At 36.4% G+C, this 72,089-nt stretch overlaps 5 protein-coding genes across 6 annotated transcripts; all 5 read left to right on the plus strand.

Annotated features, from left to right (window-relative positions):
- Positions 1 to 8,272: 8,272 nt before the first annotated feature.
- On the plus strand, positions 8,273 to 11,992 carry LOC117690515 (E3 ubiquitin-protein ligase TRIM71-like). Of its 2 annotated transcripts, none has more exons than XM_066069971.1 (2): positions 8,273 to 8,485; positions 9,844 to 11,992. In XM_066069971.1, exon 2 carries the CDS (start codon positions 9,877 to 9,879, stop codon positions 11,515 to 11,517), a length of 1,641 nt encoding a protein of 546 aa, XP_065926043.1. In that variant the 5' UTR covers positions 8,273 to 8,485; positions 9,844 to 9,876; the 3' UTR covers positions 11,518 to 11,992. The 2 variants fall into 2 exon arrangements, with proteins under 2 accessions (XP_065926043.1, XP_065926044.1); XM_066069972.1 differs by lacking the exon at positions 8,273 to 8,485 and adding an exon at positions 8,627 to 8,682.
- A 144-nt stretch (positions 11,993 to 12,136) lies between these two features.
- LOC136270950 (dynein axonemal heavy chain 2-like) lies at positions 12,137 to 13,948 on the plus strand. The gene is made up of 4 exons (XM_066069973.1): positions 12,137 to 12,495; positions 12,682 to 13,152; positions 13,375 to 13,585; positions 13,871 to 13,948. Exons 2-3 carry the CDS (start codon positions 13,034 to 13,036, stop codon positions 13,535 to 13,537), a joined length of 282 nt encoding a protein of 93 aa, XP_065926045.1. The 5' UTR covers positions 12,137 to 12,495; positions 12,682 to 13,033; the 3' UTR covers positions 13,538 to 13,585; positions 13,871 to 13,948.
- Positions 13,949 to 14,189: 241 nt separating this feature from the next.
- Positions 14,190 to 16,745, plus strand: LOC136270883 (dynein axonemal heavy chain 2-like). The gene is made up of 2 exons (XM_066069781.1): positions 14,190 to 14,350; positions 16,305 to 16,745. Exons 1-2 carry the CDS (start codon positions 14,236 to 14,238, stop codon positions 16,598 to 16,600), a joined length of 411 nt encoding a protein of 136 aa, XP_065925853.1. The 5' UTR covers positions 14,190 to 14,235; the 3' UTR covers positions 16,601 to 16,745.
- A 22-nt stretch (positions 16,746 to 16,767) lies between these two features.
- Positions 16,768 to 20,091, plus strand: LOC136270882 (dynein axonemal heavy chain 2-like). The gene is made up of 5 exons (XM_066069780.1): positions 16,768 to 16,935; positions 18,006 to 18,131; positions 18,374 to 18,589; positions 18,912 to 19,062; positions 19,823 to 20,091. The coding sequence occupies exons 1-5, from the start codon at positions 16,783 to 16,785 to the stop codon at positions 20,032 to 20,034; spliced, it is 858 nt and encodes a 285-aa protein (XP_065925852.1). The 5' UTR covers positions 16,768 to 16,782; the 3' UTR covers positions 20,035 to 20,091.
- Positions 20,051 to 26,758, plus strand: LOC136271026 (dynein axonemal heavy chain 2-like). The gene is made up of 16 exons (XM_066070095.1): positions 20,051 to 20,059; positions 20,417 to 20,616; positions 21,046 to 21,172; positions 21,337 to 21,523; positions 21,880 to 22,085; positions 22,210 to 22,335; positions 22,464 to 22,655; positions 23,224 to 23,415; positions 23,558 to 23,742; positions 24,054 to 24,282; positions 24,385 to 24,492; positions 25,184 to 25,333; positions 25,570 to 25,746; positions 25,859 to 25,933; positions 26,066 to 26,216; positions 26,534 to 26,758. Exons 1-16 carry the CDS (start codon positions 20,051 to 20,053, stop codon positions 26,686 to 26,688), a joined length of 2,469 nt encoding a protein of 822 aa, XP_065926167.1. The 3' UTR covers positions 26,689 to 26,758.
- Positions 26,759 to 72,089: the final 45,331 nt, after the last annotated feature.

Consider the following 72,089-nt stretch of genomic DNA (forward strand, 5'->3'; position numbering starts at 1 on the left):
TTTTGTGAAATGGTCTCTACTAAAAATCTTATACAATTTTGTTGTTATTTTTGAATGATTTTGATGTTCAAATCTTTGGCAACTCTAACTCATGATAAATTTTCATGGAAATCACTTTTGTAGACGTGAATTGGGTCTGACGTCCTTAATACTGTAATGACACCTGTAATAAATACGTATGATGCTATATTTCTGCCATACACATAACGTTTGGTCAACAAAATTACCTCGTCAATTCACGATAGCTATCTTGAAATTCAATAAACTTTGCTCGATAAGTTGATAAAATATGAATTTTATTGTTTTATTGCGCCAATTCAAAATAATTTATTACGGTTTTTTGTGATGCGAAATAACAATCTGACAATTTGAATAAAATAATGTCACTTTGACCATCCACACAAGTTTTACTCAAACTAGCTTTCCGCTAATGAAATCTAATGACAAACACCGTCTATATAGATTAAGGAGTTAATTTTGTAATGATTATATAAATTATTAATCAATTCAACGGAAAATTTGTTACATGTTTAATAACATTTTTTTTGACAAATAAATGATGTAGAAATTGGTATTTGCATAATTTTGCTTATGTAAATCCCTTATAATATTAAATTACGAGGGTTGTCCAAAAAGTTCGTAGACACGTGTAATTTTATTCAAAATAACGGTGCCATTTTCAGTAAAGTATGATATTTTAATATAGAGGATAATAATGCATACGTATAAAAATCAGAGCAATACACATTTTTGTATTGGAATTATCATTATATGTACATTGCCTAACTGAGGTTGAGTTATGACGACGCTTCTATAACGTCATAGTCCTGGGAGTAATTTGCCGCGTTCACTGTTTGGCAAGATGGTACAATCGCAAACTCCATCAAAATATCGCTTGTGATACTTGTGGATAAGTAAACTAGGATATTTCTATGTTTGCCCTGCTTCCTCCATCGTTTGTTTTGGTTCTATTGGTGTTTTACCTCAGTCGACACGATTTTTATGACCGAGCGCTGTCTCGTCAGCTGACCTCGCTTTTTCATTTTTAATGAAATTCATTTAAATGTCCTCTGCTACTTTGAAAATAGCTTGAGATGACGTATGACAATGAGGTACACCATACAGACTACATCACGATAGAAGATTTAAAGTTTTAAAATGTTTTATAAAAACTGTATTTATAAATATCTAAAGACTTAAAATTGTGGACAATGTTTACGTTGTCCAGCATTTAAGCATATTTACAAGCATACACATTACAATAAAACAAATTAGCATCTAATATATAAACACACACATGGAACCTAGACCCTTCACATGGCGTCGTAATTTTATACATGTCATGAATTCTGGTGAAGATTACGCCAAGCGATTGGCAAAATCTGTAAAAGAAGAACTTGATACCTTGTCAGAGTGGGTTAAAAGCATCAGTTATATATTAAAATCTCGTATTAAACGACTGAGAGGTCAAATGAAAACCATCTCTCCTTCTGTTTTCAGTAAAGCAGAGGTGAAAAAAGAACTAGACAGACTGCATATCTTCAATATCCTCAATACACAAAATGAATTTGATTTGTATTATTCTGGATTCCAAAGCTTCACAAAAGTCCTTACAAACAGAGATATATAGCAGGTTCCAGTAAATGTTCTACCAAACCTCTATCTTTACTCCTTACTAAAACTCTTACAGTAGTGAAGGAGAAACTTCAAGAGTACAGTACAACAATATACTACAGAAGTGGTGTGAATCAGATGTGGATACTAACAAACTCTAGAGAATTGTTAGAAACTTTGAGGTCACAAAATCTTACCAAAATCAATAGCATCAGAACGTACGATTTTTCAACGCTTGATACAATTGTTCCCCATAACAAATAAAAATCTAGACTTTTTTATATCATCGACAGTCGTTTCTTCAATAAAAATGGAAGCCGTAAAAATGCTTATCTTGTCACTGGAAATCTAAAAAATTATTTTGTTAAAACCATTGATTGCACACACAAGTGCTCTGACGTTGACATTAAAAAGATGCTTGAGTTTCTGATAGACAACATCTATGTAGTGTTTGGAAATCAAGTCTTCCAACAATCTGTTGGAATTTCCATGGGTACCAATTGTGCCTGATTGTTAGCAGATCTATTTTTGTAATTTTATGAATCAGAATATATTCAAAAGCTTGTACGTGAAAATTTTGTATCACTTGCTGTTGCCTTCAACTCAACATTCAGGTACAGTACCGATCAGACCCAGCCTAACAGAAAGTAAACCCCAACTAAACCATGGGTTTACTTTCTGGGTTTACTCTGAGTTTACTAGAGTGGACCCAGAGTAAACCCAGAGTAAAACGAAAGTAAACCCAGAGTGGACACAGAGAGTATACCCAGTCAGAAGTATACCCCTGAAAGCAGACGCTAACTGTGTATTCCGAATATACAAAACGGTAGGAATTACAGGGGATGGTAAGATAAAATACTATTCTGCTTCACACTTCAGTGCATACAGTTGATTTCAAAAGCAATTTCAAAGTAAACCCAAAGTAAACCCCGAGTTGACCCAAATTTTCAAACATAGGTAATCACAGATTACAAAGCTCACCGAGACGAGACATCACCCTTATGAGACTTCACCTTTATGAGACAACCTTTATCATATTATATGAAAACCATCCTTTATGATCTTGGATATTCATGGATTCTGTTATGACACATTATCGCATATCATCTGTTAAAAAATTGTATGATAATCATTTGATCATATGTTAATCAATACAATAATATAAAATTAAAAAGTGCATACTATATACTTACAATATATATCATATAATAGCATAAAATACCGTACAAAAATTGTGAGATATGATATTGTATCGTATGGTATGACATTGTATTGTGTTATACATTATTTTATTTTATCAAATAAAACAATATCATAAAACATAATACAATATATTATTATATGAAACAATATCATATTGCAATAAAGCATCATAACATTGTGTTATTATATTGTATGATATAGTATGATATTGTATTGTATGATACTGTATCATATTTGATAAATAATATGATATTGTATTATGTGATACAATATAATTTGATACAACATTGTATCATATCAAATGATACAATATCATGGGATAAGATAAAATATTTTCTAATACAATTATTTTATACATATTGTATCATGTGCTACAATAAAATATATTACAACATCATAAAATACAATTTTATGTAATATTATAATATATCATATAAACCAATATCATATTATACAATATCGTATGATACGATATTGTATAATATTACAATATCATTTATACAATTTCATTTGATATAATTTAATATTACAGAAACCAATATCATATTATACAATACTGTATGATGCAATATCACAGAATATACAATATTATATCATAGAATGCAATATTACATTTTGCAATATCATATGTAATAGTATAATGTGATTTAATAATTACTTAATAAAACAATATAATATTATACAATATTGTATCATAATATACAATAATATACTGAACAATATCATGATACAATATCATATCATAAATATAAAAAAAATACAATATTATATCGTATCATATAACGTTTTACAATATAACATATGGTATTATATTGACTCCTATTAAACAAGAGTGTTTCATATCATACAATACTGTATCATAGATATCATGTTATATCATTTAACAACATCTACATCTAATTATCAAGCAGGTTTGAGTGAGGTAGGAAATTTCTTTAGCATCCTTGATAATGCAGATCAGGCTCTGCATCTGAAGCAACCTCTGCGTTTCATTTATAATATAGTTAAATCAACTATGCAACCTATCATCTATAAAACATGTGACCTGTTCCGAAAAACTAAACCTCATCAAGCATCATAAACCTGTGGCTCAGATTCAGCATTCAAGCCTGCCAGGTGCATCAGTATCATAAGACGCACCATCCATGAAAGTTTGGTGAAGTTAGGACCAGTAATAACTAAGATATCATCATCAGAGGGCACCAGCAATTAAAAACTTTACCTCCTCAGGCATCCCAAACCTATGGCTCTGATTCAGCATCCATGCCTGTCAGGTGCATCTGTATCATAAGACTCACCATCTATTCAGGTTGGGTGAAGTAGTAATAGCTTAGATACAGGACCTGCACCAAAAACTTTAACCAGCTCCGGACGCCAATGCTCCCCTTGCTTTCGTCTTGGTGAGCTAAAAAGGCGAAAGCGCGAAGATTCGAAGGCGAGAGTGCGAAGTTGCAAAGGCAAAGAAGCGATAGTATTGTCCTATCACCAACTTGGCACTTTCGTCTTTGCATGTTCGCGCTTCGGCGTAGCATCTTTTATATTCTTCCTATTGTTCATGAATTATACTTGCATTGAGGATTTCCACTATTACAAACTGCTGGGTATGCAAGTGCATCACGCGGAATTAATGATGAAACCAAAATTATTTAAAGTTTACTCCACTGTTAGGGATTATAACCAAGCTGAAGTTAGTAGGCACTGACAGCAGCCATTACGCCAGTAGAGGTTAACAGCCAATAAGGAAAATCGTCAAAGTACTGAGAAAATATATTTTACTTTATCGTCGGCATACTTTAGTAAGTTTAGTTAATACCAAGATGATTAATGCAACAATAGTTTGTATGAGCATTTGTTACTTTGGATACAATAAAGATCGTGTGATCAAAATCAAGGGGGATATAAACCCCCTAACATGGGCCCTATCCTCTTATCAACGCTTTAAGAAACAATCTTTTCTTATTATAATCGATCAGTATTTATTATGTATCAGGCCTGGGGTAATGCTAAATGTAATGGTAATGCATTGCAATGCATTACATGTTTTCAAAGTAATGCTAGTAATGTGTAATGCCACAAAATTAGCATTACAAGTAATGGTAATGTAATTCATTACTTTCCAAAATCTAGTGTAATGCTGGCAATACATGGCATTACTTTGCATTACTATGCTTATTTATGCATGTTCACTTTAAAAAATGTGATGAATAAATGAATAGTTGAAATTGAATTTGACTAAATTTATTTTTTCAGAAGAAAGAAATAATTCTTGAGATAAAAATGTTTTAATTGTATTATTAAAAAAAAGATTTTTAAAAATTCTTTTTTGAATTGTTAATATTACATTTTTAAGAGTGTTGTTATTAAGAGTTTTTAATCATTTAAACAATTTACTCCAATTAGTTTGCACTTCAATACAAAATGTGTCAACAACACACTATGCCCCCCCCCCAGGATAATCTAAGTATCAAAACAATCTATTGTTATAAGAAGTGCTAAACACCCCAATCCCCTTTCCTTCGCTATGTCCCAATAGAATAGGCGACAGACATGCACCTTTGAAAGCAAAATGAATGCACTGTCCATCCATGATGAAAAACAATATCACTTCCAATATTACAACCCATTTGAAAATAATTTTACTTACTTATTCTCTCTCTCTCTCTCTCTCTCTCTCTCTCTCTCTCTCGTCTCTCTCTTGTATATTAAGTATACCGTACATTAGTTTGGACTGTTAGAAAATACAAGATTCATGTGTTTTTTTCTATTATTGCACTTAATATATCCTAAGATAAAGATCGTCAAACAGTACTTTTCAGTCCAAGCTTCGACTGCTCCTGTAAAAAATTTATTTAGTATAGCTGGGAAGATTTTCAAACTAACAGGATGCAGTTAAAAGATAAACCCTTTGAAACTTCGATCATAAAGTGCAACAGCAATCTTTTGTCTTAAAGTGTCCTCAGTAGAAAGAAATACGATTCAAATACAGTATCTTAAGAAATATAACCCGGAAAAACCATCTGTTTATGAATTAATACAATTAAGTGTCCAAAATTATAAAGATTTGTGTAATCTGGGGAAATATCTCTATTTAGCTTTTGATAACCGCAACATTATTCCATAAATTGTTTTTTGTTATGTATGTAATTCTGTGTCTCTATTTCGTATCCTACATTGTATCATGCCAAATGTCTATAAATATCATTTTACTTATGTAATATGTAGTTCATAATGCCACAAGATGATTATATATTGAGCAAATAAAGAATAACTCATGTAAAGTCATTGAATTTGAACCTGATACTGATCATGAACCTGTAGATATGTTAAAGAGTGTTTTATATTTGAAACATTTGCAAAAACTCTTTATTAGCGTTACTTTTTTAAAACAAAGTAATGGTAATGGTAATGCATTACTTCAAGAAAATCAAGTAATGGTAATGGTAATTTAATGCCCAAATTCATGAAGTAATGGTAATGTAATGCATTACTTTACAATGTAATTCGCCCCAAGCCTGTTATGTATTAAGATTTACTATAGTCAGGTACTCTTCACACATTTGCTCTAGAAGAATAAAGTTTATTCATGATCACAAAGACAACATTACAACAAATGTTTAGAATATTGATGTTCATGTATCACATAGAAGAAAACAAAACTAACGCAAAATGATTTTTTAAAAATCACTTTCCTCACGAAATGTAAATAAAAAGAATTCATATTCCTACGTTACTTGTCCCCCTAGTCTTTTTCCATAAAGATATATACATGTATCATTCTAAGATTGACAATTCATTCACCAGTGAATATTGCTTATTATTCTTTCATGATTATTGTTCGTTAATTATCACACAATATCCTCATTGTGTATGAACCTGTCTTTATTTGCGTCATTTCCCGTCGTATGTCGATGAGAGAAGTGACGTAACTGTTAACAATCAATTTACGGCAATATAAGAGTGTTTTGTGCATGCCTGCTACGGATATGAAAAACTACATACAGCGATTTATTTACAAATTCGGTGTTTATAACTTCAAAAGCAGTTGAACAGAGTAAAAAATTAAGCAAATTTTAAAGTCATATCTTGGATACGGTGTAACCAATTTCTATTCATGTTTACAGGGGGGGGGGGGGGGGGTCATTTTTCTATGGGGGTCATTTTTCTTCATGTGTAACATGAAGAAAAATAACCCCTGGGTCTTTTTTCTTCAGAAAAATCCAATTATTCTTCAGCTAGGGGGGTCATTATTCTACGTAGAAAAATGACCCCCGGTCATTATTCTACGGGGGTCATTATTCTTCATTACAAAGGGCACACAGACTCTGGTGATACGTACTCTGACCCTGGTGATAGGTATGGAGACCCTGTGATGGGTATACTGGCCCTGGTTATGGGTGTACAGACCCTGGTGATGGGCACACAGACTCTGGTGATACGTTCTCTGACCCTGGTGATAGGTATGGAGACCCTGGTGATGGGTATACTGGCCCTGGTTATGGGTGTACAGACTCTGGTGATGGGCACACAGACTCTGGTGATACGTACTCTGACCCTGGTGATAGGTATGGAGACCCTGGTGATGGGTATACTGGCCCTGGTTATGGGTGTACAGACTCTGGTGATGGGCACACAGACTCTGGTGATACGTACTCTGACCCTGGAGACCATGATGATGGGTATACTGACCCTGGTTATGTGTATACAGACCCTGGTGATAGGTCATGGGTAGATCTACAAGGGGTCAGTGACCTGTTCACCCCTAATACCCCCCCCCCCCAACAAAATAGCTCCTGAGTAAAAAAAAAGGAAAATAGATTTCTTCTTTCTTCCCCTCCTAGTCTTGGATTTTTTATTTATTTTGGACTAAGGTGTTTGTAGAACCTGGTGAATGGAACAATGCACGAGATAATATTGGTTTACATAAAGTCTTTATACTAGCATACATGTATGTAATGAAACCATGATATTTTGTTCAGGCACCTAGCATCGTAGCAAAGTGGGTTGAGGGCAGACTCATCCAATCTTGCCTTGAAAAAAAACCCCAAATCAATTTAAATACTTTTTAAATAATTGAAAATCCTAATCCGTGGGAGTAGGGGGCTAAGTGTACCTTTAACTTCAATTTCACAGTTTATTTCCTCTCTTTCATTTCAAATTTTACATGGTCCCAAAATCATTGGGGGGGTGCAACTGTATCTTAATTTACTTTTTTATAAGTTAATTCAAGAAAAATATTTGCTGCGAGAAAACGTGTGCTGGAGGGGGGCAGTCCCGTCCCCCTGTCCCTGCCCCCATTCCAACCCCCAACCCCCCTCCGATGCTAAGTGCCTGTTGTTTTCCTGTAACATTGATTTTGATTGTTCTCTCAATTGTTTATTTAATTTTTTGGTGTAAAATCTAATGTACATAACATTTTTATCACTTCTGATCATATTTTTCATATAAAATTTTTTAAATTGCACATATATCAGTTCGAAGTTCCTCCAAATAGCTTTCGAATTTCCTCCCAATCGTTTACCGATCCCGATGGAAAGTTGGTTCACGCATGCGCACATCCTGGTTATAGTGCCTGGTTATAGGATATAAAAAGTACCCTATTCTATACCTCATGGACGGTAACCTTCAGACCAGGAAGTAATATCATACCTGCGGTTGCCAAGTTAGAGGGGTTTGTAATTATAGCACATTCTATTTACAAAGTACAAGTAAATAAGAAATGAGTATGATAATATTGGATTACATATAATCACCTTAGTTATGTCACATAAGGCATCAATAATATCGGTACACACACATAATATAACAGCAGTATAATATTAGTTTGGGGGGAAACTTGTGGGATCTTGTACATATGAGGAAAAAAAAGTACGTATTTCTTGAACTGACTTGTTTATTCATTAAACTGAACATAACTGCTGTTAAATATATTAAAATATAAAAAAAAACCCAGTAGGCCTAGATATAAGCAAGGGTCTTGCGTTTAAATTGTACACTCTCTCAGTAAGTCGATATACCCTATCTTTATCCCACCCTAACCCTGATGACACACAAATTAGCTATTTTGGCCGAAGGTTTTTGAGAAAAGTTTTTTTCAAAGATTTTTTCGATATAAAAAGGGTAAATATCATATATCTCGACCTCTCTTCCCATACATTTAACGGCTTATTGATAGAAATTCAGAGGCCTGCCAAACTGCACAGCTGCAGGCTTTGATTGAAAATTTTGTAATATGAAAGGAGGTCTTTCGCTGTACAATGTACATTTGCTGAGAAAAAGGTTGAACCTTTCACATTTAAATTAATAGCTTTGTCTCAAAATAGGGTATGCTAGCTAACATCCCTCTTAATGCAGAAACAGGTGCTTGTGGGCTTCATGCACGGATCTAGAGGGGTACTCTGGGAGGGTGGGGTCTGGAGCTCTCTTGGAAATTATAACTTCTTAAATTTACACACAGAGGTTAAAAGTTATGAAAAATGACTTGGACCCTTCCCCCTTCCCTTAGTAAATAGAATTATCCACCATCCCCGCCCCCTCGCAGGAAAAATTCCTGGATCCACACATACATACTTCATCCAGTAAAAGGTTCCAGAAAAGGTTGTAAATAGAGGTCGCTCATTTAGTCATATCAGAGCAAGAGTCGGCAGTTGTACGTAACAGTTTACTTAGCTTTTTGGAGTGAAAATAAATGGGGAATGGCTAAAAATCCTCATATAACGATCGAGATTTGAGCCTAATATCAGCGAAATGTTAAAAATTAGGCTGTCTAACGTTTATTCTATATTATGCACATATTAGATACCGATATATAAACATGATGATTCATTGTTTTAGAAAAAAAAACAAACCCATATTTTCAATCTTATCTTTTCCTGTATTTTTAATTACTGGATACATTCATAACATAATTAAATGTAAATGTTTTGAACTCATCTTCAAATTATAGTAAGGATATGAATCAAGCTAAATTATATGTTGTATAATTTATTGGCAATAAAGATCTAAGAATTGCTGTTCTCTTAATTTCAGAATTGTCCACAGTTGTGAAGAAACCGTTTGACCATGGACCCTGAGTACAGCCTCCAGGATGTGGTACGGTGTCATCTCTGTGAGACCCCGGTCCCCCCTCTACACTGTGTCATTTGTAACCTACATCTGTGTAAAGACTGTGAGGGGAAACATCTCTCTGATAAATCCAAACAACACAATGTGGTGCCATTCAAATATCGGGGATCTTTTCCTAAACATTGTCAAAAACATTCCACCAAAAGATGTGACCATTACTGTGAACAATGCAACATTCCTATTTGTGAACTCTGTGTTTCCTCAAAGGAACACCAAACTCATTATGTTGTGGACTTTTTTGAAAGTTTAAAAAACAAAACACAATTCTTAAAAAAAGATTTTCAAGATTTTGAAAAATTAATTCATCCTAAATATCAAGAGATTTTATCTAGCATTTCAGAGCAAAAGGCTTATCTGAGAGAAAACTCCCAGAAATTGACAACAGCAATCAACAAACATGGAGAGGACTTGCACAGAGAAATAGACACCATTATACAGAAACTGAAATCTTATCTTGATGAAATAGACTCCAAACACCTGGCTGTTCTAAACAAACAGGAAGATGAAATCACACGCACCATTTCTGAAATCACACAGACCATTGCTGATGTGAAGAAGTTACTGGACTCCAATGATGTCAGCGGTGTCTCTGCCTACAAATCCAGGAGTGATGAATTCAGAAGATTGCCTCCTAAACTCACAGTGGCCTTACCAAGTTTTACCCCTCAGATCAACAAAAAACAGCTTTATCAACAGTTTGGTTCTCTGTCAGCGTCATCTATCAAAACAGAAGAACATGGCTACACAATGGATTCTCCCCCGGACAGACAGCTCATTGATGTACCACGGATCATTACACAGATAAACACTGAGTATAGAAGATTATTCAGTGTGTCCTGTGTGGGTGAAGAACTGTGGACGTGTAGCTTTTATGACAACAAGATGAGACTCTACAATGCGCAAAGGGAACTAATGAAGTCAGTCCAAACCGAGTCAGGGAATGATCCATGTGACATAGCAGTGACAAGGGGTGGGGATCTAGTTTATACTGATTACACAGATAGAACTGTGAACATAGTGAAGAATACACAGATACAGACAGTGATCAGACTACAGGGGTGGGGACCTCGCGGTGTCTGTAGTACTTCCTCTGGTGACCTCCTGGTTGTCATGGTCAGTGATGATAATAAACAAACAAAAGTTGTGTGTTACTCTGGCTCCACAGAGAAACAAAGTATTCAGTACGATGACAAAGGACGACCTCTCTATTCATTTGTTGGATATAAATACATCAGCGAGAACAGGAACCTAGATATCTGTTTGTCAGACTGTGAGGCCCATGCAGTAGTGGTGGTCAACCAGGCCGGGAAACTCCAGTTTACCTACACTGGTCCTCCCTCTACTACCAAGGGATCATTCTATCCACGCGGCATCACAACAGACAGCCAGGGTCGGATCCTGACAGCAGACTATACCAACCACCTTATCCACATCCTGGATCAGGACGGACAGTTCCTCCGCTACATTGACAACTGTCATTTACAGAATCCATATGGTTTATGTGTGGACATCAGAGACAACCTCTTTGTGGCTGAACACATCACAGGTAAAGTGAAGAAAATACAATATAACATGTAAATAAACAATACATGTGACAATACACAAACATAAGATGATGTGTAATTACATTTAGATAGACTCCGTATATGTATTCATGAAGCACTGTTATTGAATGAAACTGTTTGTTTGTCATGTAAGCAAATTATATGTTGACATTTTGTGTACATGTTTATTGATTCCACGTAAAGAATTGTTCTACATAGGGATGTTTTTTAGTTTAAATAAGTCCAGAGGGCTCTAATACAACACAGTTCAGTTTTATATACGATGAATTTTACTAACAAAACATTGATGCATAATGTGCATGATGGCTTCATTTGTTATTGACTTCATATTGAGTAGTCGACAAAGAAAACTCGTGTTGACATCCATTGTTCTACATTTGATGTATCCTTTTATGATTTTACATGATTACCGTATTTAGATATTACTGGTAAATTATGTTGATGCACTACTCATAACATATTGAGTTTAATAAAACAACCACTGTACATTTGTTTATCTGAATTATATCCTTTATGTTCAATTATTTGATTTTATGGATGAAAGAATGTCAGATCAACAGTTGTGAATTTTTGCATTTTTCAAATTTTCAAATTTGTTTTGATTAATGCATATAAGTATTAGTTCAGTCACTCAAAGGTCACCGGTTCAAGCCCTGCTGTGGTCACTCGATTTAGTGGGACCATGTGTCCTTAGATAGACAAGGACCTTTATCTTTATTGTCAACACCCACACAACTGTAATGAGTTCCGGATTAAAAAATATGCCAGGGAATAACCTCTAATTGGACCGAGGTCCCATACAGGGGGAGTCAATGACCCTCATCTGCTTAGCAAACACCTGTGGAATTAGCACCAAACATACCGGTACACACCTTAAGATTTGGAGAACCTGGGGTCAGAGTTTACGAAGCCACCTGTCCTTGACATGCAGCAGGTGGTGGAGGACTCCACAACCAGGACCCCCCTCATATTTGTCCTGTCCCCAGGAGTGGTCAGTATAGGACTGTGGTCTCTTTGATTGTATTCTTCCAAATTTTGAAACAGTGTTTTAAAAATACTTAAAAGTGTAATAATTTTATTAGAAAGGATCATTACAAATGTTTACTATGTTATTTATTTCATTGCATCCTTAAATAGTTTTTTAAACTCTTTCACATCTTATTTACGATTTCTCTAGGGTGCGTTGTCTCCAAGAGGAAATGTACCTGTATGTATCTGGGATCAGAGGAGGGGGTAAAGTTATGTCACCCCTAAAACGAGATCCTGCCAAGATGTCAAAATTCTATTAGTATATTATCCTTTTATAAGTACCGCATAGAAGAGAGACTAGTTTTTAACTTTCATACTAATATTATATACATGTAATGACAACTTTTTTTCCCTACCAAAATTTTGCATATCAATTATCAATTATTCAGTTAAAGATGTGTCTTATCCTACAAAATGTTTCAAATATAAAATAAAAAATTGGACTAATTGAGAGTTTTTTCGTTTAATGTTAGGACAAACTAAAGCCATCGTTAGCCAAGATGTTCTCTGTGATGCAGAAGTCTGTATCGGAGTACTCCAAGAGGATGTTGGCGGAGCTCCGCAGACATAACTACGTCACTCCAACCAACTATCTGGAACTGGTGTCTGGATACAAGAAGTATACAATTTATTCTCGTCATAAATCTCATATTGAATTTGTGAAACATGTGTGCAATTGTGAAGTAATTGGCAAAATGTAGTGAAACTGTAAATTTCCAGTTGTCAGAGTATTTCCAGTGACAGGGATCAGTAGACGTGAAGTTTTCTCTTTGATGCTTATTAAAAATTAAAGAATCATTTTACAAAAAGGTTTATGTTTTGTTTTGATGTGATTTCTTAGACTGCTGTTTGACAAGAAGAACGAGTTGGGAGGAGCAGCCGACAAACTGAGGAACAGTCTGAGTAAGATAGACGACACGAGACAGAAAGTGGAGAAGATGTCGATCGAGCTGGAGGACGCGAAGACGAAGGTGGCCCAGTTCCAGAAGCAGTGTGACGAGTAACTGGTGATCATTGTACAGCAGAAACGAGAGGCCGACGAACAACAGAAGGTAATGGGGGCTAAATAACTGTCGGGTGTCATAGTGTAGATTTTAAAGAAAAAGGCTTTAACATTCAAAGAAAGAAATTTAATTTAAGTAGTAAATCAATACATTCATAAATATTGACGTCAGTAATTTCCTCTCTGCATTTATTGTGGAGGCACCTCTCCACCAAAAAATGACTAATATGTGAACAGTATGATTTTAAGTAGGAAATACAAAAAGAATAAATAAGTCCCTCTTTAAGATTATGTCAACAACTTGATAAAAAAGTCTTTTGAATTTGTCTTTCAGTCTGTGGCTCAGAAGGGAGAAAGGATTGCAGAGGAAGAGACCAAGTGTCAACACATGGCCGATCTGGCTCAGCACGATTTTGCGAAGCCCTGCCCGCTCTACAGTAAGCCATTGCTGTAAGGAACAATCTCTGCTTTGACTTGTTTAGTTTAAGTGAATCGCTCTTTTCTGAGGTGAACAAAGAGGTTATATAAGCAATGTGTTGTTCAATTTTCCAGGCTCTAGAGCATGCAAGGAACAGTCTTTGTGTTAAATACACCAATTAACTTCTCTTTCTCTGAAGTGTATTAAGATCACTTACTCTAGTGAATAAAGAACTGAATCAATAATGTTTCCAGGCTATTGAGTCATTGAACAAGAAGGACATGACAGAGATTAAGTCGTACGGACGTCCGCCCTTGCTGGTAGAGAAGGTGATGGAGGCCGTGATGATTCTGAGGGGCAGCGAGCCGACCTGGGCCGAGGCCAACAGACAGCTGGGTCAGTACTCTACAAAGCTATACACAAATAATTCTGTACAATAAATATAATATATTTTTATGTATAGGGAAGCTAAAAGACAGCTTGGTCAGTGAATGAATTAACTCACAGCCCCCAAAATGCTTGTAATACAATGATTGTAATGTATAGAAAGGCCACGAGACAGCTTAATTACGCGGGCATGTTAAGGCTTCCCGATGGCTTTTACAGCGATGTGTAGAAAGTCACTTGTCTGTACTTCATACGATATGACGTCATAATTAACTTTGACGTCACGATCTGCATTCCTGTCGATAGTTCTCAGGGAATGTTTCTTAACGTTAAAAGTGAATTATATCAAACCACTATAAAACCGCATGTTTCCTTTACATAGATGATGCCGTTAATGCTGGACGTATAGAATTCATTCATATTAAAAACCAGTATCAAATAATCAGCAGTTTTAAAGCTTCGTTTTAAGTGTAGCAGGTCAGTGCCGTATAGGTTTTTATCAGTACTTCGCGTTGTGTTTATTTTTGTTTTGAGACTGAATTTGACCTCTACATTAAGAATTAAACTTTACTAAAGTATAAATAAGGTATGAAAACGACTTTACTCTCACTATAGATAAACCAGATATAATAAACCAAACTCAAAGTAAATGAAAACCAAGATTAACAACCCTTTATAAAGTTATTATAACAAAATAGGAACACAAGGCAATAGCATAAACTTAAAATCCCCCAACCTTAAAACCTAACTTTAACAGGGACCTTAAATAGACAGACGAGACGGGTCGGGACTCAGGAGAAAAGTTGCTAGCGAAACCAGCTGTCTCCTTCCCCCTCTCTGCTTCAGGAGAAAAGTAGCTAGCGAAACCAGCCGTCTCCTTCGTCAAATAAGGACTTACACGGCTTTTTATATGGGACAGAACAATAGACAAATGTCATTAAAGTTATTGGCTATCGTATAAAGTGGGCGTTACCAAAGTAATAGAATAAATCACATCGGGATCGGAATGCGAACAATAATAAATAGAAACGAAATCCCGATCTACCACATAAGTAAAAGACTATTTATAAACTAGTGGTTTGGAGACTCTCCCTGCTACGTGTAAACAACCGAATGAAGAAATGTTAATGCATGTAGAACGAGCTTGGTGCAGGTGAAAAATCAACACAATTTTAGAATATTTTACGTAAACTTGGTAGAGAATATAAGTACCTATGTGAATTGTGCTTGGGAAACCCACGGATTTACCCCAATTTTTTGTAAATCGTTTTTAATTAGTGAAAATGTGCATTATTTTGATGATTTTGTGGAATGTTTCAACAATATCTTCCATAAACGAAATATCCATTTCTTTCCCAAGCAAGAACTTCAAAGTATATGACCTAACAAAGGATTTTCCTAAAAAATATCTATGATTTAATGTTATTAATCACCTGCGCCGATGCGATTTAATTAGATCATTTGCAATATTAGGATTCACCCGTCACGTGATTACAAAGAACATATGACGTCACAAAAATGCATCAAATATAATGTTTAACATCGGTGTCAATAAATGTAATGTAGATTTTAAGAAATACTCCCGGTCAAAGTATTTTTGCAATGATTAAAATAATATCGTTTTCCAGCCGTATTTTAGCATCAGGACGCCTTAACATTGCTGCGTAGTCAGTGCTCAAACAATTTCGTTACAAAGCCGGATTAAACAGTTTACCTTAGATAGATTTTTTCTGTCAGTTATTAAAATCTATTCAGTAAGCATCTTTCTTAACCTAATGAACAACTTGAAAGTGATGTTATTTCAATAAGTGTTGTCCTATCCTTCTCTATTTCCTTTCCTTCATGTGACCTATCTCCAGCCAATAGAATTCTTCGTACCATATGAAGATTGATGAAACAGATTTTAATATCCAGTTTATTCAAAAAGTTGCAATGATTGAATATCTTTTTTATAATTATACAGGAGAGTCTACCTTCATCAAGCAGTTGATGAACTTTGACAAGGACAACATTTCGGACCGTGTGCTGAAGAAGATTGGGAGTTACTGCTCCCAGTCAGACTTCCAGCCGGACATCATCGGGCGTTTGTCTGGGGCCGCTAAGTCACTGTGTATGTGGGTCAGGGCCATGGAGGTGTATGGACGTGTTTACAGAGTAGTGGAGCCCAAGAAACAGAGACTGAATGCCGCCATGTCACAGCTCAAGGAGAAACAGGACGCCCTGGCCGACGCTAAAGCCAAGCTCGCTGAAGTAAAGTGAAAGTGTGTGTCAGATGCGTGATGTATATTGGCATAGAAACAGGAAGACAGTATATTGCTGGAGATTTAGAATGACTATTATTGCATACTATTACAAACTGCATGGCATGCATGTGGCTGAACCGACTATCTATGTCAAATCTTTATGAAAGGAATTTGAATTATTAACAGGTTGAAGCTAAGATGGCTGAGTTGAAGCAGCAGTATGACGAGAAGCTTGCTCAGAAGGAGGAGCTCAAGAGGAAGGCTGAGTACACTGAGCTCATGTTGGAACGAGCCACCAAACTCATGTCTGGACTCGCCGGCGAGAAGGAGCGCTGGCAGGAGACTGTCAAGGTAACGCCACTAGTAGTCTGTCTACCATTCTGTGTACCACTGTATACCACTGTATATACTGGTGGATCTGTTTCAATGATCTGTTGCTAACTATATGTATCAGTTTATCAATCAATCTACCAGTCTATCTATCTACCATTGTATTAACTGGTCTGTGACTAACTATATGTACATGTATCAGTTTATCAATCAATCTACCAGTCTATCTATCTACCATTGTATTAACTGGTCTGTGACTAACTATATGTATCAGTTTATCAATCAATCTACCAGTCTATCTATCTACCATTGTATCCACTGGTCTGTGACTAACTATATGTATCAGTTTATCAATCAATCTACCAGTCTATCTATCTATCATTGTATTAACTGGTCTGTGACTAACTATATGTATCAGTTTATCAATCAATCTACCAGTCTATCTATATACCATTGTATCCACTGGTCTGTGACTAACTATATGTATCAGTTTATCAATCAATCTACCAGTCTATCTATATACCATTGTATCCACTGGTCTGTGACTAACTATATGTATCAGTTTATCAATCAATCTACCAGTCTATCTATATACCATTGTATCCACTGGTCTGTGACTAACTATATGTATCAGTTTATCAATCAATCTACCAGTCTATCTATCTATCATTGTATTAACTGGTCTGTGACTAACTATATGTATCAGTTTATCAATCAATCTACCAGTCTATCTATCTATCATTGAATCAACTGGTCTGTGACTAACTATATTTATCAGTTTATCAATCAATCTACCAGGCTATCTATCTACCATTGTATCAACTGGTCTGTGACTAACTATATGTATCAGTTTATCAATCAATCTACCAGTCTATCTATCTACCATTGTATCAACTGGTCTGTGACTAACTATATGTATCAGTTTATCAATTAATCTACCAGTCTATCTATCTACCATTGTAATCAACTGGTCTGCCTTACTATGTACCACTGTCTTCTTTAAGCTTATGTCATTTGTAGGTTTAATATATAGAAGGTTATGTTGATATATTTTGTACCTTAACTAATCTGGAATTTGTATAACTCTTTAGGATCTGGAGGAGAGAATGGGCTACCTCTCTGGAGACTGCCTAATGGCCGCTGCCTTCATGTCCTACATGGGGCCCTTCTTGTCCAACTACAGAGACGAACTGGTCCAGAAGAAGTGGATTGAGGAGGTACTGTGTGAAAATTGTAAACAGTGAATTCAAGATCTGGATGAAGCTGATTTGAGGACATTTTTGTCAACATTTATGGAAATTTGACTTAAATTTTTGTGTTAAGTGTTTATTGATGATAATTGTTTTCATATGAAGGTTGCAATTAAATGCATAGAACTTTGAGGCAGGTTTAACCTGGTTTTGAACCTGCTAGTCCTATATTTTGCATTTTACAATGATAGAATTGTTGTAATTGACAGGTTCGTAAGCTGGGAATTCCCTGTGCACCAAACTTCAATTTCTGTGAGTTCATGGCCAAGCCGACCCAGGTCAGGGACTGGAACATCCAGGGGTTGCCTAGCGATGCCTTCTCCACGGAGAATGGAGTCATCGTGACCTCATCCAATCGGTGGCCCCTGATGGTGGACCCACAAGGTCGGGCCATCAAGTGGATCAAGAACATGGAGGCCTCACGAGTAAGTCAGCTCTCTCTCTGAAAGCATGTACTGTAAAAATCTTATCAGTATTTGAATCATTCCTGGTATACTTTGGTAAACCATAACATTTCTGTGTTAACTTTACTTTCAATTTGTTTTCTTGTTCATATGATTATTAACACTCTTCACAATGATTAAATGACTAGTGTAAACAACTATGTTTACAATTGCATATTATCTATTATAACATTCTGATTTTAGTCTTTTGTCTGTTCACCTGATCATAATATTTAACTTTTCTCTCAAGAACTAATTTGTTTGATCCATTGTGCTGATCACTTGCTATTCTGTGTCTGTCTAGGGCCTCAAAGTGATAGACTTGCAGCAGTCGGATTACATGAGGACTCTGGAGTCCGCCATCCAGTTTGGTCTGCCAGTCGTCTTGCAGAACGTACAGGAAAAACTGGATCCTTCCCTGGATCCAGTGCTGAACAATTCTCTGATGAGGATAGGTAGGGAACTCAAAAACGTATCAAACAAGTCTCTGATGAGAATAGGTAGGGAACTCAAAAACTTGTTAAACAAGTCTCTGATGAGAATAGGTAGGGAACTCAAAAACTTGTTAAACAAGTCTCTGATGAAAATAAGTAGGGACCTCAATAACTTCTCAAACAAGTCACTGATGAGAATAGGTAGGACCTCAATAACTTATAAAACAGGATCTCCTTATACAAGTCACTGATAAGTAGGGCCCTCCTTATCTTGCACAAGTCACTGATGGGAATAGATAGGTCCTTCCTATACAAGTCACATAGGAATAGGTAGGAACATCATACAAGTCATTGGTGAGAAAAGATTTGGACCTCCTTAACTTATACAAGTGTCTGAGGAATATTTGAAGGGACCTTTTGAACTTAATTGTATTACTGATTAAAATAAGTATGGACCTCATTGTACAAGTCAGAATAGGTTGAAACCTCCATGAACAAGTCACTGATGAGTAAATATATTGATCTCCCAATTCAAGTCGCTGATAAAGATGGGTAAGGACCTCACGATATGAGTCACTGATAAAATAGTTAGGAACCTCCTTATAGGAGTCACTGGTCAAAATAATTAGAGACTTCAATAGTTTTAGATAGTTATTCTGTACTTAAGGCACTTAAGAAGCTATAAACTGATAAGATGAGAATTTTCCTACCATTGGAGCTATATTTCTATACTATTTGAATTTTTTCTGAGTTGAGAATTTGTTTGTTTGTATGTTTGTAGGTGGAGCTTACATGATAAAGCTGGGAGACAAAGAGATTGAGTACAACCCAGAGTTCCGATTCTACATCACCACTAAGCTGAGTAACCCCCACTACACGCCCGAGATCTCCACCAAGTCCACCATTGTCAACTTTGCTGTCAAAGAGCAAGGTACTGTCTCTCTCTGTCTCTCTCTGTCTATTTGTCTAGTAATATTGTCTGTGTTTGATTGATTGTACAGTGAGGAATATGGATGATGTATTGTAATATTGTCTGTGTTTGATTCCACACTAAGGTAAGGTGTCTTGATTAATTTACAATAAGGAATTAGATGGTGTAATGTACCCGGTACATGTAATTTATCCACGAGATAAAGTGTACATAATTTATCCACGAGATAATGCGTACATACATGTAATTTATCCATGAGATAATGCGTACATACATGTAATTTATCAATGAGATAAAGTGTACGTAGTGATTTTATGCACTGAAAATTGGATTTTATAAAATGTATGATGAAAAAAAATCTGTACATTTCTAATTGTCTTTAGATGTGATTTCAATTTAATTTGATAGAGATTCTGTAGCATTAATTTTGTTTTCTGCCTGCAGGGCTACAGACCGTCTGCTCAGAGAGCGTCCATCTTGTTCTTTGTCCTGAATGACATGGGCCGCATAGATCCCATGTACCAGTTCTCTCTTGATGCCTACATAGAACTGTTCATCATGTCCATTGAGAAGAGTCAGAGGAGTTCCAAACTGGAGGAGAGAATTCAGAACCTGAATGAGTACCACACCTACGCTGTTTACAGGTAACGCTACATGTCTCTACCCATGATGCCATTTTTTTTCCCATGATGCCATGTTTGTCTACCCATCATGCCATGTTTCTCTTCCCATCATGCCATGTTTCTCTACCCATCATGCAATGTTTCATTACCTATCATGCCATGTTTCTCTACACATCAAGTCACACTTCTTTTACCCATCGTGCCTAATGCTTTACTTTAAGTTTTTTTCCCATGGAAGCTTTTTTTATATACCGGTAATAGCTTATTTGATTTGCTATCTGTCAATGATGGTGCCAAATTTTAGAATTAGTCTTAAAAAGTGACAAATATTTTTTGGTACGTTTATTGTTACAACAAAATTTAAGATATATTTTCCTATTTATTGCTTCATAATGAATTAGAATGCAAAAAAAACATTGGACAATAAATTGTGATAATTGTGTGATATAGGTACACCTGTCGCGGTCTGTTTGAGCGACACAAGCTGCTCTTCTCCTTCCAAATGTGCGCCAAGATCCTGGAGGCAGCCAGCAAAATCAACATGGACGAGTACAACTTCTTCCTGCGTGGAGGAGTGGTCAGTATCCAAGAGTATTATTGAAAAATGTGTTTGTTGTAAAATAATTTTGGGAACTTCAAGAGAGATTTTCGTGGGTTCAGTATTAAGCATTTTGGTCATATGATGTTAATGCAGTGTTTCTAGGTCACTGTTTGACCCCTGACCTCTGACTCTGTCCCCAGGTACTGGACCGTGAGAACCAGATGGACAACCCGTGCTCGGGATGGCTGGGAGACGTGGCCTGGGACAACATCACAGAGCTGGAGAAGCTGACCAACTTCCACGGCATCATCACCTCCTTCGAGCAGTACCCCCGTGACTGGAACATCTGGTACACTGCGGCCCAGCCAGAGACCGCCCCCCTACCAGGTCTGTACTGTTTGTAGTCACTGTTAGGAATGGTAGGTACTGGTTCTATATAATAAGTTACTGTAACAGCCTTATACAGGGATGACATTTGAAAAGCAATTTATATTCTCTGCATAAGCAGTTTACAAGGCATATACGAAAACTTAAAGTTGTATATGATATATCTTGCATAAGTGTGAGATCTCAATAATCCTTGCACCTGGAAGTAAGAATATTATTATTGTACAAGTGGCACTGTGATCCTCTAGATTCAATTTCTAGATATGGAAGTTAGAGAAATTAAGCCTTTCCTCTATGAATGTTTATAAAGTAACAGGTGATGTAATTAGTCTCTTTACCTCTGTCTTTAATCACAGGTGAATGGGACAATGCGTGTAAAGAGCTACAGAGGATGTTACTGGTCCGTTCCCTGCGTCCTGACCGAGTCTCCTTCTGTGCCACCTCCTTCATCATCAACAACCTGGGGTCAAAGTTCACAGAGCCACCTGTCCTTGACATGCAGCAGGTGGTGGAGGACTCCACAACTAGGACACCCCTCATATTTGTCCTGTCCCCAGGAGTGGTCAGTATCTGTCCTGGGCTGTAGGATATTCTTGTAACAAAGTGTTACATTGAAAGTATAAGGGATTTTACAAAATTAACAATTCTATACTCAATAACCTGGTTATTTATTTGTATTTGTACAGGACCCTACAAGTTCCCTGATCCAGCGGTCTGAGTCCAGTGGGATGGCCCAGAGGTTCTATTCCCTCTCCCTGGGGCAAGGACAGGCTCCCATAGCAACCAGGATGATCAAACAGGGCGTGAGAGAGGTAGGACCATTTTGTGTGTCATTTTTCCAAAACCTTTTTTGGGTCGCAACATCTGGGTAATTTTGGCCATCTGTCATATGACTGTTAGTTCAATATGGGTTACTGTTTCACTTGTCTGATTGTTTCAGGGTAACTGGGTGTTCCTGGCCAACTGTCATCTGTCGCTGAGTTGGATGCCCCAGCTGGACAAGTTGGTGGAGCAGCTACAGGTGGAGGACCCCCACCCAGAGTTCCGCCTGTGGCTCAGTAGCAGCCCCCACCCCGACTTCCCCATCTCCATCCTACAGACCGGCATCAAAATGACCACAGAACCACCAAAGGTAAAACAAACAAAAGTCTTTGGTGGGGAGGGGCAATAAATAGAGATGATTACAGAACCACCAAATGCAAAGCAATCAAAACTCTAAAGAGGGGAGGGGCAATACAATTTTAATAAAGAGGATTGCAAAACCACAAAAGGTAAAGCATTCAAAAGTTTGGGAAGGGGAGGGGCAAACAAAAACCACTGATGGTAGGGCAATGAAAAGTCTTGGGTGGGGAAGGGCAATAAATAAAGATGATTACAGAGCCACAAAAGGTAAAGCAATCAAAACATTAGAGTCGGGAGGGGCAAAAAAGTTACCAGAAATCTAGGGAGGGGCAAACAACAACTCACCATAGGTAGGGCAATGAAAAGTCTTGGGGAAGACTGTCAATCAAAATTGATCAGGCAAGAAAGATTAGTGGGTGGGTGATAATTTCTCGGCAAGCTGATCTAAGTCTAAATATTTGTCTTACAAAAATTTTCATAGTTGGTTAGACAAATAATGAATGTTGGCTTAAAAATACAATTATAATGTATGCCATGTACAAAAATTATAAAAAATCAATTAAATGTTTTTGTTACAGGGACTGAAGGCCAACATGAAGCGTCTGTACAACCTTATCACGGAGCCTCAGTTCCAGCGCTGCACCAAACAGGACAAGTACAGGAAGCTGCTCTTCTCGCTCTGCTTCTTCCACTCTGTGCTGCTCGAGCGACGTAAGTTCCTGATGCTTGGATGGAACATCGCCTACGAGTTCAACGATTCAGACTTTGAGGTATAGAAAGGGGACCACTTTTCTGAATTGGTTTATAACTCCAAATATTTTCTTGTCGTTGTATTTGTTGCCATTTTTGTTGGATTTGACAAAATTAACAAAGGTCCTATACTAACTACTGATTGTTGACAATATTGCCCAGGTATCGGAGAGCATTCTGAGTATTTACCTGGACGAGTATGAGGAAACCCCATGGGAGGCCCTGAAATACCTGATTGCTGGAATCAGCTACGGTGGTCACGTCACGGATGACTGGGATCGGCGACTGTTGATGACTTACGTCTCCGATTTGTTCCAAGACCAGGTCCTCAGTGTGCCTTTCTACAAGTAGGTTATATCTACTTTAAGACTGCTCTGATACTAGTATTAATGGATCTTTATCTCTGTCTGTTAATTCTAGATAAATATTTTCGCTTTTTGTATGAAATAATAAGATGAAGATAGATTTCAATTTTATTTCGTTAATATTAAGATTTTTGATGGAACAGGACTAAAAATCAAAAGAATTTTCCCAGTGTTACTTCTTAAAAAAAAGAAGTATAAAACTGTTGAATAATTTAAGAATTTCTTAAGTAATATATAATTAAACCAAAGTACTGGTAAAAAGTCATTTATTTGTTTTATTTATTCTTATCCAGAGTGTCCTCTGTGCCGACGTACTACGTGCCCAAGGACGGCCCCCTGTCCTCCTACAAGGAGTATGTCAGCATGCTGCCCAATGTGGACCCCCCAGAGGCGTTCGGTCAGCACCCCAATGCGGACATCCAGTCCCAGATTCAGGAGACCAGGATGTTGTTCAACACGCTGCTGTCCCTACAGCCCCAGATCTCTGCTGCCAGCGGGTCAGGTTTAGATTTGAGGAAAAATGCAAGGATAAGGCCATTGTCAGACTTTAACCTACACTATATATGTTAAATCAATGACACTGTTTGACATGTATTTCTGATTGCTTCCTATGTATTACTACAGGTCCTAGATCTAGCAGCCAACATCTTCAAAGAGAACATCGACTACGACAACACGGCTAAAATCCTGTCTGTCGATCCGTCACCATTGAATGTGGTGCTGCTTCAAGAGGTGGGTGTTACACATGTGACGTCTGTCTGTCTGTCCATCTGTCAATCTATTTGTGTTTCTTTTGATATCTTACTGTCTCTCTAGCTCCATCACTCTCTCTTTCTCTTTCTTTGTATGTCTTTCTCTTTCTCTCTCTCCTTATTGCTGAGTAAACTAACTGACTCTGTGCAGATTTAATAGAACAATGCCCTGATTGAGGAGATTCTCTCTCTCTTTCTCTCTCAACCCTTAAATCTATAACTGACTTTGTGTAACTTACCTCACTACACCTACACTAATAATTTTTAAGACACTACGTCACAAAATGGCGATTTAAATGTTTTGTTAAACTGTTTATATATTTCGATTGGGTTATATATCGTCGTAGCTCAGTGGATAAAGTATTGGGCTTCAGAACCGCAGATCATGAGTTCGAATACACATGGCGCTTTCATTCATGTTAACTGAATTAAATTTTGGAAAATGTAATTATTTAATCCAAAATTGCACACAATTAGACTTGAATACTTCTTATCCATTATGATATCTATCATAATCAAGTAATTTCCCGCTGATTTGAGAAAATATTTCACAATGTAGTGAGCCACCTTAATACATGTATACTAATACAGTGATACAATGCCCTGATGGAGATTCTCTCTCTCTCCTTGAATCTAAAAGTTAACTGACTGTGACTTTGTTTTATATACAGATTCAGCGGTACAATGCCCTGATGGAGGAGATTCGTCGCTCGCTGACCGACCTGGAGAAAGGTATCCAGGGTCTGGTGGTGATGACTGTGGAACTGGAGAACATATTCCAGTGTATCTTTGACGGCAATGTCCCCCCGTCCTGGTTAAGGGTACGTCCTCTCTCTACAACATTCAGTGTTACATTTACACTGTCAAACAGTTCAAAGTGTGTCAATTATAAAGACTTCTTGGATGTTGAATAAAATAATTTGTTAGTTGATACCCCCCTAATGGTATTGTTTGTAGACTTACATGTACCCCTTACAGAAGACCCCGTTTGTCAAGTTACAATCAACAGCATTGAGTCTCTATTTGTCCCATATTTGATGTATTACATGTTTTGTAGGCGTACCCCTCACTGAAGCCCTTGGCGGTCTGGACCAGAGACCTGGTACAGAGAGTGGAGCAGTTTGAGAAGTGGGCCCTGACCGCCCACCCCCCAACCATATTCTGGATGTCTGGGTTCACATTCCCCACGGGATTCCTGACCGCTGTTCTTCAGACCTCTGCTCGTATGAACAGCGTAAGTTGTACATTTCTATGTCACTGTTGTAGGAATCAATGAAAGCTTAGTTTTAAATAATTTTTATAAATAACATTATCTTATTATTCATTTGACATTGTGTGTTTTATAGGTATCCGTGGACTCGTTGTCGTGGGAATTCAGTGTGATGACGGTAGATGACTCCAACATTACCGGACCACCCAAGGTAACCCCCAATGTTTATATAAGTATATAGCATTAATTTAATTTAATTTTGTACATTTACAGTATTCATTATATGCTGTGCTTACACTACAATTATACAGTATTCGTCATAAAGGGCTTGTTTGACTTTCAGGACGGTGTGTACATCAAAGGCCTGTTCCTGCAGGGAGCGGGTTGGGAGAAGAAGAACTCTATTTTGGTGGAGGCTAACCCCATGCAGCTGGTGTGTCTGATGCCCACCATCCACTTCAAGCCCGTTGAAAACAAGAAGAAAGTTGCTAAAGGTTCGTCTCTCCAATGATTAAATACTGTAAATTCCTTATTAAACGCGAGGAATTAATATTTCAAACAGTGTTGAACTACAGGTGTATATGAAATTAAAACAAAAAAATAAGTGTTTGCAATTTAATATTCTCGCAATTTGATGCGAAACAGCAGAATCACGGAATTAAGTACACGCGTACTTGCGTGAAATAAAGACTGAATTTAATTACAGTATGCCAAAATTGATAATACATGTATCTGTAAAAATCAATCCATATACAGATTGACTATATCATGCTGTAGAGTCGTAATGACCAATGTTTTTTTGTGTCAACAGGAATGTACATGGCCCCCTGCTACTACTACCCCAACCGTGCGGGAGGCATGGGCAGACCCTCCTTTGTGGTGGCCGTGGAGCTTAAGGCGGGAGAGAAATCACCGGACCACTGGGTCAAGAGGGGAACCGCCCTGCTGATGAGTCTGGACTACTAACTCTGACAATAACATCTCCCTGTTATGAAATGGAGAGATCTTCCTTTCTGTTAAATTTGTCTTCTATTTTTGTGTGGGAAAAATAAATCTGAAAACATTGAATCCCTGAAGACTACCTAGTTCTGTGATCTCTAACTATCTGTGTGTAAAACTTCATCTCTAAGTGATTCTGTGTACTTACATGTATAACCCATGTAATGAGATTTCTGTGATATCCAAGATAGTTTAGAAGGATCCAAATACGAATATAATACTATATTGTCAAGACAAGAATCTTGTGTGACTTTTGATAGATCTGTGAATTGACTTGTACACCACTCACACTCAGCTGAGAAACCAGTGCTTTTATTTTTGTGATATCAATTATAATGAGGAATGATTGTGCAAATACTTCTATAATTATTTATATTGGTTTTCTGCAAGTTTGTACACCACACACAGCTGACAAAGCAGTGCTCTTATTTTTGTGATATCAACTATATTGATAATTGTGCAACTTGTTCTATGAATAGTTATAGGGTTTTTTTTGTGTGCATAAAAACTCATCTCTTTGTGTTGTTTCATCTATCATGGTATTAACATTCCATTGTTTTATTTTTGAACATTAATTTATTGAATCTATTAAACTTGTTGAATTATAAAGAATCTCATACTTTTGTTTCATTTTTCTGTAGAAGGTGACAATGTAATGACCTGGATTCTGACCAATCATATGATTTATGTGACAGCGTTTCTGACCACATCTGGTGACAGCTAGTACTGATAACCAATGTTGTATATATGTAACAGGTTGTGAAAAGTCAAGTCTCAACCAGGACTCGAACCCAGGGCCTCTGGCATACCGTGCCAGCGCTCTAACCACTGAGATGTAGAGACCCGATTATTGATTGAAAGTCACACACCTGTTAACCCTGTCACATACTCTCTGGTAGAAATTCGTCCTCGAATTTACGAGTAGAATTCTACGAGTTAGGGAAAAGTTGTGAAACGTGTTCCTAGGGAGTGACCTTGGGAATTGTACCTTGGGCGATATTTGTAACAGATTGTGGAAAGTCAAGTCTCAACCGCGACTCGAACCTCTGGCGTACCGTGCCATATATTTACATCTTTTTTAACAATTAAATAAATTGATCATTAAAAAAATAAAATTAACTACATCATTTTTAATGTACATGTCATAAGTACATTAGATAAAAGAAACAGAAAAATTATGACATATCGTCAATATTTTTTTGTGCATTCCGTGATTTTTAGCTCACCGAGCTGAAAGCTCAAGTGAGCTATTCTGATCACATTTTGTCTGTCGCCCGTCCGTCTGTCTGTCCGTCCGTCTGTCTGTAAACTTTTCACATTTTCAACATCTCAAGAACCACTGGGCCAATTTCAACCAAACTTGGCCCAAAGCATCCTTAGCCTAAGGGGATTCAAAGTTGTGAAAATTAAGGACCACGCCTATTTGTAAAGGGAGATAATTAGGAATTTATGATAATTTTCGAGAAATTTTCAAAAATCTTCTTCGCATGAACCATAAGACCAGGAAAGCTGAAACTTGTGTGAAAGCATCTTCAGGTAGTGTAGATTCAAAGTTGTGAAAATCATGACCCCCGGGGTAGGGTGGGGCCACAATGGGGGTTGAAGTTTAACATAGGAATATATAGAGTAAATCTTTAAAAATCTTCTTCTCAGAAACTAATCAGCCAGGAAAGCTGAAACTTGTGTGGAAGCATCCTCAGGTCGTGTAGATTCAAAGTTGTGAAAATCATGATCAGATAGTTTGTATTATGATTCCATTAAGCTGATTTTATCATACCTATTGTTCCTCAGGTGAGCGATGTGGCCCATGGGCCTCGTGTTCTAAATAGTTAGTTGAAGGTTTTGACCAATTGATAAACGGTGATTTCAGTCCTGTCAGTTTTTCCAGAGCTATAAACTACAATCAATTTCTGTAAAAAAATGGAAGGAATCATACTCGGTGGGGGTAAAAATATAAATATATGACGAGTTATATATTTTCTCTGCAATTTTGCTACCTATATCATATCCATCATCACCAAAAAAACCCCCAAAAAAAACATTTTATAGATTTTTAGCTCATCTGAGCTGAAAGCTCAAGTGAGCTTTTCTGATCACCCGTTGTCCGTCGTCCGTCTGTCCGTCCGTCTGTGTATTAACATTCCATTGTTTTATTTTTGAACATTAATTTATTGAATCTATTAAACTTGTTGAATTATAAAGAATCTCATACTTTTGTTTCATTTTTCTGTAGAAGGTGACAATGTAATGACCTGGATTCTGACCAATCATATGATTTATGTGACAGCGTTTCTGACCACATCTGGTGACAGCTAGTACCGATAACCAATGTTGTATATATGTAACAGGTTGTGAAAAGTCAAGTCTCAACCAGGACTCGAACCCAGGGCCTCTGGCATACCGTGCCAGCGCTCTAACCACTGAGATGTAGAGACCCGATTATTGATTGAAAGTCACACACCTGTTAACCCTGTCACATACTCTCTGGTAGAAATTCGTCCTCGAATTTACGAGTAGAATTCTACGAGTTAGGGAAAAGTTGTGAAACGTGTTCCTAGGGAGTGACCTTGGGAATTGTACCTTGGGCGATATTTGTAACAGATTGTGGAAAGTCAAGTCTCAACCGCGACTCGAACCTCTGGCGTACCGTGCCATATATTTACATCTTTTTTAACAATTAAATAAATTGATCATTAAAAAAATAAAATTAACTACATCATTTTTAATGTACATGTCATAAGTACATTAGATAAAAGAAACAGAAAAATTATGACATATCGTCAATATTTTTTTGTGCATTCCGTGATTTTTAGCTCACCGAGCTGAAAGCTCAAGTGAGCTATTCTGATCACATTTTGTCTGTCGCCCGTCCGTCTGTCTGTCCGTCCGTCTGTCTGTAAACTTTTCACATTTTCAACATCTCAAGAACCACTGGGCCAATTTCAACCAAACTTGGCCCAAAGCATCCTTAGCCTAAGGGGATTCAAAGTTGTGAAAATTAAGGACCACGCCTATTTGTAAAGGGAGATAATTAGGAATTTATGATAATTTTCGAGAAATTTTCAAAAATCTTCTTCGCATGAACCATAAGACCAGGAAAGCTGAAACTTGTGTGAAAGCATCTTCAGGTAGTGTAGATTCAAAGTTGTGAAAATCATGACCCCCGGGGTAGGGTGGGGCCACAATGGGGGTTGAAGTTTAACATAGGAATATATAGAGTAAATCTTTAAAAATCTTCTTCTCAGAAACTAATCAGCCAGGAAAGCTGAAACTTGTGTGGAAGCATCCTCAGGTCGTGTAGATTCAAAGTTGTGAAAATCATGATCAGATAGTTTGTATTATGATTCCATTAAGCTGATTTTATCATACCTATTGTTCCTCAGGTGAGCGATGTGGCCCATGGGCCTCGTGTTCTAAATAGTTAGTTGAAGGTTTTGACCAATCGATAAACGGTGATTTCAGTCCTGTCAGTTTTTCCAGAGCTATAAACTACAATCAATTTCTGTAAAAAAATGGAAGGAATCATACTCGGTGGGGGTAAAAATATAAATATATGACGAGTTATATATTTTCTCTGCAATTTTGCTACCTATATCATATCCATCATCACCAAAAAAAACCCCAAAAAAAACATTTTATAGATTTTTAGCTCATCTGAGCTGAAAGCTCAAGTGAGCTTTTCTGATCACCCGTTGTCCGTCGTCCGTCTGTCCGTCCGTCTGTGTATTAACATTCCATTGTTTTATTTTTGAACATTTATTTATTGAATCTATTAAACTTGTTGAATTATAAAGAATCTCATACTTTTGTTTCATTTTTCTGTAGAAGGTGACAATGTAATGACCTGGATTCTGACCAATCATATGATTTATGTGACAGCGTTTCTGACCACATCTGGTGACAGCTAGAACCGATAACCAATGTTGTATATATGTAACAGGTTGTGAAAAGTCAAGTCTCAACCAGGACTCGAACCCAGGGCCTCTGGCATACCGTGCCAGCGCTCTAACCACTGAGATGTAGAGACCCGATTATTGATTGAAAGTCACACACCTGTTAACCCTGTCACATACTCTCTGGTAGAAATTCGTCCTCGAATTTACGAGTAGAATTCTACGAGTTAGGGAAAAGTTGTGAAACGTGTTCCTAGGGAGTGACCTTGGGAATTGTACCTTGGGCGATATTTGTAACAGATTGTGGAAAGTCAAGTCTCAACCGCGACTCGAACCTCTGGCGTACCGTGCCATATATTTACATCTTTTTTAACAATTAAATAAATTGATCATTAAAAAAATAAAATTAACTACATCATTTTTAATGTACTAGTCATAAGTACATTAGATAAAAGAAACAGAAAAATTATGACATATCGTCAATATTTTTTTGTGCATTCCGTGATTTTTAGCTCACCGAGCTGAAAGCTCAAGTGAGCTATTCTGATCACATTTTGTCTGTCGCCCGTCCGTCTGTCTGTCCGTCCGTCTGTCTGTAAACTTTTCACATTTTCAACATCTCAAGAACCACTGGGCCAATTTCAACCAAACTTGGCCCAAAGCATCCTTAGCCTAAGGGGATTCAAAGTTGTGAAAATTAAGGACCACGCCTATTTGTAAAGGGAGATAATTAGGAATTTATGATAATTTTCGAGAAATTTTCAAAAATCTTCTTCGCATGAACCATAAGACCAGGAAAGCTGAAACTTGTGTGAAAGCATCTTCAGGTAGTGTAGATTCAAAGTTGTGAAAATCATGACCCCCGGGGTAGGGTGGGGCCACAATGGGGGTTGAAGTTTAACATAGGAATATATAGAGTAAATCTTTAAAAATCTTCTTCTCAGAAACTAATCAGCCAGGAAAGCTGAAACTTGTGTGGAAGCATCCTCAGGTCGTGTAGATTCAAAGTTGTGAAAATCATGATCAGATAGTTTGTATTATGACTCAATTAAGCTGATTTTATCATACCTATTGTTCCTCAGGTGAGCGATGTGGCCCATGGGCCTCGTGTTCTAAATAGTTAGTTGAAGGTTTTGACCAATTGATAAACGGTGATTTCAGTCCTGTCAGTTTTTCCAGAGCTATAAACTACAATCAATTTCTGTAAAAAATGGAAGGAATCATACTCGGTGGGGGTAAAAATATAAATATATGACGAGTTATATATTTTCTCTGCAATTTTGCTACCTATATCATATCCATCATCACCAAAAAAAAACCCCCCAAAAAAACATTTTATAGATTTTTAGCTCATCTGAGCTGAAAGCTCAAGTGAGCTTTTCTAAACACCCGTTGTCCGTCGTCCGTCTGTCCGTCCGTCTGTCTGTCCGTCTGTCTGTCCGTCTGTAAACTTGTTACATTTTGATCTTCTTCTCTAAAACCACTTGGCCAAATTTAACCAAATTTGGCACAAATCGTCCTTATAAGAAGGTGAATATAAATTGCAAAAATAAAAGGCCAGGGTGTATTACCTCGAAACTGTAAAAAAGGGGGGGGGGGTGCATTTTAAAAAATCTTCTTCTCAAGAACTACTGAGCTAATCTTGACGTAATTTAGCATAAATCATCCTTAGGGAAAGGAAAATATAAATTGCAAAAATTATACGCGAATTCTGTTCCAAATTTGAGATAATTGCGAAAATACTAATAAAGAATGGCTCGTTATTCCATATATCGTAGACTGGCAATTCATTGCGATAGACTGGTCTTATGACAGGCATCGCCAGTCTACCGCATCTCGAAAACGATCGAGGTTCTTTGTTTGAAGCTGGCAGTTTGTTGTGCAACAGTTCACGTGCGAAATATAATCTATGAAACATGGAAATAACATTGGTGCCGATTATTGTGAAGTAAATGGAGGTTAAATATTTCAACGCGTTGTCATTTTCACTTGTGAGGGTGGTTTTAGCTTGTTTTGAATTTTTCGTTTCATTTTGCTTTTTAACTTGGGAAACAGTCGCCATGTATTTGGAACATAAACTTCGGTAAATAGGCAGTTGATTGTTAACCTGCGAAAATGATAAAATCTGATGCATTTAGAACGTACTTAAGTGCATTTCCCTCTGTTTTTATTGTTTATTAGATTCTAATTGTGTCAATAAAAATCAAACAAGGGAGCGACTTTGATTGAAATAATCGATTTTTGATCGGTAACTTCGCCGGAATTTCCTCCGAAAGAGAATTTGAAGTAGCCATGTATTCCGAGTTCATAATCGTGTAAATTAAATTCAAAGACAATAAAAAGATGTTTATGAATTTGAAAAGACGTTTTCACAGCCTCAGTTAAACCCTGTTGTGATGAATCACCCGCGACTGTCTTATCTTTAGAGGTTATAAATACGGGTGATGCAAACACATATATTTACATTCTACTGTGTTTTTCCATTAAATTCCGTGATGTTTAAATGCCTCTAAATGCAACACCTATTCACTGCGTATGAATTTACGAGTAATTTACATAAGTAGTTCTCAAACAGTGATTCCTATGTTATCTGTTAAAAATGCATTGCATGAATGTTGTCAAAACACCATGTTTTATAATTATTCAACAAAAAAGTTGACTTTATTGTTAAAAACAACATTTCAAGAGTTATTTATCATGGATTATATTTTCATGCTCGTCGATCACATCTCAACAGTCTATGTGAAAACCAGTTTGAACCGGTTTTGCAAAACAGCTGTTCTTTCTGTTACTTACTCACTCCCTCCGTGATCTGCACTTTATATCGATTTATTTAAGTAAACAATTGATTTCTTCAGTAAGGGAATGTAAATATAAGCATTAAATGATTTATTTTTGACGTCGTCGTGTCAATAACTGCCGTCAGGTGAGCAAACAAATTATCATAACGCGCTAACGCGCGTTCTTCAATTTGTCTGCTCACCTGACGGCAGTTATTGACACGACGACGTCAAAAATAAATCATTCAATGCTATAATACCGTGCATTGAAAATTACAATCGATAATCATTACATTTCTTGATGATACTACAATAAGAAGGTAACTTGTAATTATTTAATAACTCTGCCAAATTAATGCAAAACCGTTTGTTTACAGTTATCTTCAAAACTAAAAACTGTTGTAATTGGGTCATAGGGTAGGACTAATTTCTCCAAAATACACAGTGCATAAACTGATTTTGTGTCACCTGGCTAACTCAATTACAAAACATTTATCTATATAATGTATGAATGCATGAAATAAAATGAAATTTAACAAATTGGATAAGTTTTTAAAAGTTGCCTATCATTCTACGACTGACGCTGAAATGTTTGTTGATCATTGGAATTGTCTTGGTAAACATTATATACTTGTGTACAGAAAAATCAAAAGGATGATGTGCTATAACTACTTTCTGGGGTCCTTTCTCATTTGATAAATTATTTGAAATCTGCAACAATTTTGGTATTTTTCAAACGAGTAAATAAAAACTTCTTTTTAACAGTTCTGACACATTATAATTATGAGGATATCCGTGCATTATCATTATTTTAAAGAAAATATTGCAGCAGAAACTCATCTTGGTTTGTAGCCGTTTGTTGTTTTTGAGGGAATATGAAATAATTAATGGGCCTTAGTACAGAACTGATACCTGTATGCCTGACTATACATTAAATTAATATATAGCTTTTTAACACATCATGTGACAACATTTTCCAGTCAAATGTTTTCATCGGTCAAGTGAGTCAGGATATGAAACGTCACACAAGTTTACATCAGGTAAACAATTATTTAAAAGAAGACCAATTAAGTTTTTTAATGTAGCCTTAGCAACTTTTGCCACAGAGTTCAAACACTGCGTACTGCTTCTCAGACTAGCTGGCGATTCTCTGTCCGTCAATCTTTGTTAACTTTCACATATGAGATATCAGCTGTGAAAATGAAATGTATCTCATCTGCATGGTATATTCATAGAGCTTGGCATCTTAAATAAACAAACAAAAAATATTCACTTAGATGTGGAAAATGATAATTACACTAATTTAAGTTCGATATTTTTTTTCATGAATACCAATATACCAAACAAGAAATATTGCAGTAAATGGTAACTACCTTTTCCATTATTTTCATCATATAAAATAAATATGCATTGCATAGCCTCTAAGACAACATATTAATGAAATAAAATGTTGGCATCCTTTAATTGTGTAGATTCAAAATGTTCAATTTATGATTACACACAATAAGGTAGGCCCACAATGGGTGCTGATGTTTTAACTGATATACGTCTTCGGAAATGTATGATTTTTTTTTTATCTTAAATGAGCTAATACTGTTCACATATGTGCAAAAACTGTAGGAAATAATATACCGGTGTTATATATAATTAATATATCACAATATATTTTCACCCCTACCCCTTCATAAAATATTGAGTTTTAGGTCAGAAAATTATCATGGTACTTAACTTTGCTAAATATTAAATTTTACAGTTCATAATTATTTAAGGACACACGAGACGTTCCTCAATTTTATATTATTTTCCTTGATAAATTATTCCTTATTTATTAACATTTAAACCTGTTAATTCCAAAAAATTCAAGGTTTGTTACCAGGCTATTTTTAGAGCTATAATATTTAGAATTTTCCTTTAAATAGCATGCAAAATGCATTTGAATGCTTATAAATAAAGTCATAGTATATATTTTCAATTGAACACTTTATAACAGGAAAATATAATTATGGAATTACTTGGTGGAAATCTTCACATTGTGGAGATAGGAAAAAATAGAAAATAATGGAAGATAGGTCGCGTCTGACCGTAAAGTGTGTTAAGTCAATGTAGTTCGCCATTGTTGCTCAGGTGAGCGATGTGGCCCATGGGCCTCTTGTTAAAAATATACCGAAGACAACATACTATAGAATACCGGAGAAACGTATCCAGGAGAAAACGTGTCTCCAGCTCCACGAAAAACGTACAGGCACATAATGACATTTCATCTTGGAGCAAACGTACCCTCTAGAAATCGTAAATAAGATTTGAAAGAGTTTAAAAATTATTCAAGGATACAATAAAATAAATTATATAAATATATTGTTATAACAAATTAATAAAAATGAAAATTACTGCTGCGGCCCTAATACGATTTCGTAAGTTCCATATAATTATATCATTGACGAGTTTATTGGGTACCGAATTAACCAAGTGACGAATTTACCCCCTACACGTTTGTACGATGGACGGAGGTATAGAATAGGGTACTTTTTATATCCTATAACCAGGCACTATAACCAGGATGTGCGCATGCGTGAACCAACTTTCCATCGGGATCGGTAAACGATTGGGAGGAAATTCGAAAGCTATTTGGAGGAACTTCGAACTGATATATGTGTAATTTAAAAATGCGATTTTTATATGAAAAATATGATCAGAAGTGATAAAAATGTTATGTACATTAGATTTTACACCAAAAAATTAAATAAACAATTGAGAGAACAATCAAAATCAAAATTACAGGAAAACAACAGGCACTTAGCATCGGAGGGGGGTTGGGGGTTGGAATGGGGGCAGGGACAGGGGGACGGGACTGCCCCCCTCCAGCACACGTTTTCTCGCAGCAAATATTTTTTTTGAATTAACTTATAAAAAAGTAAATTAACATACAGTTGCACCCCCCCCCCAATATTTTTGGGACCATGTAAAATTTGAAATGAAAGAGAGGAAATAAACTGTGAAATTGAAGTTAAAGGTACACTTAGCCCCCTACCCCCACGGATTAGGATTTTCAATTATTTAAAAAGTATTTTTGAGTTGGAGTTTTTTTCAAGGCAGGATTGGATGAGTCTGCCCTCAACCCACTTTGCTACGATGCTAGGTGCCTGAACAAAATATCATGGTTTCATTACATACATGTATGCTAGTATAAAGACTTTATGTAAACCAATATTATCTCGTGCATTGTTCCTTTCACCAGGTTCTACAAACACCTTAGTCCAAAATAAATAAAAAAATCCAAGACTAGGAGGGGAAAAAAGGAGAAATCTATTTTCCTTTTTTTTTTTTTACTCAGGACCTATTTTGTTGGGGGGGGGGATTTGGGGTGAACAGGTCACTGACCCCTTGTAGATCTACCCATGACCTATCACCAGGGTCTGTATACACATAACCAGGGTCAGTATACCCATCACCATGGTCTCCAGGGTCAGAGTACGTATCACCAGAGTCTGTGTGCCCATCACCAGAGTCTGTACACCCATAACCAGGGTCAGTATACCCATCACCAAGGTCTTCATACCTATCACCAGGGTCAGAGTACGTATCACCAGAGTTTGTGTGCCCATCACCATTGTCTGTTTACCCATAACCAGGGCCAGTATACCCATCACCAGGGTCTCCATACCTATCACCAGGGTCAGAGTACGTATCACCAGAATCTGTGTGCCCATCACCAGAGTCTGTACACCAATAACCAGGGCCAGTATACCCTTCACCAGGGGCTCTATACCTATCACCAGGGTCAGAGTACGTCTCACCAGAATCTGTGTACCCATCACCAGAGTCTGTACACCAATAACCAGGGTCAGTATACCCATCACCAGGGTTACCATACCTATCACCAGGGTCAGAGTACGTATCACCAGAGTTTGTGTGCCCATCACCAGGGTCTGTATACTCATCACCAGGGTCTCCATACCTATCACCAGGGTCAGAGTACGTATTACCAGAGTCTGTGTGTCCATCACCAGAGTCTGTACACCCATAACCAGGGTCAGTATACCCATCACCAGGGTCTCCATACCTATCACCAGGGTCGGAGTACGTATCACCAGAGTTTGTGTGCCCATCACCAGGGTCTGTCTACTCATAATCAGGGCCAGTATACTCATCACCAGGGTCTCCATACCTATCACCAGGGTCAGAGTACGTATCACCAGAGTCTGTGTGCCCATCACCAGAGTCTGTACACCCGTAATCAGGGCCAGTATACCCATCATCAGGGTCTCCATACCTATCACCAGGGTCAGAGTACGTATCACCAGAGTTTGTGAGCCCATAACCAGGGTCTGTATACTCATAATCAGGGCCAGTATGCCCATCACCCGGGGCTCCATACCTATCACCAGGGTCAGAGTACGTATCACCAGAATCAGCGTGCCCATCACCAGGGTCTGTACACCCATAACCAGGGCCAGTATACCCATCACCAGGGTCTTCATTGCTATCACCAGGGTCAGAGTACGTATCACCAGAGTCTGTGTGCCTATCACCAGAGTCTGTACACCCATAACCAGGGTCAGTATACCCATCACCAGGGTCTCCATACCTATCACCAGGGTCAGAGTACGTCTCACCAGAATCTGTGTGCCTATCACCAGGGTCTGTACACCCATGACCAGGGTCAGTATACCCATCACCAGGGTCTCGAGGGTCAATGTACGTATCACCAGAGTCCGTGTGTCAGTCACCAGAGTCTGTACACTCATGACCAGGGTTAGTATACCCATCATCAGGGTCTCCATAGCTATCACCAGGGTCAGAGTACGTATCACCAGAGTTTGTGAGCCCATAACCAGGGTCTGTATACTCATAATCAGGGCCAGTATGCCCATCATCCGGGTCTCCATACCTATCACCAGGGTCAGAGTACGTATTACCATAATCAGCGTGCCCATCACCAGGGTCTGTACACCCATAACCAGGGCCAGTATACCCATCACCAGGGTCTTCATTGCTATCACCAGGGTCAGAGTACGTATCACCAGAGTCTGTGTGCCTATCACCAGAGTCTGTACACCCATAACCAGGGTCAGTATACCCATCACCAGGGTCTCCATACCTATCACCAGGGTCAGAGTACGTCTCACCAGAATCTGTGTGCCTATCACCAGGGTCTGTACACCCATGACCAGGGTCAGTATACCCATCACCAGGGTCTCGAGGGTCAATGTACGTATCACCAGAGTCCGTGTGTCAGTCACCAGAGTCTGTACACTCATGACCAGTGTTAGTATACCCATCATCAGGGTCTCCATAGCTATCACCAGGGTCAGAGTGCGTATCACCAGAGTCTGTGTGCCCATCACCAGTGTCTGTACTCCAATAAGCAGGGTCAGTATACCCATCACGAGGGTCTCCATACCTATCACCAGGGTCAGAGTACGTATCACCAGAGTCTGTGTGCCCATCACCAGTGTCTGTACTCCAATAACCAGGGTCAGTATACCTATCACCAAGGTCTCCATACCTATCACCAGGGTCAGAGTACGTATCACCAGAGTCTGTGTGCCTATCACCAGGGTCTGTACACCCATAACCAGGGCCAGTATACCCATCACTAGGGTCTCCATACCTATCACCAGGGTCATTATATCCATCACTAGAGTTTTTGTGCCCAACAACGGGGTCTGTTCACCCATCACCAGGGTCAGTATACCAATCACTCGGGTCTGTACACCCATAACCAGGGTCAGTATACCCATCACCAGGGTCTTCATATCTATCACCAGGATCAGAGTGCGTATCACCAGAGTCTGTACACCCATCACCAGAGTCTGTACACCCATAACCAGGGTCAGTATACCCATCACCAGGGTATGTACACCCATCACCAGGGTCAGTATACCCATCACCAGGGTATGTACACCCATCACCAGGGTCAGTATACCCATCACCAGGGTCTTCATATCTATCACCAGGATCAGAGTGCGTATCACCAGAGTCTGTACACCCATAACCAGGGTCAGTATACCCATCACCAGGGTATGTACACCCATAATCAGGGTCAGCATACCCATCACCAGGGTCTCAATACCTATCACCAGGGTCAGAGTACGTATCACCAGAGTCTGTGTGCTCATGACCAGGGTCTGTACACTCATGACCAGGGTTAGTATACCCATCATCAGGGTCTCCATAGCTATCACCAGGGTCAGAGTACGTATCACCAGAGTTTGTGAGCCCATAACCAGGGTCTGTATACTCATAATCAGGGCCAGTATGCCCATCATCCGGGGCTCCATACCTATCACCAGGGTCAGAGTACGTATCACCAGAATCAGCGTGCCCATCACCAGGGTCTGTACACCCATAACCAGGGCCAGTATACCCATCACCAGGGTCTTCATTGCTATCACCAGGGTCAGAGTACGTATCACCAGAGTCTGTGTGCCTATCACCAGAGTCTGTACACCCATAACCAGGGTCAGTATACCCATCACCAGGGTCTCCATACCTATCACCAGGGTCAGAGTACGTCTCACCAGAATCTGTGTGCCTATCACCAGGGTCTGTACACCCATGACCAGGGTCAGTATACCCATCACCAGGGTCTCGAGGGTCAATGTACGTATCACCAGAGTCCGTGTGTCAGTCACCAGAGTCTGTACACTCATGACCAGGGTTAGTATACCCATCATCAGGGTCTCCATAGCTATCACCAGGGTCAGAGTGCGTATCACCAGAGTCTGTGTGCCCATCACCAGTGTCTGTACTCCAATAAGCAGGGTCAGTATACCCATCACGAGGGTCTCCATACCTATCACCAGGGTCAGAGTACGTATCACCAGAGTCTGTGTGCCCATCACCAGTGTCTGTACTCCAATAACCAGGGTCAGTATACCTATCACCAAGGTCTCCATACCTATCACCAGGGTCAGAGTACGTATCACCAGAGTCTGTGTGCCTATCACCAGGGTCTGTACACCCATAACCAGGGCCAGTATACCCATCACCAGGGTCTCCATACCTATCACCAGGGTCATTATATCCATCACTAGAGTTTTTGTGCCCAACAACGGGGTCTGTTCACCCATCACCAGGGTCAGTATACCAATCACTCGGGTCTGTACACCCATAACCAGGGTCAGTATACCCATCACCAGGGTCTTCATATCTATCACCAGGATCAGAGTGCGTATCACCAGAGTCTGTACACCCATCACCAGAGTCTGTACACCCATAACCAGGGTCAGTATACCCATCACCAGGGTATGTACACCCATCACCAGGGTCAGTATACCCATCACCAGGGTATGTACACCCATCACCAGGGTCAGTATACCCATCACCAGGGTCTTCATATCTATCACCAGGATCAGAGTGCGTATCACCAGAGTCTGTACACCCATAACCAGGGTCAGTATACCCATCACCAGGGTATGTACACCCATAATCAGGGTCAGCATACCCATCACCAGGGTCTCAATACCTATCACCAGGGTCAGAGTACGTATCACCAGAGTCTGTGTGCTCATGACCAGGGTCTGTACATCCGTAGCCAAAGTCAGTATACCCATCACCAGGGTCTCAATACCTATCACCAGGGTCATAATGCTTATCACCAGAGTCAAAGTACGTATCACCAGAACTGTAAACATATCACCTGGGTCATTATTCCTTTTAGTAGGGTCAGTGTTCGTAGTACTAGGGTCTGTGTGCCCATCATCATGGTCTGTATATTCATAACAAAGGTCAGTTTACCCTTCACCAGGGTCTTAATACTTTTCACCAGGATAGTGTACGCATCAATAGGGTCTGTGTGCCCATCACCAGGGTCAGTATACCTAACACAACAGTCAGTGCACTTATCATTAGGGTTTGTATATCCATTACCTGAGTCAGGTAATACTGACCCTGTTGATAAGTAGAGTGACCCTGGTGATAGGTATACTGATCCTGGTGAAGATTACACATACCTTGGTGATACGGACACTCATGACCCTTGTGATAGGTATACTGTCTCAGGTGATGGTTATACTTACCCTGGTTATAGATTTTGAGATTCTGGTGTTACGTATGCTGACCCTTAGAATATCTACACGTTTTTGTATACCGACTCTGGTGATGGATACATACTGACCCCTGTGATTGGCTACAGACCCTTGTGATACGTACACTGACTCTGTCGATAGGTATACTGACCCTGGTGATAGAGAATGTGATAGATATACTGGTGATAAATGTACTGACTCTTGTGATAGGTATACTGACCTTGGAGATGGGCCCTCAGACCCACGGATGCGTACACTGACACGGCCGTTAGGTAAACTAACTCTGGTGATAGGTAATAGGTACAGTTATCCTGGTGAAAGTCTACTGATCAAAGTAATGGATGAACAAACCCTGATGATAAGTGCACTGACTGTTGTGATAGATATACTGACCCTAATGATGGGCACACAGACCCTATTGATTCGTAAACTATTCCTGGTGATAAGTATTTAGACCCTGGTGATGGGCATCCTGGCCCTGGTTATGGGTGTACTGACTCTGGTGATGGGCACACAGACTCAGAGGCATCACCTTTATGAGGCATCACCTTTATGAGACAACCTTTATGAGATAAACAGACTTACCAGTATTCCTGCTAAAGAATATGTAGTTAATTGAATGGCAAACAGAAACACTACTGTAGTATTTCTTAATTCGATACGTTTGAATTTTTACCAACGTAAACTCATATATGATGTCTAAAGCTAATTCCTGTGTATGTGTTGTTCTATTATACGTCGGTTTCTGCAAAGTTTATTACACTGTGTTCGCAGCATAGTCTGTTAAAAATTAAAAATATCTTGATAAACATAACTTTAATTAATTCCCTTTCATTTTGGTATGTCATCCTTTTTTCTCCTTGACTGAATCTCACTGGATCAATATTTTACATTCCATGTTTTATATCTCATTATAGATATTTCTATCACACGTTAACATATCAATCTTTATACGATGGTCAAAATAAATCTTTAGCAATAGGAAGATGCAATACAAAATATTCTCATAATAAAGAGCTATAACATTTTATGTGGTTAGACAAATATATAAGAGATACAAGAAAGTTTAAACAAATAACGTGCCTCTATGCACATTTTGTATCAAGAAATTACTTATTCTTAGTTAAATATTAACATCAGGTATGAAAAAAAATGACTCGGACAAATTTTGTATCGATGTTGTACAGATATATTTTCCAAAAATGCAATTTTATCTAGAAAGAATATCTCGATATAATATTCTGATACCACAAGCCTCTCTACCCTCTTGTACGAACAAGATGATTTATGATTAGTCATAAAACCAGGTATTGGATATCTAGGTGCTATTCCCGGTAAACATTTGACGTTCTGGTTAGTTACAGATAAGCGCCCTGAAATGTAGAAATGCATACAAGAAAAGAAACCACGTGTTTTTTGAATGAAACGCAATTGAATATTCTCAAAATAGTTTTGTGCTTTGGTAAAATCGGTGGCTTCTTTGTCATTAGTAGCATTCTTCCGACTGTGTAAGTAATATATTTTACTTTTATATCAATGGCATAGAATAGGTCGATTTATTTAAAGTTTTCAAATATTTAAACACACAACAGAAAATCCACCATTTACAAGTTGAACTCTTTATTTAAAGTTTTGGTAACATAAATGGTTTGTTGCTGTCATTTTGATTGATATTGCTTAATATATATTACTTTCTTGAGAAAAAAACAACTGGTGAATGCATATGTATCATATTTAATAATATTTCTTGTTTGATTTTAAGCTTGTGAAATAGAGTGTAATTGCAAACGTTTTCGTTTGTTTCAAGTGTATACCTTTTTTTAAAAATAAATTGAACAACTAGGACTCAACTATGACATTTGACAAACACTTCTGAAATGAAACGAGGAAAGTTTGTTTATATAGATAAAAGCAAAGCCAATCCTCGATACTAGTTAATTCTTTCTATAAAAATATGACCCTATTTCAATGACTCAACCATAGAATTAGTTTATAATTTTGTAGAAAAAATTAGATGTTACATTATCAGAAGATTAAATCAAAATGTTCATATCACTCGTCCAACAGTAAAAAAAAATAGCAATAAAAATCAATAACAATATCATTTACCTCCCCATTTCTTTCCTTTGAGGTTTTTAAAGTCTTACCATTTTTAGTAAAAATGTTATTCTAGAGCTAGATCTTGAGCAGCATGGTGACATTTTATTATTATATTATTTTACAAGTCATTAGAATAATAAGCAAATTTAAAGATGATTTAAAATTATCTAAAATACGTTACATTTTTTGTTAAAAAGTTGGATACAATGCTTGATATTATAAACCATTTAAAATAAACCATAATTAAGGTAGTCCTATACTCGGCACTAAATGGGCTCAATCATTTAAAGCTTAGCTTTAAATGATAAATATACATTCTAGCAATACGTATACAAAAAAATTATGTATATTTACATGCTAGTTTGTTTGTTATCATCTCTCAGACGGGTGTACCCCCTTATAAATTATTGACAATTATGAAATTTGCCAGACGTCCGTTCTTCCTAAAAATAATTACCAATTTTGGGAAAATTAGAACTGAACATACAAAATAGAGTATAAATATTTATTTACGCCATATCTCATCAATAATTTTGCGCAAATTTTTGTAAGTAAGTACGCTTTATGGACCTGATGTATCAAAATAAAATGCAAAAAATGCAATGCTAGTATCGCGTTGGTTATTTTTATGGACTTAAACTTAAATTCATGGTGTTTATTCTTAGATTGGCATCTTAGAAAGATTTGGTAAAATAAACTATATGTTGACGGATTACTTTTCACGCTATAAGCTCTAAACCAAGTAGACCCTGACGAAAAAATCCGTAAAAATCACATTTTGCTACAGTTTTCTGCCTAGATCTGTCAACAATGTTAGATATCATTTGAACATTTAAATTTAATTAATTGACGATTTGTTCAATTCGAAATAGCTTCTGTCTCTAAATTTAAACCGGTTTTAGTAAAAGAAAAAGAAAAATTCGGGGGGGGGGATCAAAACAAAGAAGATATAAGCATACCTGAGATCCTGGTTAATTAGAAACCTCGTTTTTCATTTTACTTTAACAGAATCGAGTTTCTCAACATTAATCATTTCTATCTCTCATAGAATACATATATTACCGTTGTAATTGCTTATTATTGCCATTGTTTACAACAGCGATGTAGAGCAAAATCAATACCGGGTATCTAAAACGCTTTGTAAAAGTCGAACCAATATTGTAAAATCCGTATTATGACGTAGTGCGATACTCGGACTACTTTAAAACAGGTTTACACGTTCACAACAAGCCCTTCACCTCTTTTGAACGAACGAAATGACTTAATGATTTAGCAGGTACATGTATTTGGTATTTAGTTGTAATACTTGGGAAACATTTGCTAGTAAAAAACCCGCGCGTTTTAAAATGCGGGTCGTAAATAAAATCAAACTCCTGAAAGTACTGAAAAGCACCAAGCCTTGAAGAAAATGCTTTTAAAAATACTGAATGTTAAATATGTATATAAAGCACAGGGCGGGTGTGACCGGTCAGCAGAGAATGCTCTCTCCTCCATGACACCTGATCCTACCTCTATCTTATTAAAGGTCCGTGTTGCTCTGCTTTGAATTTGTATTTCGTTTTATGGATTTTTTGAGATGGCTGACAGTTTGTTATTGTCATTTTTTCATATATATATATATATATATATATATATATATATATATATATATATATATATATATATATATATATATATAATCCAAAATGAGTGAAAGGTGATATCACACAGTATAAATAATCAAAAAAGAAAAAGAAAATGAACAGTTCCAAAGTTTCTATTCACTAGCGCTTTCTGGATTTACATCCTTCTTTAGGTGAATGTACATAAGTTATGAAATTGTTTTCCTTAGAAATATATATATATATATATATATATATATATAGTTAAGAGTCATATTTGAGTCGTAATTTGTTCGGTATTGTAAAAATGCACTTACTCAGAAATCTGAAATGAAACAGAATTCGGATATGTTTTATTTATAGAAACTTTATGTTTTTAATTGATCAATGCATATTCATAATGTCATGTACACTGAAGAGAAAATGCTTATGACTTAAAAAATATATCACAACTATAGCATCTAACAATTAATTTACCTGCATCTTTGTCTTGGAAGCATAGATTTTTATCCATTAGACTATAAAGTCAAAATTTATATTTTACAAAATAATAATCTGCCGTAGAGTTTATTTAAAAATATCGTAATTGATTTGACATTTCTTGAAACCAAGCGCTTTTGCAATCATTTTATATTTATATTGCTAGTTTGTTTTACTATAATTTTGCTAATATGTAGCAACTACACAGTAAATGCTTTTTGTGAAGAAAATATAGAAAATACGAATGTCGCCAATAACAAAGATCAGATGATATTTTATATTTGTTTATGTTTATTTGCTAGCTTTAATCGAACGATATTTCGTCTCCTCTGCTCCAATACCCTTATGCAAAGATGGGCCTAAGACCTCCAATATATTAACATTACCGGAAGTTAGAATATTAAACAAAATAGAGCCGCTTCTCATCAATTTTAGTATCTGTTAGACAACCTTTTCTGAGGTATATTTCAGGATATATCATTGAATTAAATGAAAGTTTACATTTTATGAGAGGTACGGTTTGTCGCTGTTTAACAAATTTCATAAAAATGTGTTTTTATTTGCTCCTACGCTAGTGTCATAAAAGTATTTCACCGTAGGTTTACGTCAAAACCTGGCTAAGGCAAAATTATTTCCGAATTTCCTTCAAATAGCGTTTCCGTCTGTGACAGGGCTAACTGTTTTCCCCTTTTTAAGATTAAAAAGATAATTTTTAAGATATCTGACTATCCAAATTTTGTTATAATACGAGGTCACTTGAATTGACTTAGGGAGGTCCGGGCGACATAAACAAACTCTCATGCAACGCTGGATGCAGCTGTGTTTTTTGCTACTTTTTGCTACTTAATTGTAAATGAAGTGTTAGTTATAAAGATGTTAAGCGGATGTCAAGTGGATTTTGTCCAGAAGTTCGTTTAAATTTATTAGCTGTATTTAAATATCTGCATTTTGGTAAAGATATATAGTAAAAGTTAAGGACGATGGATCTAATTCGATTTGCGCAGATTTTTTGCACACCTAAAAAGAGTAATTGTTACAAACATTGATTTCTCAATATTACGTCACAATTACTGAAACCCAATTAAAGAAATCGCTTATGAAATGTATAGTTGTTCTACGTTATCAATACACACTTTATGTAGTTCACGTAGTGGCTGACCTTGCTATAAATCAAATTGGTACAATACGCTTTTTAACATCATTTACATGTGGTATGCACAAATTTCTTTCGGAGATGTCAGAGTAGTGAGTTCTATATGTGAGCTTAAGTTATTTAAAACCATCTACATAGGTTAGTTTACAAAGTTTGAGGAAGTAAACAAACTATTTACATTTCGATCCGCTTTAATACTCGTATCGAAAATGGTCTAAAACCGCCCCTGTGCTTACGTTATGAAGTATTTTATCATACACCAATGTTAAGCATACTCTGATAATTGTTTTGTTTCATTAATAAACCTCTAAATAATGTACAAAAACTTTTTCGTTTTTAGTTTGCGCAGTACTTCTAAAGAAAAAATAAAGAAAAATAACGACAAATTGCACTTTGGCATGTGCCCCAAATAAAACCGAAATAAAGGACATGATCTATTTTTAGATTAAGGAATGAATGCAGTATTTATTTGTTTTATGCGGTATAAAATTCTTTGGGACAGTTTACATTTTATGAACCCCGATTTTTTTTTTAACAAATAGCGTAAACTGTTTCAAACCATTTTATATCGTTTAAAACTAAGAGATATTGAATTCATTGAATATGATTTAAATTTTTTTTCTTAATTGTAGATAAAAACAATTATTTGACCTTTAAAATGACGTCAAATTGTACAAAATTTAAACGTAACGTCGGGCAGATTGATACATTTTGACATTAGTCTTACTTTGATGTAGGCAACATTCTTTTACGATTTTAAATAATTTTTTAGCCAATCAAAAAGCGCGTTCCTACCAGAACTATATTATATGATATTTATTCAAAATCATCAATTACAATATTTCAAAATCTTTTGCTTAGTTTTTCAAATTTTTTTTCTCTCACAAGAACGCTTTTCTTTATAACATTGATTTGAAAAAGAGAGGTAATACAAACATTTTGTGAAATGGTCTCTACTAAAAATCTTATACAATTTTTTTGTTATTTTTGAATGATTTTGATGTTCAAATCTTTGGCAACTCTAACTCATGATAAATTTTCATGGAAATCACTTTTGTAGACGTGAATTGGGTCTGACGTCCTTAATACTGTAATGACACCTGTAATAAATACGTATGATGCTATATTTCTGCCATACACATAACGTTTGGTCAACAAAATTACCTCGTCAATTCACGATAGCTATCTTGAAATTCAATAAACTTTGCTCGATAAGTTGATAAAATATGAATTTTATTGTTTTATTGCGCCAATTCAAAATAATTTATTACGGTTTTTTGTGATGCGAAATAACAATCTGACAATTTGAATAAAATAATGTCACTTTGACCATCCACACAAGTTTTACTCAAACTAGCTTTCCGCTAATGAAATCTAATGACAAACACCGTCTATATAGATTAAGGAGTTAATTTTGTAATGATTATATAAATTATTAATCAATTCAACGGAAAATTTGTTACATGTTTAATAACATTTTTTTTGACAAATAAATGATGTAGAAATTGGTATTTGCATAATTTTGCTTATGTAAATCCCTTATAATATTAAATTACGAGGGTTGTCCAAAAAGTTCGTAGACACGTGTAATTTTATTCAACATAACGGTGCCATTTTCAGTAAAGTATGATATTTTAATATAGAGGATAATAATGCATACGTATAAAAATCAGAGCAATACACATTTTTGTATTGGAATTATCATTATATGTACATTGCCTAACTGAGGTTGAGTTATGACGACGCTTCTATAACGTCATAGTCCTGGGAGTAATTTGCCGCGTTCACTGTTTGGCAAGATGGTACAATCGCAAACTCCATCAAAATATCGCTTGTGATACTTGTGGATAAGTAAACTAGGATATTTCTATGTTTGCCCTGCTTCCTCCATCGTTTGTTTTGGTTCTATTGGTGTTTTACCTCAGTCGACACGATTTTTATGACCGAGCGCTGTCTCGTCAGCTGACCTCGCTTTTTCATTTTTAATGAAATTCATTTAAATGTCCTCTGCTTCTTTGAAAATAGCTTGAGATGACGTATGACAATGAGGTACACCATACAGACTACATCACGATAGAAGATTTAAAGTTTTAAAATCTTTTATAAAAACTGTATTTATAAATATCTAAAGACTTAAAATTGTGGACAATGTTTACGTTGTCCAGCATTTAAGCATATTTACAAGCATACACATTACAATAAAACAAATTAGCATCTAATATAGAAACACACACATGGAACCTAGACCCTTCACATGGCGTCGTAATTTTATACATGTCATGAATTCTGATGAAGATTACGCCAAGCGATTGGCAAAATCTGTAAAAGAAGAACTTGATACCTTGTCAGAGTGGGTTAAAAGCATCAGTTATATATTAAAATCTCGTATTAAACGACTGAGAGGTCAAATGAAAACCATCTCTCCTTCTGTTTTCAGTAAAGCAGAGGTGAAAAAAGAACTAGACAGACTGCATATCTTCAATATCCTCAATACACAAAATGAATTTGATTTGTATTATTCTGGATTCCAAAGCTTCACAAAAGTCCTTACAAACAGAGATATATAGCAGGTTCCAGTAAATGTTCTACCAAACCTCTATCTTTACTCCTTACTAAAACTCTTACAGTAGTGAAGGAGAAACTTCAAGAGTACAGTACAACAATATACTACAGAAGTGGTGTGAATCAGATGTGGATACTAACAAACTCTAGAGAATTGTTAGAAACTTTGAGGTCACAAAATCTTACCAAAATCAATAGCATCAGAACGTACGATTTTTCAACGCTTGATACAATTGTTCCCCATAACAAATAAAAATCTAGACTTTTTTATATCATCGACAGTCGTTTCTTCAATAAAAATGGAAGCCGTAAAATGCTTATCTTGTCACTGGAAATCTAAAAAATTATTTTGTTAAAACCATTGATTGCACACACAAGTGCTCTGACGTTGACATTAAAAAGATGCTTGAGTTTCTGATAGACAACATCTATGTAGTGTTTGGAAATCAAGTCTTCCAACAATCTGTTGGAATTTCCATGGGTACCAATTGTGCCTGATTGTTAGCAGATCTATTTTTGTAATTTTATGAATCAGAATATATTCAAAAGTATGTACGTGAAAATTTTGTATCACTTGCTGTTGCCTTCAACTCAACATTCAGGTACAGTACCGATCAGACCCAGCCTAACAGAAAGTAAACCCCAACTAAACCATGGGTTTACTTTCTGGGTTTACTCTGAGTTTACTAGAGTGGACCCAGAGTAAACCCAGAGTAAAACGAAAGTAAACCCAGAGTGGACACAGAGAGTATACCCAGTCAGAAGTATACCCCTGAAAGCAGACGCTAACTGTGTATTCCGAATATACAAAACGGTAGGAATTACAGGGGATGGTAAGATAAAATACTATTCTGCTTCACACTTCAGTGCATACAGTTGATTTCAAAAGCAATTTCAAAGTAAACCCAAAGTAAACCCCGAGTTGACCCGAATTTTCAAACATAGGTAATCACAGATTACAAAGCTCACCGAGACGAGACATCACCCTTATGAGACTTCACCTTTATGAGACAACCTTTATCATATTATATGAAAACCATCCTTTATGATCTTGGATATTCATGGATTCTGTTATGACACATTATCGCATATCATCTGTTAAAAAATTGTATGATAATCATTTGATCATATGTTAATCAATACAATAAATTAAAATTAAAAAGTGCATACTATATACTTACAATATATATCATATAATAGCATAAAATACCGTACAAAAATTGTGAGATATGATATTGTATCGTATGGTATGACATTGTATTGTGTTATACATTATTTTATTTTATCAAATAAAACAATATCATAAAACATAATACAATATATTATTATATGAAACAATATCATATTGCAATAAAGCATCATAACATTGTGTTATTATATTGTATGATATAGTATGATATTGTATTGTATGATACTGTATCATATTTGATAAATAATATGATATTGTATTATGTGATACAATATAATTTGATACAACATTGTATCATATCAAATGATACAATATCATGGGATAAGATAAAATATTTTCTAATACAATTATTTTATACATATTGTATCATGTGATACAATAAAATATATTACAACATCATAAAATACAATTTTATGTAATATTATAATATATCATATAAACCAATATCATATTATACAATATCGTATGATACGATATTGTATAATATTACAATATCATTTATACAATTTCATTTGATATAATTTAATATTACAGAAACCAATATCATATTATACAATACTGTATGATGCAATATCACAGAATATACAATATTATATCATAGAATGCAATATTACATTTTGCAATATCATATGTAATAGTATAATGTGATTTAATAATTACTTAATAAAACAATATAATATTATACAATATTGTATCATAATATACAATAATATACTGAACAATATCATGATACAATATCATATCATAAATATAAAAAAAATACAATATTATATCGTATCATATAACGTTTTACAATATAACATATGGTATTATATTGTCTCCTATTAAACAAGAGTGTTTCATATCATACAATACTGTATCATAGATATCATGTTATATCATTTAACAACATCTACATCTAATTATCAAGCAGGTTTGAGTGAGGTAGGAAATTTCTTTAGCATCCTTGATAATGCAGATCAGGCTCTGCATCTGAAGCAACCTCTGCGTTTCATTTATAATATAGTTAAATCAACTATGCAACCTATCATCTATAAAACATGTGACCTGTTCCGAAAAACTAAACCTCATCAAGCATCATAAACCTGTGGCTCAGATTCAGCATTCAAGCCTGCCAGGTGCATCAGTATCATAAGACGCACCATCCATGAAAGTTTGGTGAAGTTAGGACCAGTAATAACTAAGATATCATCATCAGAGGGCACCAGCAATTAAAAACTTTACCTCCTCAGGCATCCCAAACCTATGGCTCTGATTCAGCATCCATGCCTGTCAGGTGCATCTGTATCATAAGACTCACCATCTATTCAGGTTGGGTGAAGTAGTAATAGCTTAGATACAGGACCTGCACCAAAAACTTTAACCAGCTCCGGACGCCAATGCTCCCCTTGCTTTCGTCTTGGTGAGCTAAAAAGGCAAAAGCGCGAAGATTCGAAGGCGAGAGTGCGAAGTTGCAAAGGCAAAGAAGCGATAGTATTGTCACTTTTTCGCCTTCGCAACTTGGCACTTTCGTCTTTGCATGTTCGCGCTTCGGCGTAGCATCTTTTATATTCTTCCTATTGTTCATGAATTATACTTGCATTGAGGATTTCCACTATTACAAACTGCTGGGTATGCAAGTGCATCACGCGGAATTAATGATGAAACCAAAATTATTTAAAGTTTACTCCACTGTTAGGCATTATAACCAAGCTGAAGTTAGTAGGCACTGACAGCAGCCATTACGCCAGTAGAGGTTAACAGCCAATAAGGAAAATCGTCAAAGTACTGAGAAAATATATTTTACTTTATCGTCGGCATACTTTAGTAAGTTTAGTTAATACCAAGATGATTAATGCAACAATAGTTTGTATGAGCATTTGTTACTTTGGATACAATAAAGATCGTGTGATCAAAATCAAGGGGGATATAAACCCCCTAACATGGGCCCTATCCTCTTATCAACGCTTTAAGAAACAATCTTTTCTTATTATAATCGATCAGTATTTATTATGTATCAGGCTTGGGGTAATGCTAAATGTAATGGTAATGCATTGCAATGCATTACATGTTTTCAAAGTAATGCTAGTAATGTGTAATGCCACAAAATTAGCATTACAAGTAATGGTAATGTAATTCATTACTTTCCAAAATCTAGTGTAATGCTGGCAATACATGGCATTACTTTGCATTACTATGCTTATTTATGCATGTTCACTTTAAAAAATGTGATGAATAAATGAATAGTTGAAATTGAATTTGACTAAATTTATTTTTTCAGAAGAAAGAAATAATTCTTGAGATAAAAATGTTTTAATTGTATTATTAAAAAAAAGATTTTTAAAAATTCTTTTTTGAATTGTTAATATTACATTTTTAAGAGTGTTGTTATTAAGAGTTTTTAATCATTTAAACAATTTACTCCAATTAGTTTGCACTTCAATAAGAAATGTGTCAACAACACACTATGCCCCCCCAGGATAATCTAAGTATCAAAACAATCTATTGTTATAAGAAGTGCTAAACACCCCAATCCCCTTTCCTTCGCTATGTCCCAATAGAATAGGCGACAGACATGCACCTTTGAAAGCAAAATGAATGCACTGTCCATCCATGATGAAAAACAATATCACTTCCAATATTACAACCCATTTGAAAATAATTTTACTTACTTATTCTCTCTCTCTCTCTCTCTCTCTCTCTCTCTCTCTCTCTCGTCTCTCTCTTGTATATTAAGTATACCGTACATTAGTTTGGACTGTTAGAAAATACAAGATTCATGTGTTTTTTCTATTATTGCACTTAATATATCCTAAGATAAAGATCGTCAAACAGTACTTTTCAGTCCAAGCTTCGACTGCTCCTGTAAAAAATTTATTTAGTATAGCTGGGAAGATTTTCAAACTAACAGGATGCAGTTAAAAGATGAACCCTTTGAAACTTCGATCATAAAGTTCAACAGCAATCTTTTGTCTTAAAGTGTCCTCAGTAGAAAGAAATACGATTCAAATACAGTATCTTAAGAAATATAACCCGGAAAAACCATCTGTTTATGAATTAATACAATTAAGTGTCCAAAATTATAAAGATTTGTGTAATCTGGGGAAATATCTCTATTTAGCTTTTGATAACCGCAACATTATTCCATAAATTGTTTTTTGTTATGTATGTAATTCTGTGTCTCTATTTCGTATCCTACATTGTATCATGCCAAATGTCTATAAATATCATTTTACTTATGTAATATGTAGTTCATAATGCCACAAGATGATTACATATTGAGCAAATAAAGAATAACTCATGTAAAGTCATTGAATTTGAACCTGATACTGAGCATGAACCTGTAGATATGTTAAAGAGTGTTTTATATTTGAAACATTTGCAAAAACTCTTTATTAGCGTTACTTTTTTAAAACAAAGTAATGGTAATGGTAATGCATTACTTCAAGAAAATCAAGTAATGGTAATGGTAATTTAATGCCCAAATTCATGAAGTAATGGTAATGTAATGCATTACTTTACAATGTAATTCGCCCCAAGCCTGTTATGTATTAAGATTTACTATAGTCAGGTACTCTTCACACATTTGCTCTAGAAGAATAAAGTTTATTCATGATCACAAAGACAACATTACAACAAATGTTTAGAATATTGATGTTCATGTATCACATAGAAGAAAACAAAACTAACGCAAAATGATTTTTTAAAAATCACTTTCCTCACGAAATGTAAATAAAAAGAATTCATATTCCTACGTTACTTGTCCCCCTAGTCTTTTTCCATAAAGATATATACATGTATCATTCTAAGATTGACTATTGACCAGTGAATATTGCTTATTATTCTTTCATGATTATTGTTCGTTAATTATCACACAATATCCTCATTGTGTATGAACCTGTCTTTATTTGCGTCATTTCCCGTCGTATGTCGATGAGAGAAGTGACGTAACTGTTAACAATCAATTTACGGCAATATAAGAGTGTTTTGTGCATGCCTGCTACGGATATGAAAAACTACATACAGCGATTTATTTACAAATTCGGTGTTTATAACTTCAAAAGCAGTTGATCAGAGTAAAAAATTAAGCAAATTTTAAAGTCATATCTTGGATACGGTGTAACCAATTTCTATTCATGTTTACAGGGGGGGGGGGGGGGGTCATTTTTCTATGGGGGTCATTTTTCTTCATGTGTAACATGAAGAAAAATAACCCCTGGGTCTTTTTTCTTCAGAAAAATCCAAATATTCTACAGCTAGGGGGGTCATTATTCTACGTAGAAAAATGACCCCCGGTCATTATTCTACGGGGGTCATTATTCTTCATTACAAAGGGCACACAGACTCTGGTGATACGTACTCTGACCCTGGTGATAGGTATGGAGACCCTGTGATGGGTATACTGGCCCTGGTTATGGGTGTACAGACCCTGGTGATGGGCACACAGACTCTGGTGATACGTTCTCTGACCCTGGTGATAGGTATGGAGACCCTGGTGATGGGTATACTGGCCCTGGTTATGGGTGTACAGACTCTGGTGATGGGCACACAGACTCTGGTGATACGTACTCTGACCCTGGTGATAGGTATGGAGACCCTGGTGATGGGTATACTAGCCCTGGTTATGGGTGTACAGACTCTGGTGATGGGCACACAGACTCTGGTGATACGTACTCTGACCCTGGAGACCATGATGATGGGTATACTGACCCTGGTTATGTGTATACAGACCCTGGTGATAGGTCATGGGTAGATCTACAAGAGGTCAGTGACCTGTTCACCCCTAATACCCCCCCCCCCCCCAACAAAATAGCTCCTGAGTAAAAAAAAAAGGAAAATAGATTTCTTCTTTCTTCCCCTCCTAGTCTTGGATTTTTTATTTATTTTGGACTAAGGTGTTTGTAGAACCTGGTGAATGGAACAATGCACGAGATAATATTGGTTTACATAAAGTCTTTATACTAGCATACATGTATGTAATGAAACCATGATATTTTGTTCAGGCACCTAGCATCGTAGCAAAGTGGGTTGAGGGCAGACTCATCCAATCTTGCCTTGAAAAAAACCCCAAATCAATTTAAATACTTTTTAAATAATTGAAAATCCTAATCCGTGGGAGTAGGGGGCTAAGTGTACCTTTAACTTCAATTTCACAGTTTATTTCCTCTCTTTCATTTCAAATTTTACATGGTCCCAAAAACATTGGGGGGGGGGGTGCAACTGTATGTTAATTTACTTTTTTATAAGTTAATTCAAGAAAAATATTTGCTGCGAGAAAACGTGTGCTGGAGGGGGGCAGTCCCGTCCCCCTGTCCCTGCCCCCATTCCAACCCCCAACCCCCCTCCGATGCTAAGTGCCTGTTGTTTTCCTGTAACATTGATTTTGATTGTTCTCTCAATTGTTTATTTAATTTTTTGGTGTAAAATCTAATGTACATAACATTTTTATCACTTCTGATCATATTTTTCATATAAAAATCGCATTTTTAAATTGCACATATATCAGTTCGAAGTTCCTCCAAATAGCTTTCGAATTTCCTCCCAATCGTTTACCGATCCCGATGGAAAGTTGGTTCACGCATGCGCACATCCTGGTTATAGTGCCTGGTTATAGGATATAAAAAGTACCCTATTCTATACCTCCAAAGTGGGTTGAGGGCAGACTCATCCAATCTTGCCTTGAAAAAAACTCCAACTCAAAAATACTTTTTAAATAATTGAAAATCCTAATCCGTGGGGGTAGGGGGCTAAGTGTACCTTTAACTTCAATTTCACAGTTTATTTCCTCTCTTTCATTTCAAATTTTACATGGTCCCAAAAATATTGGGGGGGGGGGGGGGGTGCAACTGTATGTTAATTTACTTTTTTATAAGTTAATTCAAGAAAAATATTTGCTGCGAGAAAACGTGTGCTGGAGGGGGGCAGTCCCGTCCCCCTGTCCCTGCCCCCATTCCAACCCCCAACCCCCCTCCGATGCTAAGTGCCTGTTGTTTTCCTGTAACATTGATTTTGATTGTTCTCTCAATTGTTTATTTAATTTTTTGGTGTAAAATCTAATGTACATAACATTTTTATCACTTCTGATCATATTTTTCATATAAAAATCGCATTTTTAAATTGCACATATATCAGTTCGAAGTTCCTCCAAATAGCTTTCGAATTTCCTCCCAATCGTTTACCGATCCCGATGGAAAGTTGGTTCACGCATGCGCACATCCTGGTTATTGTGCCTGGTTATAGGATATAAAAAGTACCCTATTCTATACCTCCACTTTGCTACGATGCTAGGTGCCTGAACAAAATATCATGGTTTCATTACATACATGTATGCTAGTATAAAGACTTTATGTAAACCAATATTATCTCGTGCATTGTTCCTTTCACCAGGTTCTACAAACACCTTAGTCCAAAATAAATAAAAAAATCCAAGACTAGGAGGGGAAAAAAGGAGAAATCTATTTTCCTTTTTTTTTTACTCCGGACCTATTTTGTTGGGGGGGGGGATTTGGGGTGAACAAGTCACTGACCCCTTGTAGATCTACCCATGACCTATCACCAGGGTCTGTATACACATAACCAGGGTCAGTATACCCATCACCATGGTCTCCAGGGTCAGAGTACGTATCACCAGAGTCTGTGTGCCCATCACCAGAGTCTGTACACCCATAACCAGGGTCAGTATACCCATCACCAAGGTCTTCATACCTATCACCAGGGTCAGAGTACGTATCACCAGAATCTGTGTACCCATCACCATTGTCTGTTTACCCATAACCAGGGCCAGTATACCCATCACCAGGGTCTCCATACCTATCACCAGGGTCAGAGTACGTATCACCAGAATCTGTGTGCCCATCACCAGAGTCTGTACACCCATAACCAGGGCCAGTATACCCTTCACCAGGGTCTCTATACCTATCACCAGGGTCAGAGTACGTCTCACCAGAATCTGTGTACCCATCACCAGAGTCTGTACACCAATAACCAGGGTCAGTATACCCATCACCAGGGTTACCATACCTATCACCAGGGTCAGAGTACGTATCACCAGAGTTTGTGTGCCCATCACCAGGGTCTGTATACTCATCACCAGGGTCTCCATACCTATCACCAGGGTCAGAGTACGTCTCACCAGAATCTGTGTACCCATCACCAGAGTCTGTACACCAATAACCAGGGTCAGTATACCCATCAGCAGGGTCTCCATACCTATCACCAGGGTCAGAGTACGTATCACCAGAGTTTGTGAGCCCATAACCAGGGTCTGTATACTCATAATCAGGGCCAGTATGCCAATCACCCGGGGCTCCATACCTATCACCAGGGTCAGAGTACGTATCACCAGAATCAGCGTGCCCATCACCAGGGTCTGTACACCCATAACCAGGGCCAGTATACCCATCACCAGGGTCTTCATTGCTATCACCAGGGTCAGAGTACGTATCACCAGAGTCTGTGTGCCTATCACCAGAGTCTGTACACCCATAACCAGGGTCAGTATACCCATCACCAGGGTCTCCATACCTATCACCAGGGTCAGAGTACGTCTCACCAGAATCTGTGTGCCTATCACCAGGGTCTGTACACCCATGACCAGGGTCAGTATACCCATCACCAGGGTCTCGAGGGTCAATGTACGTATCACCAGAGTCCGTGTGTCAGTCACCAGAGTCTGTACACTCATGACCAGGGTTAGTATACCCATCATCAGGGTCTCCATAGCTATCACCAGGGTCAGAGTGCGTATCACCAGAGTCTGTGTGCCCATCACCAGTGTCTGTACTCCAATAAGCAGGGTCAGTATACTCATCACGAGGGTCTCCATACCTATCACCAGGGTCAGAGTACGTATCACCAGAGTCTGTGTGCCCATCACCAGAGTCTGTACTCCAATAACCAGGGTCAGTATACCTATCACCAAGGTCTCCATACCTATCACCAGGGTCAGAGTACGTATCACCAGAGTCTCTGTGCCTATCACCAGGGTCTGTACACCCATAACCAGGGCCAGTATACCCATCACCAGGGTCTCCATACCTATCACCAGGGTCATTATATACATCAATAGAGTTTTTGTGCCCAACAACGGGGTCTGTACACCCATCACCAGGGTCAGTATACCAATCACTCGGGTCTGTACACCCATAACCAGGGTCAGTATACCCATCACCAGGGTCTTCATATCTATCACCAGGATCAGAGTGCGTATCACCAGAGTCTGTACACCCATCACCAGAGTCTGTACACCAATAACCAGAGTCAGTATACCCATCACCAGGGTATGTACACCCATAACCAGGGTCAGTATACCCATCACCAGGGTATGTACACCCATCACCAGGGTCAGTATACCCATCACCAGGGTCTTCATATCTATCACCAGGATCAGAGTGCGTATCACCAGAGTCTGTACACCCATAACCAGGGTCAGTATACCCATCACCAGGGTATGTACACCCATAATCAGGGTCAGCATACCCATCACCAGGGTCTCAATACCTATCACCAGGGTCAGAGTACGTATCACCAGAGTCTGTGTGCTCATGACCAGGGTCTGTACATCCGTAGCCAAAGTCAGTATACCCATCACCAGGGTCTCAATACCTAACACCAGGGTCATAATGCTTATCACCAGAGTCAAAGTACGTATCACCAGAACTGTAAACATATCACCTGGGTCATTATTCCTTTTAGTAGGGTCAGTGTTCGTAGTACTAGGGTCTGTGTGCCCATCATCATGGTCTGTATATTCATAACAAAGGTCAGTTTACCCTTCACCAGGGTCTTAATACTTTTCACCAGGATAGTGTAGGCATCACCAGAGTTTGTGAGCCCATAACCAGGGTCTGTATACTCATAATCAGGGCCAGTATGCCCATCACCCGGGGCTCCATACCTATCACCAGGGTCAGAGTACGTATCACCAGAATCAGCGTGCCCATCACCAGGGTCTGTACACCCATAACCAGGGCCAGTATACCCATCACCAGGGTCTTCATTGCTATCACCAGGGTCAGAGTACGTATCACCAGAGTCTGTGTGCCTATCACCAGAGTCTGTACACCCATAACCAGGGTCAGTATACCCATCACCAGGGTCTCCATACCTATCACCAGGGTCAGAGTACGTCTCACCAGAATCTGTGTGCCTATCACCAGGGTCTGTACACCCATGACCAGGGTCAGTATACCCATCACCAGGGTCTCGAGGGTCAATGTACGTATCACCAGAGTCCGTGTGTCAGTCACCAGAGTCTGTACACTCATGACCAGGGTTAGTATACCCATCATCAGGGTCTCCATAGCTATCACCAGGGTCAGAGTGCGTATCACCAGAGTCTGTGTGCCCATCACCAGTGTCTGTACTCCAATAAGCAGGGTCAGTATACTCATCACGAGGGTCTCCATACCTATCACCAGGGTCAGAGTACGTATCACCAGAGTCTGTGTGCCCATCACCAGAGTCTGTACTCCAATAACCAGGGTCAGTATACCTATCACCAAGGTCTCCATACCTATCACCAGGGTCAGAGTACGTATCACCAGAGTCTGTGTGCCTATCACCAGGGTCTGTACACCCATAACCAGGGCCAGTATACCCATCACCAGGGTCTCCATACCTATCACCAGGGTCATTATATACATCAATAGAGTTTTTGTGCCCAACAACGGGGTCTGTACACCCATCACCAGGGTCAGTATACCAATCACTCGGGTCTGTACACCCATAACCAGGGTCAGTATACCCATCACCAGGGTCTTCATATCTATCACCAGGATCAGAGTGCGTATCACCAGAGTCTGTACACCCATCACCAGAGTCTGTACACCCATAACCAGAGTCAGTATACCCATCACCAGGGTATGTACACCCATAACCAGGGTCAGTATACCCATCACCAGGGTATGTACACCCATCACCAGGGTCAGTATACCCATCACCAGGGTCTTCATATCTATCACCAGGATCAGAGTGCGTATCACCAGAGTCTGTACACCCATAACCAGGGTCAGTATACCCATCACCAGGGTATGTACACCCATAATCAGGGTCAGCATACCCATCACCAGGGTCTCAATACCTATCACCAGGGTCAGAGTACGTATCACCAGAGTCTGTGTGCTCATGACCAGGGTCTGTACATCCGTAGCCAAAGTCAGTATACCCATCACCAGGGTCTCAATACCTAACACCAGGGTCATAATGCTTATCACCAGAGTCAAAGTACGTATCACCAGAACTGTAAACATATCACCTGGGTCATTATTCCTTTTAGTAGGGTCAGTGTTCGTAGTACTAGGGTCTGTGTGCCCATCATCATGGTCTGTATATTCATAACAAAGGTCAGTTTACCCTTCACCAGGGTCTTAATACTTTTCACCAGGATAGTGTAGGCATCAATAGGGTCTGTGTGCCCATCACCAGGGTCAGTATACCTAATACAACAGTCAGTGCACTTATCATTAGGGTTTGTATATCCATTACCTGAGTCAGGTAATACTGACCCTGTTGATAAGTAGAGTGACCCTGGTGATAGGTATACTGATCCTGGTGAAGATTACACATACCTTGGTGATACGGACACTCATGACCCTTGTGATAGGTATACTGTCTCAGGTGATGGTTATACTTACCCTGGTTATAGATTTTGAGATTCTGGTGTTACGTATGCTGACCCTTAGAATATCTACACGTTTTTGTATACCGACTCTGGTGATGGATACATACTGACCCCTGTGATTGGCTACAGACCCTTGTGATACGTACACTGACTCTGTCGATAGGTATACTGACCCTGGTGATAGAGAATGTGATAGATATACTGGTGATAAATGTACTGACTCTTGTGATAGGTATACTGACCTTGGAGATGGGCCCTCAGACCCACGGATGCGTACACTGACACGGCCGTTAGGTAAACTAACTCTGGTGATAGGTAATAGGTACAGTTATCCTGGTGAAAGTCTACTGATCAAAGTAATGGATGTACAAACCCTGATGATAAGTGCACTGACTGTTGTGATAGATATACTGACCCTAATGATGGGCACACAGACCCTATTGATTCGTAAACTATTCCTGGTGATAAGTATTTAGACCCTGGTGATGGGCATCCTGGCCCTGGTTATGGGTGTACTGACTCTGGTGATGGGCACACAGACTCAGAGGCATCACCTTTATGAGGCATCACCTTTATGAGACAACCTTTATGAGATAAACAGACTTACCAGTATTCCTGCTAAAGAATATGTAGTTAATTGAATGGCAAACAGAAACACTACTGTAGTATTTCTTAATTCGATACGTTTGAATTTTTACCAACGTAAACTCATATATGATGTCTAAAGCTAATTCCTGTGTATGTGTTGTTCTATTATACGTCGGTTTCTGCAAAGTTTATTACACTGTGTTCGCAGCATAGTCTGTTAAAAATTAAAAATATCTTGATAAACATAACTTTAATTAATTCCCTTTCATTTTGGTATGTCATCCTTTTTCTCCTTGACTGAATCTCACTGGATCAATATTTTACATTCCATGTTTTATATCTCATTATAGATATTTCTATCACACGTTAACATATCAATCTTTATACGATGGTCAACATAAATCTTTAGCAATAGGAAGATGCAATACAAAATATTCTCATAATAAAGAGCTATAACATTTTATGTGGTTAGACAAATATATAAGAGATACAAGAAAGTTTAAACAAATAACGTGCCTCTATGCACATTTTGTATCAAGAAATTACTTATTCTTAGTTAAATATTAACATCAGGTATGAAAAAAAATGACTCGGACAAATTTTGTATCGATGTTGTACAGATATATTTTCCAAAAATGCAATTTTATCTAGAAAGAATATCTCGATATAATATTCTGATACCACAAGCCTCTCTACCCTCTTGTACGAACAAGATGATTTATGATTAGTCATAAAACCAGGTATTGGATATCCAGGTGCTATTCCCGGTAAACATTTGACGTTCTGGTTAGTTACAGATAAGCGCCCTGAAATGTAGAAATGCATACAAGAAAAGAAACCACGTGTTTTTTGAATGAAACGCAATTGAATATTCTCAAAATAGTTTTGTGCATTGTTAAAATCGGTGGCTTCTTTGTCATTAGTAGCATTCTTCCGACTGTGTAAGTAATATATTTTACTTTTATATCAATGGCATAGAATAGGTCGATTTATTTAAAGTTTTCAAATATTTAAACACACAACAGAAAATCCACCATTTACAAGTTGAACTCTTTATTTAAAGTTTTGGTAACATAAATGGTTTGTTGCTGTCATTTTGATTGATATTGCTTAATATATATTACTTTCTTGAGAAAAAAACAACTGGTGAATGCATATGTATCATATTTAATAATATTTCTTGTTTGATTTTAAGCTTGTGAAATAGAGTGTAATTGCAAACGTTTTCGTTTGTTTCAAGTGTATACCTTTTTTTAAAAATAAATTGAACAACTAGGACTCAACTATGACATTTGACAAACACTTCTGAAATGAAACGAGGAAAGTTTGTTTATATAGATAAAAGCAAAGCCAATCCTCGATACTAGTTAATTCTTTCTATAAAAATATGACCCTATTTCAATGACTCAACCATAGAATTAGTTTATAATTTTGTAGAAAAAATTAGATGTTACATTATCAGAAGATTAAATCAAAATGTTCATATCACTCGTCCAACAGTAAAAAAAAATAGCAATAAAAATCAATAACAATATCATTTACCTCCCCATTTCTTTCCTTTGAGGTTTTTAAAGTCTTACCATTTTTAGTAAAAATGTTATTCTAGAGCTAGATCTTGAGCAGCATGGTGACATTTTATTATTATATTATTTTACAAGTCATTAGAATAATAAGCAAATTTAAAGATGATTTAAAATTATCTAAAATACGTTACATTTTTTGTTAAAAAGTTGGATACAATGCTTGATATTATAAACCATTTAAAATAAACCATAATTAAGGTAGTCCTATACTCGGCACTAAATGGGCTCAATCATTTAAAGCTTAGCTTTAAATGATAAATATACATTCTAGCAATACGTATACAAAAAAATTATGTATATTTACATGCTAGTTTGTTTGTTATCATCTCTCAGACGGGTGTACCCCCTTATAAATTATTGATAATTATGAAATTTGCCAGACGCCCGTTCTTCCTAAAAATAATTACCAATTTTGGGAAAATTAGAACTGAACATACAAAATAGAGTATAAATATTTATTTACGCCATATCTCATCAATAATTTTGCGCAAATTTTTGTAAGTAAGTACGCTTTATGGACCTGATGTATCAAAATAAAATGCAAAAAATGCAATGCTAGTATCGCGTTGGTTATTTTTATGGACTTAAACTTAAATTCATGGTGTTTATTCTTAGATTGGCATCTTAGAAAGATTTGGTAAAATAAACTATATGTTGACGGATTACTTTTCACGCTATAAGCTCTAAACCAAGTAGACCCTGACGAAAAAATCCGTAAAAATCACATTTTGCTACAGTTTTCTGCCTAGATCTGTCAACAATGTTAGATATCATTTGAACATTTAAATTTAATTAATTGACGATTTGTTCAATTCGAAATAGCTTCTGTCTCTAAATTTAAACCGGTTTTAGTAAAAGAAAAAGAAAAATTCGGGGGGGGGGGGGGCATCAAAACAAATAAGATATAAGCATACCTGAGATCCTGGTTAATTAGAAACCTCGTTTTTCATTTTACTTTAACAGAATCGAGTTTCTCAACATTAATCATTTCTATCTCTCATAGAATACATATATTACCGTTGTAATTGCTTATTATTGCCATTGTTTACAACAGCGATGTAGAGCAAAATCAATACCGGGTATCTAAAACGCTTTGTAAAAGTCGAACCAATATTGTAAAATCCGTATTATGACGTAGTGCGATACTCGGACTACTTTAAAACAGGTTTACACGTTCACAACAAGCCCTTCACCTCTTTTGAACGAACGAAATGACTTAATGATTTAGCAGGTACATGTATTTGGTATTTAGTTGTAATACTTGGGAAACATTTGCTAGTAAAAAACCCGCGCGTTTTAAATTGCGGGTCGTAAATAAAATCAAACTCCTGAAAGTACTGAAAAGCACCAAGCCTTGAAGAAAATGCTTTTAAAAATACTGAATGTTAAATATGTATATAAAGCACAGGGCGGGTGTGACCGGTCAGCAGAGAATGCTCTCTCCTCCATGACACCTGATCCTACCTCTATCTTATTAAAGGTCCGTGTTGCTCTGCTTTGAATTTGTATTTCGTTTTATGGATTTTTTGAGATGGCTGACAGTTTGTTATTGTCATTTTCTCATATATATATATATATATATATATATATATATATATATATATATATATATATATATATATATATATATATATATATATATATAATCCAAAATGAGTGAAAGGTGATATCACACAGTATAAATAATCAAAAAAGAAAAAGAAAATGAACAGTTCCAAAGTTTCTATTCACTAGCGCTTTCTGGATTTACATCCTTCTTTAGGTGAATGTACATAAGTTATGAAATTGTTTTCCTTAGAAATATATATATATATATATATATATATATATATATATATATATATATATATATATATATATATATATATATATATATATATATATATATATATATATATATATATAGTTAAGAGTCATATTTGAGTCGTAATTTGTTCGGTATTGTAAAAATGCACTTACTCAGAAATCTGAAATGAAACAGAATTCGGATATGTTTTATTTATAGAAACTTTATGTTTTTAATTGATCAATGCATATTCATAATGTCATGTACACTGAAGAGAAAATGCTTATGACTTAAAAAATATATCACAACTATAGCATCTAACGATTAATTTACCTGCATCTTTGTCTTGGAAGCATAGATTTTTATCCATTAGACTATAAAGTCAAAATTTATATTTTACAAAATAATAATCTGCCGTAGAGTTTATTTAAAATTATCGTAATTGATTTGACATTTCTTGAAACCAAGCGCTTTTGCAATCATTTTATATTTATATTGCTAGTTTGTTTTACTATAATTTTGCTAATATGTAGCAACTACACAGTAAATGCTTTTTGTGAAGAAAATATAGAAAATACGAATGTCGCCAATAACAAAGATCAGATGATATTTTATATTTGTTTATGTTTATTTGCTAGCTTTAATCGAACGATATTTCGTCTCCTCTGCTCCAATACTCTTATGCAAAGATGGGCCTAAGACCTCCAATATATTAACATTACCGGAAGTTAGAATATTAAACAAAATAGAGCCGCTTCTCATCAATTTTAGTATCTGTTAGACAACCTTTTCTGAGGTATATTTCAGGATATATCATTGAATTAAATGAAAGTTTACATTTTATGAGAGGTACGGTTTGTCGCTGTTTAACAAATTTCATAAAAATGTGTTTTTATTTGCTCCTACGCTAGTGTCATAAAAGTATTTCACCGTAGGTTTACGTCAAAACCTGGCTAAGGCAAAATTATTTCCGAATTTCCTTCAAATAGCGTTTCCGTCTGTGACAGGGCTAACTGTTTTCCCCTTTTTAAGATTAAAAAGATAATTTTTAAGATATCTGACTATCCAAATTTTGTTATAATACGAGGTCACTTGAATTGACTTAGGGAGGTCCGGGCGACATAAACAAACTCTCATGCAACGCTGGATGCAGCTGTGTTTTTTGCTACTTTTTGCTACTTAATTGTAAATGAAGTGTTAGTTATAAAGATGTTAAGCGGATGTCAAGTGGATTTTGTCCAGAAGTTCGTTTAAATTTATTAGCTGTATTTAAATATCTGCATTTTGGTAAAGATATATAGTAAAAGTTAAGGACGATGGATCTAATTCGATTTGCGCAGATTTTTTGCACACCTAAAAAGAGTAATTGTTACAAACATTGATTTCTCAATATTACGTCACAATTACTGAAACCCAATTAAAGAAATCGCTTATGAAATGTATAGTTGTTCTACGTTATCAATACACACTTTATGTAGTTCACGTAGTGGCTGACCTTGCTATAAATCAAATTGGTACAATACGCTTTTTAACATCATTTACATGTGGTATGCACAAATTTTTTTCGGAGATGTCAGAGTAGTGAGTTCTATATGTGAGCTTAAGTTATTTAAAACCATCTACATAGGTTAGTTTACAAAGTTTGAGGAAGTAAACAAACTATTTACATTTCGATCCGCTTTAATACTCGTATCGAAAATGGTCTAAAACCGCCCCTGTGCTTACGTTATGAAGTATTTTATCATACACCAATGTTAAGCATACTCTGATAATTGTTTTGTTTCATTAATAAACCTCTAAATAATGTACAAAAACTTTTTCGTTTTAGTTTGCGCAGTACTTCTAAAGAAAAAATAAAGAAAAATAACGACAAATTGCACTTTGGCATGTGCCCCAAATAAAACCGAAATAAAGGACATGATCTATTTTTAGATTAAGGAATGAATGCAGTATTTATTTGTTTTATGCGGTATAAAATTCTTTGGGACAGTTTACATTTTATGAACCCCGATTTTTTTTTTAACAAATAGCGTAAACTGTTTCAAACCATTTTATATCGTTTAAAACTAAGAGATATTGAATTCATTGAATATGATTTAAATTTTTTTTCTTAATTGTAGATAAAAACAATTATTTGACCTTTAAAATGACGTCAAATTGTACAAAATTTAAACGTAACGTCGGGCAGATTGATACATTTTGACATTAGTCTTACTTTGATGTAGGCAACATTCTTTTACGATTTTAAATAATTTTTTAGCCAATCAAAAAGCGCGTTCCTACCAGAACTATATTATATGATATTTATTCAAAATCATCAATTACAATATTTCAAAATCTTTTGCTTAGTTTTTCAAATTTTTTTTCTCTCACAAGAACGCTTTTCTTTATAACATTGATTTGAAAAAGAGAGGTAATACAAACATTTTGTGAAATGGTCTCTACTAAAAATCTTATACAATTTTTTTGTTATTTTTGAATGATTTTGATGTTCAAATCTTTGGCAACTCTAACTCATGATACATTTTCATGGAAATCACTTTTGTAGACGTGAATTGGGTCTGACGTCCTTAATACTGTAATGACACCTGTAATAAATACGTATGATGCTATATTTCTGCCATACACATAACGTTTGGTCAACAAAATTACCTCGTCAATTCACGATAGCTATCTTGAAATTCAATAAACTTTGCTCGATAAGTTGATAAAATATGAATTTTATTGTTTTATTGCGCCAATTCAAAATAATTTATTACGGTTTTTTGTGATGCGAAATAACAATCTGACAATTTGAATAAAATAATGTCACTTTGACCATCCACACAAGTTTTACTCAAACTAGCTTTCCGCTAATGAAATCTAATGACAAACACCGTCTATATAGATTAAGGAGTTAATTTTGTAATGATTATATAAATTATTAATCAATTCAACGGAAAATTTGTTACATGTTTAATAACATTTTTTTTGACAAATAAATGATGTAGAAATTGGTATTTGCATAATTTTGCTTATGTAAATCCCTTATAATATTAAATTACGAGGGTTGTCCAAAAAGTTCGTAGACACGTGTAATTTTATTCAACATAACGGTGCCATTTTCAGTAAAGTATGATATTTTAATATAGAGGATAATAATGCATACGTATAAAAATCAGAGCAATACACATTTTTGTATTGGAATTATCATTATATGTACATTGCCTAACTGAGGTTGAGTTATGACGACGCTTCTATAACGTCATAGTCCTGGGAGTAATTTGCCGCGTTCACTGTTTGGCAAGATGGTACAATCGCAAACTCCATCAAAATATCGCTTGTGATACTTGTGGATAAGTAAACTAGGATATTTCTATGTTTGCCCTGCTTCCTCCATCGTTTGTTTTGGTTCTATTGGTGTTTTACCTCAGTCGACACGATTTTTATGACCGAGCGCTGTCTCGTCAGCTGACCTCGCTTTTTCATTTTTAATGAAATTCATTTAAATGTCCTCTGCTTCTTTGAAAATAGCTTGAGATGACGTATGACAATGAGGTACACCATACAGACTACATCACGATAGAAGATTTAAAGTTTTAAAATCTTTTATAAAAACTGTATTTATAAATATCTAAAGACTTAAAATTGTGGACAATGTTTACGTTGTCCAGCATTTAAGCATATTTACAAGCATACACATTACAATAAAACAAATTAGCATCTAATATATAAACACACACATGGAACCTAGACCCTTCACATGGCGTCGTAATTTTATACATGTCATGAATTCTGATGAAGATTACGCCAAGCGATTGGCAAAATCTGTAAAAGAAGAACTTGATACCTTGTCAGAGTGGGTTAAAAGCATCAGTTATATATTTAAATCTCGTATTAAACGACTGAGAGGTCAAATGAAAACCATCTCTCCTTCTGTTTTCAGTAAAGCAGAGGTGAAAAAAGAACTAGACAGACTGCATATCTTCAATATCCTCAATACACAAAATGAATTTGATTTGTATTATTCTGGATTCCAAAGCTTCACAAAAGTCCTTACAAAAAGAGATATATAGCAGGTTGCAGTAAATGTTCTACCAAACCTCTATCTTTACTCCTTACTAAAACTCTTACAGTAGTGAAGGAGAAACTTCAAGAGTACAGTACAACAATATACTACAGAAGTGGTGTGAATCAGATGTGGATACTAACAAACTCTAGAGAATTGTTAGAAACTTTGAGGTCACAAAATCTTACCAAAATCAATAGCATCAGAACGTACGATTTTTCAACGCTTGATACAATTGTTCCCCATAACAAATAAAAATCTAGACTTTTTTATATCATCGACAGTCGTTTCTTCAATAAAAATGGAAGCCGTAAAAATGCTTATCTTGTCACTGGAAATCTAAAAAATTATTTTGTTAAAACCATTGATTGCACACACAAGTGCTCTGACGTTGACATTAAAAAGATGCTTGAGTTTCTGATAGACAACATCTATGTAGTGTTTGGAAATCAAGTCTTCCAACAATCTGTTGGAATTTCCATGGGTACCAATTGTGCCTGATTGTTAGCAGATCTATTTTTGTAATTTTATGAATCAGAATATATTCAAAAGCTTGTACGTGAAAATTTTGTATCACTTGCTGTTGCCTTCAACTCAACATTCAGGTACAGTACCGATCAGACCCAGCCTAACAGAAAGTAAACCCCAACTAAACCATGGGTTTACTTTCTGGGTTTACTCTGAGTTTACTAGAGTGGACCCAGAGTAAACCCAGAGTAAAACGAAAGTAAACCCAGAGTGGACACAGAGAGTATACCCAGTCAGAAGTATACCCCTGAAAGCAGACGCTAACTGTGTATTCCGAATATACAAAACGGTAGGAATTACAGGGGATGGTAAGATAAAATACTATTCTGCTTCACACTTCAGTGCATACAGTTGATTTCAAAAGCAATTTCAAAGTAAACCCAAAGTAAACCCCGAGTTGACCCAAATTTTCAAACATAGGTAATCACAGATTACAAAGCTCACCGAGACGAGACATCACCCTTATGAGACTTCACCTTTATGAGACAACCTTTATCATATTATATGAAAACCATCCTTTATGATCTTGGATATTCATGGATTCTGTTATGACACATTATCGCATATCATCTGTTAAAAAATTGTATGATAATCATTTGATCATATGTTAATCAATACAATAAATTAAAATTAAAAAGTGCATACTATATACTTACAATATATATCATATAATAGCATAAAATACCGTACAAAAATTGTGAGATATGATATTGTATCGTATGGTATGACATTGTATTGTGTTATACATTATTTTATTTTATCAAATAAAACAATATCATAAAACATAATACAATATATTATTATATGAAACAATATCATATTGCAATAAAGCATCATAACATTGTGTTATTATATTGTATGATATAGTATGATATTGTATTGTATGATACTGTATCATATTTGATAAATAATATGATATTGTATTATGTGATACAATATAATTTGATACAACATTGTATCATATCAAATGATACAATATCATGGGATAAGATAAAATATTTTCTAATACAATTATTTTATACATATTGTATCATGTGATACAATAAAATATATTACAACATCATAAAATACAATTTTATGTAATATTATAATATATCATATAAACCAATATCATATTATACAATATCGTATGATACGATATTGTATAATATTACAATATCATTTATACAATTTCATTTGATATAATTTAATATTACAGAAACCAATATCATATTATACAATACTGTATGATGCAATATCACAGAATATACAATATTATATCATAGAATGCAATATTACATTTTGCAATATCATATGTAATAGTATAATGTGATTTAATAATTACTTAATAAAACAATATAATATTATACAATATTGTATCATAATATACAATAATATACTGAACAATATCATGATACAATATCATATCATAAATATAAAAAAAATACAATATTATATCGTATCATATAACGTTTTACAATATAACATATGGTATTATATTGTCTCCTATTAAACAAGAGTGTTTCATATCATACAATACTGTATCATAGATATCATGTTATATCATTTAACAACATCTACATCTAATTATCAAGCAGGTTTGAGTGAGGTAGGAAATTTCTTTAGCATCCTTGATAATGCAGATCAGGCTCTGCATCTGAAGCAACCTCTGCGTTTCATTTATAATATAGTTAAATCAACTATGCAACCTATCATCTATAAAACATGTGACCTGTTCCGAAAAACTAAACCTCATCAAGCATCATAAACCTGTGGCTCAGATTCAGCATTCAAGCCTGCCAGGTGCATCAGTATCATAAGACGCACCATCCATGAAAGTTTGGTGAAGTTAGGACCAGTAATAACTAAGATATCATCATCAGAGGGCACCAGCAATTAAAAACTTTACCTCCTCAGGCATCCCAAACCTATGGCTCTGATTCAGCATCCATGCCTGTCAGGTGCATCTGTATCATAAGACTCACCATCTATTCAGGTTGGGTGAAGTAGTAATAGCTTAGATACAGGACCTGCACCAAAAACTTTAACCAGCTCCGGACGCCAATGCTCCCCTTGCTTTCGTCTTGGTGAGCTAAAAAGGCGAAAGCGCGAAGATTCGAAGGCGAGAGTGCGAAGTTGCAAAGGCAAAGAAGCGATAGTATTGTCACTTTTTCGCCTTCGCAACTTGGCACTTTCGTCTTTGCATGTTCGCGCTTCGGCGTAGCATCTTTTATATTCTTCCTATTGTTCATGAATTATACTTGCATTGAGGATTTCCACTATTACAAACTGCTGGGTATGCAAGTGCATCACGCGGAATTAATGATGAAACCAAAATTATTTAAAGTTTACTCCACTGTTAGGCATTATAACCAAGCTGAAGTTAGTAGGCACTGACAGCAGCCATTACGCCAGTAGAGGTTAACAGCCAATAAGGAAAATCGTCAAAGTACTGAGAAAATATATTT

Source organism: Magallana gigas, chromosome 8 (assembly GCF_963853765.1).
Source record: "Magallana gigas chromosome 8, xbMagGiga1.1, whole genome shotgun sequence".
NCBI lineage: Eukaryota > Metazoa > Mollusca > Bivalvia > Ostreida > Ostreidae > Magallana > Magallana gigas.

Excerpts from the sequence above, each read along its gene's own strand:
- LOC117690515 (XM_066069971.1), top strand. The coding sequence starts at position 9,877 with ATGGACCCTGAGTACAGCCTCCAGGATGTGGTACGGTGTCATCTCTGT.
- LOC136270882 (XM_066069780.1), top strand. The coding sequence starts at position 16,783 with ATGGCTGAGTTGAAGCAGCAGTATGACGAGAAGCTTGCTCAGAAGGAG. Across the intron at positions 18,132-18,373 it reads AGAAGAAGTGGATTGAGGAG|GTTCGTAAGCTGGGAATTCC; the intron begins GTACTGTGTGAA and ends TGTAATTGACAG. Across the intron at positions 19,063-19,822 it reads CAATTCTCTGATGAGGATAG|GTGGAGCTTACATGATAAAG; the intron begins GTAGGGAACTCA and ends GTATGTTTGTAG.
- LOC136270950 (XM_066069973.1), top strand. The coding sequence starts at position 13,034 with ATGTTCTCTGTGATGCAGAAGTCTGTATCGGAGTACTCCAAGAGGATG. Across the intron at positions 13,153-13,374 it reads CTGGTGTCTGGATACAAGAA|ACTGCTGTTTGACAAGAAGA; the intron begins GTATACAATTTA and ends GTGATTTCTTAG.
- LOC136271026 (XM_066070095.1), top strand. Across the intron at positions 22,336-22,463 it reads TCAAACAGGGCGTGAGAGAG|GGTAACTGGGTGTTCCTGGC; the intron begins GTAGGACCATTT and ends TGATTGTTTCAG. Across the intron at positions 23,743-24,053 it reads CTCAGTGTGCCTTTCTACAA|AGTGTCCTCTGTGCCGACGT; the intron begins GTAGGTTATATC and ends ATTCTTATCCAG.
- LOC136270883 (XM_066069781.1), top strand. The coding sequence starts at position 14,236 with ATGACAGAGATTAAGTCGTACGGACGTCCGCCCTTGCTGGTAGAGAAG. Across the intron at positions 14,351-16,304 it reads CGAGGCCAACAGACAGCTGG|GAGAGTCTACCTTCATCAAG; the intron begins GTCAGTACTCTA and ends ATAATTATACAG.